The sequence below is a fragment of the Sparus aurata genome, chromosome 17 (assembly GCF_900880675.1).
Source record: "Sparus aurata chromosome 17, fSpaAur1.1, whole genome shotgun sequence".
Classification (NCBI taxonomy): Eukaryota; Metazoa; Chordata; class Actinopteri; order Spariformes; family Sparidae; genus Sparus; species Sparus aurata.
Genome location: NC_044203.1, coordinates 24,484,788 through 24,545,462, shown reverse-complemented (window position 1 = coordinate 24,545,462; position 60,675 = coordinate 24,484,788). Strand labels below are relative to the sequence as shown.

The 60,675-nt window shown below is 42.4% G+C and overlaps 5 protein-coding genes, 2 long non-coding RNA genes and 1 other non-coding gene across 17 annotated transcripts; 3 read left to right on the top strand and 5 right to left on the bottom strand.

Moving 5' to 3' along the window:
* Positions 1-3,933: 3,933 nt before the first annotated feature.
* Positions 3,934-18,129, bottom strand: lpcat3 (lysophosphatidylcholine acyltransferase 3). 2 transcript variants are annotated; one of them, XM_030393430.1, is made up of 13 exons: positions 17,876-18,129; positions 14,655-14,762; positions 12,443-12,552; positions 11,850-11,943; positions 11,592-11,629; positions 10,327-10,505; positions 10,095-10,203; positions 9,926-10,012; positions 9,508-9,671; positions 7,426-7,573; positions 6,922-7,077; positions 4,923-5,066; positions 3,934-4,838 (listed from the first exon to the last, which is right to left on the bottom strand). In XM_030393430.1, the coding sequence occupies exons 1-12, from the start codon at positions 17,958-17,960 to the stop codon at positions 4,947-4,949; spliced, it is 1,398 nt and encodes a 465-aa protein (XP_030249290.1). In that variant the 5' UTR covers positions 17,961-18,129; the 3' UTR covers positions 3,934-4,838; positions 4,923-4,946. The 2 variants fall into 2 exon arrangements, with proteins under 2 accessions (XP_030249290.1, XP_030249291.1); XM_030393431.1 differs by having other exon boundaries at positions 12,443-12,549; positions 17,876-18,128.
* A 1,361-nt stretch (positions 18,130-19,490) lies between these two features.
* LOC115568164 (U7 small nuclear RNA) lies at positions 19,491-19,548 on the bottom strand. The gene has a single exon (XR_003981344.1). It is a non-coding gene; the product is annotated as a U7 small nuclear RNA (small nuclear RNA).
* Positions 19,549-21,501: 1,953 nt separating this feature from the next.
* Positions 21,502-25,921, top strand: tpi1b (triosephosphate isomerase 1b). Its single transcript, XM_030393432.1, has 7 exons — positions 21,502-21,771; positions 24,059-24,182; positions 24,389-24,473; positions 24,589-24,721; positions 24,846-24,931; positions 25,036-25,123; positions 25,216-25,921. Exons 1-7 carry the CDS (start codon positions 21,663-21,665, stop codon positions 25,332-25,334), a joined length of 744 nt encoding a protein of 247 aa, XP_030249292.1. The 5' UTR covers positions 21,502-21,662; the 3' UTR covers positions 25,335-25,921.
* A 1,903-nt stretch (positions 25,922-27,824) lies between these two features.
* LOC115566748 (zinc finger protein 3 homolog) lies at positions 27,825-29,388 on the top strand. The gene is made up of 2 exons (XM_030392717.1): positions 27,825-28,076; positions 28,174-29,388. The coding sequence occupies exons 1-2, from the start codon at positions 27,914-27,916 to the stop codon at positions 28,878-28,880; spliced, it is 870 nt and encodes a 289-aa protein (XP_030248577.1). The 5' UTR covers positions 27,825-27,913; the 3' UTR covers positions 28,881-29,388.
* Positions 29,389-35,836: 6,448 nt separating this feature from the next.
* atn1 (atrophin 1) lies at positions 35,837-50,173 on the bottom strand. Of its 8 annotated transcripts, none has more exons than XM_030393840.1 (10): positions 49,823-50,173; positions 46,781-46,917; positions 46,221-46,322; positions 45,728-45,847; positions 42,723-45,559; positions 42,365-42,581; positions 40,686-42,222; positions 38,341-38,508; positions 38,001-38,181; positions 35,837-36,604 (listed from the first exon to the last, which is right to left on the bottom strand). In XM_030393840.1, exons 2-10 carry the CDS (start codon positions 46,805-46,807, stop codon positions 36,571-36,573), a joined length of 5,223 nt encoding a protein of 1,740 aa, XP_030249700.1. In that variant the 5' UTR covers positions 46,808-46,917; positions 49,823-50,173; the 3' UTR covers positions 35,837-36,570. The 8 variants fall into 8 exon arrangements, 7 of the variants coding, with proteins under 7 accessions (XP_030249700.1, XP_030249703.1, XP_030249702.1 ...); XM_030393843.1 differs by having other exon boundaries at positions 38,365-38,508; XM_030393842.1 differs by having other exon boundaries at positions 40,686-42,219.
* An 83-nt stretch (positions 50,174-50,256) lies between these two features.
* On the bottom strand, positions 50,257-50,974 carry LOC115567812 (uncharacterized). The gene is made up of 2 exons (XR_003981259.1): positions 50,842-50,974; positions 50,257-50,736 (listed from the first exon to the last, which is right to left on the bottom strand). It is a non-coding gene; the product is annotated as an uncharacterized LOC115567812 (long non-coding RNA).
* On the top strand, positions 50,653-52,084 carry LOC115567813 (uncharacterized). The gene is made up of 2 exons (XR_003981260.1): positions 50,653-50,769; positions 50,902-52,084. It is a non-coding gene; the product is annotated as an uncharacterized LOC115567813 (long non-coding RNA).
* Positions 52,085-53,332: 1,248 nt separating this feature from the next.
* LOC115567562 (gamma-enolase) lies at positions 53,333-60,410 on the bottom strand. Of its 2 annotated transcripts, XM_030394275.1 has the most exons (14): positions 60,283-60,341; positions 60,076-60,133; positions 59,578-59,663; positions 58,618-58,713; positions 58,423-58,481; positions 58,265-58,334; positions 58,031-58,164; positions 57,721-57,943; positions 57,440-57,637; positions 56,081-56,157; positions 55,134-55,258; positions 54,933-55,041; positions 54,110-54,168; positions 53,333-53,899 (listed from the first exon to the last, which is right to left on the bottom strand). In XM_030394275.1, the coding sequence occupies exons 3-14, from the start codon at positions 59,660-59,662 to the stop codon at positions 53,830-53,832; spliced, it is 1,305 nt and encodes a 434-aa protein (XP_030250135.1). In that variant the 5' UTR covers position 59,663; positions 60,076-60,133; positions 60,283-60,341; the 3' UTR covers positions 53,333-53,829. The 2 variants fall into 2 exon arrangements, with proteins under 2 accessions (XP_030250135.1, XP_030250136.1); XM_030394276.1 differs by lacking the exon at positions 60,076-60,133 and having other exon boundaries at positions 60,283-60,410.
* Positions 60,411-60,675: the final 265 nt, after the last annotated feature.

The following is a 60,675-nucleotide window of genomic DNA, read 5'->3' as shown; positions in this document are numbered from 1 at the left end:
TCTTCGTAATCAACCAGACTGCAAAATGACGTCATATCACCCCCTTTTTTCCTTTTTTTTTTTTTTTTTTTGCCCCGTGCTCTTGTCAGGCACATGAACGCACCGGGACGGGCAGCTCGTGAAAGCAGCGGAGAGGTGTAACGTGGAGGGGGCTCGTGCACATCTGCACGATTCCCACAATCATTTCCGTGACAGTGAGCACGACCCGAACACCGGAGATCCGTGTGATGGATCGTGAATCCTAAAGGTCACATTTCGTCACTATTAACAGAGGTTATACCAGTCAGTGTTTAAAAATGTAATACCTTACATATTACTGGTTATCTTCATTTTAAAACCTGATTACGTTACAATATTACTGTCTGCATAAATAATGATTGACTTATTACACTATTATTTAGTGACTTAAAAAAAAAGCCCAAATAATCTATTTAGAACAATTAAATAGCCGAGATCTTTTGAAATAGACAAATGGCCTTGGACTCAGGGATGAGCAGGCAGGATCAAGTCTGATGTATTATGAGATGTGAATAAATATGTTAGATTTTAGGCTCAGTCATGATAAACACAACAGACCTATAACTTCCATACTGTAGCCCTGTAATGACATGACAAGACAAAAATCTCTTTTTCTATGTTTTTTTGTGTGTATGAGCACATATGATTCAAGAATATAAATTAAGGTGTGCATCAGAGGATTGGGCTCAATCATTAGATCTACAGAATAGGGCTCATTTCAGTCACACAGAGCTTTAACAAAGCATTTATAGGCTCGGCTATATTAAACACAAGCACAGCCGATATAAATATGGTCATGTTGGTGTGGATGGATTCTTAAAAAAACAACAATAAACGTTCACTTATGTGTTATGTAACATTACTGTAGCACTATATTACTGAAATATTATTAGTGAAGCTTTATATTATTCTGTTACCACTAAAAGTAATATGTTACTGTGACTCGTTGTTTTTGTAACGCATTACCCCCAACACTGGTTATAATCTACCTTATCCAAAGTAAATCCTACAGATTAAAAGCAATATGTAAGATTTTTTGTTCAAAACAATTAAAAAAATAACCTAAATATTGTGGTGTAGCTTGTAGTCCTAAAACCCGGTAAGCTGGTTAGCGTTTTTGTACATCTGCTCCCCTCGACAAACCCATGAGGGGGAGTGTCCTTACAGAGTCACTAAGGACACGTGCACTCTAAATTTCAGAGTAATTTGGCCGCTTGTGGGTCGTTCACCCAACCGTCCTTCATGTTCAGGGTTGCTAGGGCTAGGTGAGCCCAGGTGTGAATGATTGTTCAGCAGTCTGGTGAGGGAACTCAGTTCTGCACTGTAGGTAGGTAATGAGTAATGTCGAGGGCCACCTCCACTCCCACACAGAGTTTAACACCCTGCAGTTCCCCTCCAGTTAGTTAGAAGTGAATAAGCCTGTTGGATGAGAGTTGAAACTGAAACACATCCAGCTGTCCAGGCCTAAGATATTTACATGTTATCACATCATTAAATGGTCTTGTTTTTGTTGATTCTAGCAGCCCCTTTTGACAAAAGTGGTACGACAGCAGTGCCTATTCGATTTCATATGTGATGTACATGATCGGACTCGAGCATAGGCATTAATAATAATTACACATAACAGGAGTCTTCTCGCTGATGTTCTCGTTTGCTGTTACAGGTCATTTTAATCATCAGAGGAATCACAAGACTCTTTTATAAACGTTTAAGTTCTTCATAGTTTATTTCATTATAGAGCAGCTCTGTGTCTTAAAAACAGAGGTTGCTAACAAGTAGCTAAATGAGACTCCAGATTTTGTTGTGGACATTAAATGTCATCAGATTTCTCTATTCCACTGAACTCCTTAGCATAATATTTTATTATTTTATTCTTATTTAAGTTTTGTGTCTACATGTTGCTGTATGATTTTAGTATGTGTGCAAGGCAAGGTGTTCCTTACAGGATTAAAGAAGTTGTCTGAATCTGAATTTATTCAGTCAACAACTAATCAATCAGGCCTAATCGTTGCAGATGTATTAATTCTGGGGGTTGGAGCACTCGGGGAGTGTTAGTGCTGTTTACTAATGGACTATCGCCAAAGTCCTAATAGTCAACTCTCCACATGGCGGCCATTTTAGCAACAGCCCCAGGCAGTTATTAAGCTAACAAGACAAGGGCCCGATCCAAAAGACCGGAGAACCAGAACGTCACTTTAATGATTAAAGAGACAGAATCACCCATCAAATCTGATTAAATATTATTCTAAAGGTTTAAAAACATTTTAAGTGCATTTTCCTCCAGGTTCTACTTCTAGTGAACGTGGTTTCACAACACAAACTTCTTTGAGGGCTCAATATAGAATCCCACCAGAACACTTGAACATATGCTACATTTAATTGTTGGATAACCATACCTTTGATGGTAATCCTGTGTATTAGCGTGATATCCTCCTCTGTGGTATTTATTACAATGCTGTCCACAGTGGCACCAAATCACTTGAAACGGTTTCTTAATCTTGCTTGTGTTGGCGTAAAAATGCAATAAACTGACAACTCTCCTGGTTCGGTTGCTGTAAAGCACATGGTCACTTTCTGTTGATATTTTTTGTAAATTCTTGGAGTGTTTTAAAGGTGTGATTTTTATACACTTTAGTTTTAAACATTCAACAATTTACTAACATTATTGACAGAATGTGACCGAATAGCGGCGTTGAAATCATTGGCGATGGCAACTGTGTTGTGTCGCAGGGATATCTGTTGAAGTTGGCATGCTAACCAGCTAGCCACATCAGTACCTCGAGAGGAGATAGTTCCACAGTAAATGCACCAGCAGTCGGCTAATGCGACCACTAGCTGCATGGTTTATGGCACTTATTAGCTAATGCAGTTAGCGGTGACACGCAACCACTTCTCTTTTTGAATTTCACAGTAAGCCAATTCTTACATACTGCACCTTTAATTTTCTTACATTTGCTCCTTTAAGTGCTTTTGTTGCCTGAACCTTATCACAGACTGTACCTCCGTGTCCCGACCTCGGACTTTGAACATCCGCCATCAACATCGATCTCCTCCCCGCGATGCAAACATGGTTCATAAATGCAGCATTTCATTCAAAGAAACATGATGCAGGCACAAAATACAACCGTGCTGAAAAGTCAGGAGGAAATTTCAGAAATAGTGTTCATAAGTCCTGCAGATAATGTTTTCATGACAGCTGTCCACACACACAGTAACACTACAGGGTACATTGCTTGAAATGCAGCATTTTAATGAACATTATAAAATTGTATTTGAAAACCCACCCACCCTCCCTCCCTTCCTTCTCGTCCTCAATCCCAAGTCTTCTTTTGTACATTTGGTAGGAATAAGGCAAAAAAGTAGTCTCTTGAAATAGCAATTCACATCAATTAATAATCACCATGTCATGTATAAATATTACTAAAATTTAGGCTGTTGCTACAGTGAGGTTCGTCCTCTCCGTGTGTGTTAGTCAGCGAGAGGACGGCAGCAGCAGCAGCAGTGCTGGGCCTTCCTCCAGCAAGTCATGGATCAGGTAATCCAGCCCCCTAAAAAATGTAAATAAACAAATAAAGAGGCATCCCCAACAGTTGGATGAGATGCTTCTTCTCCACAGTCCTTTTAATATCCACCTGCCATTACAACAGGCCATAGGTGAAACACAAAGTGGACCTTTTTTTTGTTTGTTTTCTTCCAGTTCAAAATGAAACAGTTCCTTGCTTCAACAGGCATTCATGAAGTTCTGAGTGAATATAAGATGAACCGACATGATTAGATGTAGTGACTGTATGGCTGGGCAGTATGCAAGTCTCTTTCTAAAGGGCCGGCCTTAATTCAAGGCTGGCAGAGGACTGAACAGAGGGAGAAGAGGAGACACGGCAAGAAAATAAAACAGCAAAGTCAAACCAGGGAAAGTCAGGAGAACAATGCAAATTTCTTCCCATGAAAACTTATCCAAAGCTACAAAATTTTCTTTTGTCATAAAAGCTGCTAAACACTATAAAATCAAGTTTTTTTTTCCAGCACAAATCAAATTAAAACCCAAACAAATGTAATTGTAAAAACATTCATTAATACAAGGCCATTTTGAGTTGGGGGTTAGTGTTGAGTGTGATTTACAATGCTTGTATAACCACTGGCAGCCATTTTCAAGAAACAACCTCCATTATTATTATTATTATTATTATTATTATTATTATTATTATTATTATTATTATTGTTATTGTTATTGTTGTTATCATCATCATTATCACCGGTCATTTGCAGAAAGTTGTATGCATTTTGTATCATTACATTAGAGTGCCACATACGTTGGTTCTGTGCTTAAATCTCCCGTGAAGTCTGGCTGCTGCCGCTAAATGTGGGTGATAGATGTGAGACAGAGAAATGAAGAAAAAAACAAAAACATCACATCAGAGCCAATGACAGACTCTGAACCTGTGACTGGTGAGTGCAATTCTGTGTCGACAGCATGTAAAGTCTCTCAAGTTCTACAAGTCCAACATTTCTTTAAGAAAAAAAAAAAAAAAGATTGAGGAAAAACAAAAAGGAAAAAACAGGAAATCGCCCCTGATTGGCTCACAATTACCCCATGTGGCACGATGGTCATTTCCTGTAAACATTTCTCCGAATGTTTATAAAAACACCCTCCCATTTAAAACACAAAAATATATAGAAATTTATTTTTACATGGACACATATATATATAGATATATCTATATAGAGATATATATAGATATTACTAAAGGCCTTAAAATATTTTCCTTTCTGCTCCTTGAAAGTCACAGTTCCCTTCAGTGGATATACAGCCTTAGACGGACCTGTAAGGAAAAAAAGAGATATTTAAACACTAAAAACATTTTTTCACATCATTTGTCCTTGCAACAACTTTATTGACTGCTTACCATGCCAAATCTGAGTACCAACTTTTAATCCTGCTTTATCTGGCTCCGTTCTTTCCTAGGCACCAGCGCCTTACGGAGGTATGGCATGATTAAAAAGGCTACGAGAAAGAATGCATGTCCACAGAAATAGATGGACGAATACACCTGAAAAACAAAAGGTGACAAAGAGTTGAATTTAAATCCTCACTGAAACATTGTAGCTACAAATGACATCTTCTTGAATACTGTTCAAGTATCTCTATGAAGGTTCTCATTACTTATTACTTTGAAGCATAGTGTTGAAGACAGCTAATACATTTTTATCCTTTTCTAAAATGCTACTGGTTATACACTGCATTCATCACAGGAGAAAAAAAACAATCACAGTCAACGACTCCTACGCCTGTCAGTCAAGTTCAGAGTGTTTGCTGCATTTAATTTGAACTTGATGACTAATGATGGCAATGGCAGATGAAGATGACGATTCCTCAAAACTAGAGCGCCCATGCCCATATCTGAAATGTTTGAGATTTTGAAATGACAACAGATTCATATTTGTCTAAATGTCTGCTCCGTTTACTGCACAAAAACTTCATCACAGCCGACAAGGATTCACTGTCCCCCCTCCGAAAGCATGTTGAGGTGTGTAATCATTTGTTTAATTCCAGATAAACATTTCAAAGAGATATCTGTGTTTGTTGTAGTTAAAGTATGTAAGATATGGGTAGTTACATTTTGGGTTGGTTTTTTTATGGATGTGCCAAACAAGTTGGCTGAATCCAGACTGTCTCCATCCCACCTGTCCACCATCAGTTGCCATCAGAGAGTTCCCTGCCTATGTCAATCACCTGACACAGCTTCTCTCATCACATCTGTCCCTCATTTCCTTGTCAGGTCACACAGGTTCCTCAGCAAGCCTCGGTGTGTAAATACCAGCCACTTTCCCACTATGGTCATCTAAAGTAGCTCACAACACACATTGTTCCACCCATTCCTGTTCCAGTTCCTGAGAAGCTGCCTGTTACATTTTGTCCATGTTGAAGACTCCCTTCTTGTTGCAGTTTCTTGTTAGCCAACTTGTAAACCGTGATCCAAAAGACAAAAGCTTTGCTTGAAAAAAAAAAAAGCAGCCTCCTCATTGTTTCCACTGAACACAACAGAGTGTTGCAACAAAACAAAAACAAGGCCCTGTTATCCAATCAAATGCCTGCAACTGCACAATCCTGGTAGATTGCTTTGTAACATGAACACCATACTTATGATGTTGACTGCACCTGGTGAAATACATGCTTGTAATTAAGTAGTGATTGTAGTGATTTCACTGTCGGTATTTGAGTTGATGTTATACACATGACACCGTGGCATGTCTGGAAGGAGGATGCCTTCCTGGTTTCTCTTACCGAGGTGTCCATCGCATGTGTTTTTTGGTCATTTTTCTTTTCTGATTAAAGACAGAGGGTGTTGCCGTAAGCTCTATGGATTGTAAAGCCCTGAGGCAACTCTGCGATTTGGGGTTATATAAATAAAATTTACTTGACATGATCTGTCATGAGGACATATAAAATCATTGTTGAGTTGTAAAATCCTCTCTCATAGTATCATAAACAGCTCTGCAGTTTTTTTGCTGTCTGATGAGCCTTTTTACTCAGGCATCTATTACTCGAACTCGCTGAAGCACCACTTACACTCAGATCACAAATGGTGGCATCATCCTGTTTCACAAATGATTGTCGCTCACAAACCACACGAACGTTAATGATTCCTAAAACGCCCCTATGTGCAAAGCAAGTAAGCTGTTTGTTTTAGACTAGAAGAACAAATTAAAATGATCTCATATTACAAATCAAAGCTTGCATTTTGTACATTTGACCAAGTAGGCCCTCGGATTGTATTTCAACACACACCAACCTCAGGATATTAATACTGTCGGTGGGTGGGTCCTCCTCCCTGATGTGTCAACCTGGACTCTGATACCAAAAGCTTATGAGAGTGAGAGCAACCTTATTTATACCATATTTACCTTGAGCCATTTGTCATAGGTGAAGAGGCAGAATGCCACCAGGGGGTAGCCCATGAAGAGCCAGTGGAAAAACTGCTGGACTACATAGATGAGAGGGTAGAGCGGGCTGTTGGCCAGCTTTGACAGCAAGGGACTGTCCCTCACTAGTGCCAGGGCCTGTCACACACAAACACACAAAGATATCCCATAGTGGTTTCAGTAATACAATAAAGGAATGGTTATATAATAAACTGATGCCAGATTGTGACTGCAGTCAATATTTAATTACAGGTACACTCAGCAGTGAGGTGCATTTGATCAATAGTGATATGATATTTAATAACAAGAGACTGTCTTCTCAAAAAGTGAACAATGGGTTTATATGATGCAGACAGAAGAAAATAAAATTAATGCAATAACAAGTTTACCACCTACTGAAATAAAGACCCAGATGGTTTGAGCTTCCTAAACATAATTATCTTTAGACAACTCATTCCCAGAATCTGCTCTGTATCTTTAGCTTACCTGTCTCTCTACCGTGATGATGAAGAACTCCATGGAGAAACACAGGATGTATCCGGAGTGAAGGCCATGCCAGATCGTTAGAAAGAAGAGTGTGGCCACATGGGAGAGGGTCTTGTTGCCCAGGAACTTCAATCGCTTGAAGACATTTCTTTAAAAATAAAAAAAGAGCGAGAAGAGAGAAAAACAAGCCCAGAGTTATGCTCATCTCTTTCTGACTCAGAATCTAGATAATGGCAGTCAGAAATGCTCAATGCATCAGCTATCACTGCCAACAAGGCAAGCCCTCACTTACCTGGGAGTTGTTGTTGCATAGCAACTGAGGTTATATTAAAACATTTCAACAACTTTGCATCCTCTACAAGAGTACTCATCAAGTCAGGGCTGGCCCTAACTCTCTGTTATGATATCTTATACAAGAGCATACACACAATATCTTTTCAATCCCTGACTGTGTTTTTGTTTTGTCTAACAGCTAACTGGTGACAAGCTGCGGCACTAACTCCAGAAAGCTGGGTCAGTCAAATCAGTGCATGAAGTACTACTGTTTAAAAGCTCTGAGCCGCTGACAAACCTCTCTTAATGCAGCAGCTGGCCAGGTGCTGAGGTGCAAAAATGTGCAGAATTTGAACCTCTCGGCTCCCTTCTTTCATGCTTCACACAACTACTACTGCCAATTTTCGAGTGTACAACTGAGGACAGCATGGTGAATGCCTTTGAGTAGAGACTGTTGATTATACAATTCATTGTAAAACTGACTTTCACCTGACCAAGTGGCCACTGGGAACGACTCTAAATGGTATTTCAGACAAAACTAGTGCGTTTAGGCATACTGAAACCTTCCAGGGTAACTCCAGTAAAGTGTTAGAGCTGGTCCAGTAGTTCTCCTCAGCCGGTAGCCATGTTTTAGTCACAGACAGGCTCAGATTGTTATTCTAAATGTCTGACAACATTATACGAAGAAGAATCCCTACAGAGATAAACCTTTTTGTTAAAGACTTACATCATTTCAATTTAATTAGAGGGACTTGGTCAAATGCCCTGTTGAACGCCACCACTTCAAAGACAGAAACAGTATTTTTACCTTAGAGAACGTTGTCACCAAAGTCACACAATAACACAAACAGACTAACTTATTGAAGCATCAGTGGACATATTTTGACGGATCATTTTGCAGCTGCTCTACCAATACCTAAAAATAAGGTCCAGGTTTGAAAATACCAGAATTATCCCACCTCTTATGGAACGTCTCCACATATCCAACATCATCTTTATCTTACTAATTTGTCAGATCTCTCTGGCTGGCTTCTGTCTTATGAATTTAAATGTCTCATGAAAAGCTTGCATTTTCATATTCTTTCCAACCAGGCTTCCAGAGAAGGGAGGCTTAGAAAAATATAAAATCTAACTTAACCCATTTAATGCTAAACTGCTTAAATGTGTGCTGAGAGAATAACAACCCCAATGTGCCACATATGTGACTATAAATAGTTTTCTTTGTAGGTCGTACAATTGGAGCATTTTAAGTGTCAAGTCTGTATTTTTTCTAGTAAGAGCATGAAAGATTTACAAAATAAAATATAAGTTCTTCTTAGTTACTTGAGAGAAATTTAGCTCCACAAAGGAAAGGCATCACTCCCCTCCTCCACTCCCCATATCTCAGGCAGTTTTGGATAATAGAAAGTAAAAGTGAGCTTAGGTAGCTAATGCATTCAACTGAAATGGACCATGTAATAAACTATATGTTCAATAAATTGCTTTGCTCACTGTAGTCATCATAAAAATGAAGTCACATGTTCTTACTGGAAAACTTTAATTGTCTGAAAAGTTAAAACTTTTAAACCCTTCTGTGGCTGTCTGCTCCCTCCCCTGTGGTGATTCCTGTAGTGTGAAAACGAACTGAAGCAAGGCCTTGCCGTGTGCGATTCCAGGCGACACCTCCCTTGTGAGGGCGCATATGCATATTGGATTGAACTGTCATAGCCCTCCAACTTCGCTGTTATCATCTGAGTAAATATTTAACCATTACAGCCCCTCTTTGAATACAAGCCAGAGAGCATCACAGATTTCCAGCTCAACACTGACCTGGCAGCCCATGCGTTTGTGTTGATGTTGAAGGAAGAAATGGTTCCTCCAAAAAGTGGCGTGGTTTCAAACAGCCACACCTTCATGTTGGCACAGGCGTCCCACTGGGCCTTTCCATCCACGACACCGTTGTAGCCTAATCCAGTTAATATACATACACCCTCCTGTAACACACCGAACACAAATCTGTCTCATCCTTTGTTAAAGTCACACCATGAAGAACAAGATCCTGAATAACTGGCACCGTAACCATTAAGTGTGCATGTGTGTGTGATGAGTGTATGCAAAGGTATGTAAAGGGCGGTGTTTCATTGTTAATACTCTACAGCTTCCTTTGTATGAGGTAGTTTACTGTTTGTCACTCCACTTTTTCAAAACACATTTCATGCACATATTTGCAGATCGAGAGGCTACTTACCGCTATAACCCAACAGCTGACATATTTATACAAAATGACTTTAGCCCAAAGCAGAATAAACACACAGCGATACCAGAAGGGCTGAGCCTGTGGAGAGGACACAGATTTACATTTTAGACAAATAAAGTAAGCATACATCGATTATTTTTGAGCATATTGTCATTCTCACCTCATACTCATCTGTTAAGTAGTAGCTGTCTGGATAATAGGGGCTAAATATTGCATATATCACTAGGCAGAGAAAACCTAGAGCAAACCTCTTCATAGCCGGTATAACACTGGAGGAGAAAGGAACAAGATGAGGATGAGAGAGGGGAAGGTAATAATGTTAAGGGCAGAGACACTGGACAGAAATATAATAACGATAGTCTTTCAACTCATTTTTAGTTTCATCACTTTACCTATTAGGAGGCTCTCCAGGGCAGTCAGTGAGCTCCCCTGCCACCAGCTTCTGGTAGCTGCGCAGTGTAAACTGGGGCCCCACCAGGAAGCCTCCATAGAAGTAGGAAAAGCCGTACACCTCGAGCAGCGAGGGCACAGACGGCAGGGCTGCTTTCTTCTGTTCTGAACTCAGCTGGGACTGGAGTGGACGGAAATGAGAAGCAAAGAAGACGTCGAAAAACAAGAGAGAAGAAGAGCAATATGAAAGATGGAGGGAGGGAGTGGAGTCATTTCAAAAGCAAGTTGATGAACTCTAGCTACAAAGGACTCTTTTAGAATTTTACCATAATCTTAACATGACTGCACTAAATACTAGAACTTAGCTGCAGGCTGTAAACTATGTGCTGAAGAGTGACCCTTAAGATACAGTGATAATGTTTACCAGATAAGGGCAGATGTATAAAACAGACAGAAAAGCACAGTACAAACACTCATTAGAATAAAAATGAAATAAAGCACCCGATGGGAAAATTAACAGCTGTCACACATACACTCGTTATACTAGAATACAACTGAGCTTACTTTAGATGAGCTGAGTGAAAGAATGGGAAAAAGGAAAAGCTGTTCAACAGACAGACTTATTATTCTAACAAAATGAGCTATGTTAGTGTTGGAGTTCTTTGCTCTTTGAAATAAAGCATTGTTTAGAGAAGGACTTTTAATATTTTACAGTGTCGTTTCAGTCAAAGTAGCAAAAATCTGCTCCCACACACTGTCAATTTATGCTAATAGCCATGTTTCCATGCCAACATAGCAATTCATTTATTCTCCTACACACCTTTTGATATTTTTTTTTACCAAAAATTTAGATTTTCCTGGTTCCAACTTCTGACTTCCTTTGTTTTCTCGAATAGTACATGTAATATCTTTGAGCTGTGAAATAGCGGTGAAGCAAAACAAATAAGCTGAAATATGTCACTTATGCAGTAAGTGACGTATTTCACAAGTAACTAAATACCGACCGTGCTTGCTGTGCATTGGTACATTTTGATCTATTTATCAGTGGTGAAAACTTTTGAAAATTCTTTCTATCATTACTTTTCCACATCTCTTTCACACATGACAGAATGGAAAAACAAGCAACAAATGGCGATAAGCGAGACTAACAGAGATAAACAAATAAACAATGAGTGAAAATCAAACAAGCAACAATCCAAGACTGACGACATCAACATATTGACAGATGATCATGCAGGCAAAAGCAAAGAGAGATCAACCAACTCACTGGTTCCTGCCCGCCGTCATAGTAATCAAATGACAAACCTGTAATCAGAAAATGCAACTGGTGTCAGAAACTATGTTAGGGTGACTAACGCTGTCATGATCACTTCAATGAACACTTTAAAAGCATGCTAAAGGTCATGTGAGCAGTATATCAGTGTGTTAATCGTTCACTACAGTACAAAGGGAAATTTCATCCACGGCAAATCAAACAAAATGAGGAAACATCGGAGGAGAACTAGAGGAGCTGCAGTCAACTCACCAACAAGTTTGAGAGTGAGGACACAATGAGGCATAGTCCATTTGATGTCATACTCCTCGGTCGCTGTGTAGTAATAACCTGCCAGCAGGTATATCTACGTGAAGACGGAACGGAGAGGACAAAACAATACATTATCAGATGTTTCGAAACAGCTCTACACGACAGAAAACCTTAGGAGAAAAGAATCAAAACAAGGAAATTGCGAAAACAAACCACAGGAAGCGTGCCGTTATCAAGGGAATCTCAAGTGGGCATATTTCTTGTTTCATTTCTGTTCTTCTTAAAGTGTAAGCAATAAATACATGCAAAAATAACGGCTCCAGCATTTCTCACAGAAAGCATGTGACCACATCATTACAGTTCTGGCCTTCGTTAAATGTGGCCTCTTTCAATATATGAGACAAACAGTGTGCAGGCTTTGACAAGGCAAACATAGAAAATCCCAGAATGCAGATGCAGAAATCAGATATTAGACTGTGCAGACAAACTGGCGGGCGGTAGCTGCACCACTGCAGTAAAAGTCTGACGAAAGGGAACTAAGGCTATAAAGTAAGGCTGAATGCAATGAGAGAGGAAACACCAGCACTCCTCACCATTTGAAAGGTAAAGCTGCAGAGGACAGTTGTTACCGTCCTTCCCATGAGCCTCAGCATCAGGAATTGGACAAGGATGCATACTGCGGAGTGATAGAGCTGAGAGCCTGGGAGAGAGACGGACAGAAGGGGGGGGATGGGGATGATGGTGAGTGCAGTCAAGTGTGACCTGTAGGAGTGGACATGACAACTGCAATTTTCCTGCATGGTTCAGTATTTATCAGCGGAGATGGAGAAAGGACAACAAGGCAAATCCACGATACGCATGCGACCTGAAAATGAGCTTTCAAAGAGGAACAAAATAAGTATTCCACCAGGAGAAAGATAAAGCAACAGACCTGCTGTAAAATCCGAGTGCAGCCATAACAGAACAAAGGAAAGAGAGAGAGATCAATGTTAGCAGTTTGTGTTTACTCCAGCACGCCATGGGGAAGCTCCATCCATTCATCCCATCCATTGTTTTCACTTTGGCAAATAGAAGTGTACTCTAATGAAGCGATTAGTCATCATAGTCGTTTGCATGAAAACTATTTTGACAATAAATGTCATTTTTAAGTGGTTTCAGTTTTTCAAATGCGAATTTTTGCTGTCCTCTATGATAGTATATTGAATTGAATGCAGGGGTGCAACTAATGATTTAGCTAGACAATGACAAGCAGAATAATCAAAAACGGTGAAATATGCCTGTTATTATTAATGAAAGCTGATGGAGATCTATTCAAAATGTGCGTGTTTTATTCAGCCAACAGTCGAAAACCCACAGATATCCATTCTACTATAATATGAGGCAAGACAAGCAGGAGGAGGAAAAAGAAAGAAGCTGGAACAAGCAAACGTTTGGCTTTTTTTTCCTTGGAAAATGATTCATTAATCTTTGCAACGCTAATTTGAATATTTTTGTCTTTTAGACTGTTGGTTGGACAAAAGAGGAAATCTGGAAAGATCATGCACATCATATCACACTGCTTTCAAAACAGGAAGAGTCTGAGCCACATGCAAAACATATATTCTTATGTCAATGGTCAAACCTGCTGGCATAGTTTGTCAAAGAGCAGCACATTCACTTCCCGAAAATTATTTAACAATGATGATGATGATGATTCATCCAAGTGAAACAGACTTCTCTCAGCCATTTATGATCCAAAATAAATGATTCAAAGGGCTTCCTGTTGAAGTCAAGCATTTCTTTTAGAGAGTCATTAAATATGTAACTTGCAAATATATCACATATCCTTCACTTATCAACCCAAAGCAATCCACAAACAATGATTCAAAACAAAAGTCTATGCATTAACAAAAATAAGTTTGGATAACTGGTGGTGATTTAAGTAAAATTTAAAAAAGATTTACGCAGCTGTAGCAAAGTATTCATGCTGCAATTTATCAGAAGGATGTATTTGATATCCTCCCGAGGCCCAAACTGTGCAGAGAATTGTTCATTTTCCTGAGCAAAGATATTGTTTGAGTTGATCTGACAGCTTTCAATCATGTTTTGCAAGCAGCAGGGGAAAGAGTTTTGGCAGTGAAGACCAGCAGACAAAGAGAAGACGAAACCTTACATTTTCGAATCTGAAGACAAACTTCAGCTCAGAAATGACATAGCTTATTTAAATGTAAAAAAAACCTTTGTTTTGTTTTTTGTTTTTTTATATTCTTTAAATGTATCATACAGATAGTCTGTTTAAAGGGCATTCTATTTTGGTGAAGTTAAGGGACTCGGGACTTTATAGCCAAGACTTGAGACTTACTTGTCACTTGCACAACAATGACTTTATTCCATCTCTGGAAGGCAAAGATCCTAAGCTCTAGAGTGTGTAGCTGGTATATGACCTTTAAATTAAAGGCCGTCTGTGGCGTTTCTGACTGCTTGTAGTCCTATTGCGCGATATGTTTTAATGAGTGGTTCCCCATTCTGTTTGCCTTGTGCACACACAAGAAATGCAGCAATGCACCACAAAGCAGGATTTAAAGTGTTGAAGAAAACTCGACTTTATAGATGCTTTATGAGGAAGGAACTGATACACACAATGCATTTTTATAAGTAACTGTGAATTTGAACAGAACTTTTGCTAGTTTGCAAGACAATTCAACAGGGTAGCTTAAAGAAGGCTGGTGTCCGAAAAGTCAAGGAATGAATACTAAGGGATAATCATCTCTTTGTTTTTCACAGCTGAGTAATAACACACGCCCTTAATCTCCTGCTTCATCTCACCAAAGTTGAATGCTGCTAGTGCCAGTCCAGAGAAGGCGTGGAACAAGTGTATAACTGTGGCAGGCTGGTAAAACAAGAACCGCCGGTACACCAGGGCAAAGGGATACCCTGCAGAGTAGAAAAAGAAAGAGACAGATAGAGAACAAAAATGTTAATGGAGCCACAGCATGTGTCTTCAAATCAGGTATGTGAGCCATTGTTGACACCTCCTGATACTAACAACACTGACCTTGTGGTAGGAAACCTATTGTCACACACACACACACACATTAGCACAACTGGTACAGGCGTGCTGCTGTAAATCTGGCATCTCAAGGAGAAAGATAACTATTCTAAGAAGGACTGTGGAAAGGGCAAACGTTCACCACTGATCACAGTTAAAGCTCTTTTCACAGGGGGTCAGCCAGTGCAGTCTGACTCACATAATGTAATTACTTATTTGAGTACCTTCTTCAAACTCCATCTTCTTCTACTGGGGTTAGCTTAACAGGATAAGGCTTGCCATTTTCTACATTTTTCTTACGAACGACAAATCTCATGAAATCCCAAAACACACAATGAACTGATCCGACGAGTAGCGTTACTGAGCCAGAGCCTAATATAGCTCCTTATTCCTCTTTGCCATAAACCTCGTTTGCTTTCTAAATACTGAACCATATCAATGGGTCACACCACTGCACTGGATGACGTGTCCTTTCACTTCGATGAAAGAGGGCACTGTAGTTCATGTTGCGTCAAACCACGTGCACCATCCTGCTGACATAAATATTCCCTAGTGCATATTAATATTAGTGTATAAATATTCAGCTGTAAATAAGCCACTGACTCCTGCTTGAATGATGTTTGTGTGCAGTGATCGGCTATTTTGGGAGACGCTTTTTAAAAAAAATTAAACTACATACTGTATTTATGACCCGTTTTTGGGCGAATGCCAATGGCAGGGCAGAGAAGTCTAAAATTAATGAGAGACAGATTTGAAAGATAAACTCACACATAAGTCTGGTGAAATTTTGTTGGTGTAGTTTCGTATGCAAAACATTTCCGGAGCTTCACAGATAACAGTTGTTGCAGCACTCTCTCAAATAAATATCTAAAAACATAAAATGGCTCTATACAGCTCATCCTACACAATCAATAAGCCCTGAGATCCCAAATTGATTTGAAAATACTTTTTTATGCAAGTTTTAAAGCTGCAATCTTCACTGTAGCTGCTAAACAAAAAGTATTTAAAAGTGCACCCTGTCTGAAGTGGAAACAAACTGAACCTCACATCAAAGGTGTAGGTAACATCTTTTCAAGTCAAGCTGAGACTTGGATTACACCAGATAAACTGTATATAGCCATTTCATGTTTTTTTGGTTGTATATATCTATGTCTTAAAACAAATCCCCATCAACTTCAGTTGTTTTGGCAAACGCTGCAAGTAGATAATAACTGATTTTTTTCTTTTTGGGGGAACTAATACTTTAACCCAATGTTGCTTGTGATGGGATTTGTGGACAGAGAAATACAGAATTAAACCGGTCTTATCCTGTAAAAACTTTTTCAATCCAATTAGCCAAGTACAGAGTTGCTTCAGGCTTAATCATCCGAGTGACTTGGATGCAGTTTAGCAAGATTCTTTTAAAAGAAAAAAATTCTTTTCCGATTATCGGTTTCTGTGATCTTTCTCTCACATTGTAGATTAGATGAACTAATCTAAAAATGTGCCAACCGTCTCCCAGTAAATTTATCAAATAAATGTTATTGAGTGGAAGTAAAGAACAATGTCACAGATAATGGAAAAACTCAAGTTAAGTACCTGAAAATTGTACTTAGGAACAATAATTTACTAAATTGTACTTTGTTCATTTCATAACTGGTTGGTCAAAGTTTCGACACAATAAGTTTCTTTTTTACCGCTTATGAATTTCTAATAATCGGTATAAGTGTAAAATAATCGGTTGACCCCTATTCTGAACACAGTACAGCAGCTATGGATCTAGTATCAAATATCAAGGTCCACACAGAGCATTGCAATGTAGTGGCTCTGGCAACGCAGTTGCAAACCAGAACCTATTTATAGAAGAGGAAACACTGAAAACCACCTGATATTTTGGCCCCAACTGGCAGTTACTATTCGAGTATAAAATTGTGTAAGACACATTGGGCAACACTGGGATAAGTTGCACGCAACAGGGCTGACTGAGAGAATTCAGGAATTGGCTAACCAAAGTCTGATTAGAATGGCTACGCTCAGTGTGTTGAACTGTGAGTGTGAGAAGACGTGTCCATGTGTCAGAACAAAGTTCGGAGAGGACAGCATGGAGGACGCCCTCCCCCACCACACACATCCACACCCCTGACTCCCTCCCAGTAGTCTTCACATAATACTACATGTCACAGCCCACGATAAAACAACAGAGATCCAAGCTCAACCTTGGTACCCTTTTATGAACACTCACTGCAAATCGTGGCCTTTTTCCCCAACATGTTTAACCCTGTCAGAGTGTGTCTCCCCCTCTGCTCAACTGAGTGGAAAATGGAGGGGTTGGGGGACATGTTTTGGCAGCCTGTCCTCATTCACCCTGTCAGTGGAGTCTCCCTCCCCCAACAACATTGGAGCTATTATTTTCACCAACACCAGTCTCATACAATTATGCTAACCTTAATCCTACAGCCCACAAACTATTTCATCAAAATGCAGGAGGGCGTGCTGTGCTAGTCTGCATTTAGTTACTACCAAGCTCACTTGACCCAATAGTCTTTTTTCTTTACACAAACACCAACATGTTGGAAATTCATCAAAAATAAGGGGATAATGGCAGTTGTGGCTAACACGACACCATACCTAGCCACATCCCGTAATCATGGCAGTTAACAAACCACAAGTTAGCCGTTGGTGGTGATGTTTTGCAGGAAACACAATCTTAGCCGTCTAAAAGGTGAGTGGCGCTATAGTCACAAGCTCCCTGGAAATCAATATGCTCGTTCAGGCAAGCCCGCCATTGATTTATGAGGATAATCACTGAGCTAGCTACACAGTAGTGGACCAGAACAACTGGTTTGCAGCCTGTAGCTATGTCACAGTGAGTACCTGACTGAGCGTTATGTTAGCAGTGAGTGTAACACTTACACACAGCTATGACAGCGGCTCGGTGCTCTAACGTGTCACCGGGGACACATGTCACCTCAGCTAGCTAGAAGAACAACCCGTAAATGATTCGTGAGGCGAAACTCACCGATTAAGATAGATAAAATGAGTCGAACCGCTGGTTCCGGGGAACCTAAGGACTCCGACAGACCCTCCAGTAAGGGAGCCGCCATCTTTCTTGTGGGCGGAAACGTCTCCTCGCGACGGTTCAGTGAACTCTACTGATTCACGGCAGACACACATACACACACAGACAGACACACACACATCCAGGCTACACTCCTCTTTTTAAAGGCCCTCCGCGGTTCAACCTCCTCCCGAAGTTACACCGTGTGATTCTCCTCCCACCTCACCTCCCCTCCCGCCCGTCTCCGGCCCACTGCGCCTCACTTTTATCGGTATTTGTGGCTAAAGATTAGACCTGTGGGCTGACAGGTAGGCTATCTGTAGCAGCACAGCCGTCATGATACAGCTAGCTAAACACTTAACTAGTGCCAGATAATGTGTGAAGATTAACCCTGTATTCAGCATAACTGTGATATAGTTAGTGGTGTGAGTGTGCCTCCATGTGGCTTGTTTCGAGAACAACATTATTTAAAGGCTCTCCCTGTAAGGCAAGTTGTTTTTAAGTTTCATTCCCAGCTCGTGAAATTACTGACACTGTGGAATGGTGACATACAATCAACTATTCTCACTAATGGCACTTTTAGAATTAAATTTGGGGGAAGAACTTTTAATCACTGAATCAAATTTGTTTGCCCAAACAATCTGTCTCTGTTTTCATGACTGATTAAACTGAATAAACAAACTGACCTTAAAGGACAATCAAGTTCCATACTGTTTTATTTTGTTCATATGTGGCGGACCCTGCCACCTATCTAGCTTCAAATAGTGCTCTCGGGACCTCATTGTCCTCTGAGAAACATCTTGGTTATTCACTTATGGAAAAAAAAATATTTCTGAGTTTGTATGATTACCTCATTAATATTGTTAATGTTAAATTCTTAGTTTGAACTTATTCTCCAAAACTACATAGTGCTCCTTTAATACACATGTCGTGTCAAACAGGTGTAAGTAATCATAGGTTACTTACACAAACAGTGTGAAACATTTTTAAAAAATATACAAACTTAAATAAACTTTACATTAAAAGGGATGCAGTGATATAATTCTAGTTTTAGCTTTATGATTGTTGTGTTGTATCAATAGCTCTGGATTATATGCTTTTATTAATAAAATATAATCTCATGGAGGTAAAACCATAATAAAACATACTTCATGTCAGAACCAGAATTGCTTTTACTGACAAGTAAATTTACACAAATGAGGATTTTATAGAAAATGGGTGAAAATAGAAGAGAGATCATTGTACTTTGAGTATTTTTATATTGTACTTCTACTTCACTACATTTCAAGAAGACATGTTGGTGGGCACTATAGTTGATGGCTATTTGACAGAGAAAGGTTTTACATACGATGCATACTATCGCCTAACAACATATGAGACAATGAATGCTGTTTTAAAGATAAATCTCTTGTCTGTTTTATACAAAACGTTCTGTGGACATTTTGGTTTTGTTGTCTGCTATTGTTTCGGAAGATCTGTGCTTTAACATAGCACACAAATATGATGTAGATTTATGAGTTACAAATATGACAGTCATTCCTCTTGTTAAGAACGGCTTTATTTTTCAACAGATGTGTGGGGCTTCTCATTAAGAGAAACCTGCTAGAGAAATATCTAAAAAGAGCAAATTATTCCTACTGTTACATGCGTACAATGGCAGACTAGTATACGGAATGTACAACCTTTTGTCATGGTATTACGTCGTGCTTATTTAACAGAGTGGACGAAACTAAAACAATATGAACAAAACTCACATGTACACTTTTGTAAAACGTCGACGTAAACCCCTTAAAATGTAACTTTATCTGTGTTAAACCGACATTTTTACCGCAGTGCATGACGGGTATTCAAACTCGGCTGATTGTCCTCTAATCAGAGAGCGCCATACTGGGTCAGGGGAGAAAATGGGCGGGGTTTATTTCGTTTAGGCCAATCAACCCGTGCATCATTGTGGCTTTCGCATGCAGAGATGGATCACAATCGCATTTGTAATCGATCTTTTGTGGTTGAAATTTGATCAGCTAATGTCAAAAGAGTTATATTATAAAATATTACGACTGAAATTATACAATATCACCGTGGCAGTGTTGAGTAGTGAGCAGTATTACATTAACTTGATTACTTTCACTTGAGGTCAGTTGATAACTACAGGTTACATCACAACAATCAGACATTTGGTGCAGGACAGGCAGATAGTCATTTAAAAATATTCCCTATAGCTTCTTATCTTGTAGAAACACTTAACATGCCATTCTAGTCGTCTTTTGTAGGTCTATCAAATCACGACAAAACAGCAAGAATGTTAATTTAATATGAGCAACAAATCCAACACTGTTGATCACCGATGCAGAAACACCATAACAAAGACAGTTTGTGTTGTCTAGGCTTTATGCCAGACTTTGTCATCTCAACCAATCAGAGAAAGCAGACCCAGCTGGCAGGAGGCCACTTCTACACACTAACTGTACTGTTTTGTTGTAGGGCATTCCTATTGAACAGGACAATTTGAGATCACTGTCATGATATAATATAACATGCACAAATGCAATACTGTATAATAGAATACTATTTTAATGTTTGAAAGCAAAACTAAATTTTTTCCATGACCTTTTCATGCATACCTTTTTAAATCCTTTATTTGACAATATAATAAAAATGAGATTTGCATGTTCTACATTAGTAATAGTACATAAACACTAGACTTTTGACCTTTGGTCACTGGTCTAGTATAGATACTTCCGCTAAAATCAAGGTGAGGGACATAATAATAAATGTTTTATACACTGTTGATGCAATTTGTTTTGAAGTCTGTATTGATTTATAATAACTGGGAATAAGGTTTGTCATTTGCTTGTCATGCTCAAATAATATTGTCCACCGTTTTACAGCCTCTTTTTCACATTATAAGCTTATAGGAACACTCTTTTTGGGCCCCAGTGCATCACATGTTGGTAAGCAGTAGTTAGTTGTTAGTCTGGTGATGTGCTGCCCCCTATTTGTTTGGATGATTAATTTGACAGGTGGCCGTTTCTCACATATTGCTCGTTTAAGTGCATCAACTTTAGTATTCAATGTAGAAAAAAAAGATGGAAAGGATACATAATCTAATAAACAATATCACAACTTTATTCATAGCGCCTTCAAAAACAGAGATTATGAAGTGCTTTAACAAACAAGAAAAGCAGGAAACTCAAGACAATATTATTAAATAAACACTCAACAGTCAAGCAAAACACGATAGAACATGACGGTAGATCATAATGTAAAAACATAAAAAGTCAATATGATTAACCACAAGTAAAATGAATAAAAGCAATAAAACAGGCAAAATAAAAGAAAAAGATAAGAAAAAAATTGAAATAGATTAAAGAATAAAATCTATACAGGACGATAAGATATTTGGAAGTAAAATATTGAACACAGAACTGTCCCCAGGTAGAAAATCTTCCTTCAGCCCCCTCCTCCCGCCAGGTTTATCCATGAAGGGAAAAGCTTTACACAGAGCACCTGAACGCAGCATGACATTTTGCTCTTCCCCTTCCTCAAAAGGGGGAGATGCGTTTGCGGGCGTGCCGCCATAAACCAATGGAGCCGAGCGAGAGGAGGGGTCAACTCTCCCGTGATCATAAATACTCTGAGCTGCTCTCTCACGTCCGCTCTCTTACCCCAGTAGAAGTGCACCTTGGTGGTCTGTCGGTACCGTTTTAATTCTCAACTAAACCCGCAAGAAAAAACCCTCACCGCAATCATGAGCAGGAAATTCTTTGTTGGTGGAAACTGGAAGCTGAACGGCGACAAGAAAAGCCTTGGGGAGCTCATGCAGACCATGAACGGAGCCAAGGTGGACCCCAATGTCGGTACGTGGATCTTTGACAACCGCCTCACCAAACCTCCTTCAGAAAACTCACAATTTTAGCCACCTGCTTTCCGATAATTTTTATCACACTGCTAGCTGCGACAGCACACTCCTCCTCTTTTGGTTTCCTCTTTTTTTCATTATTAAAACCGATTTTACATCCAGACTCAAAATGGCTCGGTCATTCAATAAATCAATATCACCATTAACATCACACACTTCACATCTTCTCCATTTTATACCCTCGTGAAGTTGCATCCAGTGTCTGCTCTGTTGTGTTTTTTGATTTCGCACCGAGCGAAGACATTGGAGAGGCACAAACCCGGCACAGACAGAAATGTATGAATACAAATGACGGGTTTTCTGTCATGGTGGTGCGGGTGGGTGTGCGTTTTCAGCTGCACGTAGTCCAGCAGCCAGCTCAGCCTCTGCTGTGAGAGTGTAGGGTGCATTCAAGGGAGGCTCCTCGTTAACAGCTCCGACTGATGAGTCAGTAGCCTGTTGTTAGCTTTATGAGAACTTTGGTTTCCTATCTGTCCAACTTTCAAATGTCGTGGTCACGGAAGTGTTAACCACTCTGAAGGCCGCAGAAAAAAACGGATGAATCTATTGTTTAGTTGTCTTTTTGTTCCGTCTACGATTTTCCAGCGCTACATGAATGCAGCAGGGGACATTTGCCCTGTTGCTGTCTACTTCATCCAGGCTGGAGCCTAAACACACTCCTGCTGCTGTGTGTCTTTTAATTTAGGCTGTTTTGTCATTCAGTGCATGTTACTATGCAGGAAGTTAACCTGGACAGGCAGACACTGAATGTGTCCTGGCCTGTTTGTTCCTGTGTGCCTCCTCCTGCAAACTGGTGTTATGCAATCTTAAAGTTGTGCATGCACACCAGTGAAAGGTCTGATCTGCTCCCGAGCAAACTCTCACTCACAGTTCAGGCTATCCTTGGACCTTGCTCCATTAATGAATCCACCCCCTTACAGTGCCAGTGGGAAACTCGAGCAGACTTTCTCTACTGGCTTCTCCGTGCAGCTTTTAAAGTCAAAGTTCAGCTGTTTCCTGCCCAGACTCTCTTCCTGCACATGTTCCTTATGTTTGACCCATTTTAAACACAGTCTCATGACTTTCCTCCGACCTCTGCAGAATGCAGTCATGTAGGCGACCTTTGGGAGGCTGAACTCAGACCTTTTAGTGCAGGGAGGCTTGAGTGTGGCCGGAGAGGTATGACCTTTACCAAACCAATAATAACAGGAGGCCTTTTGATATAGACTCTCGTGACCCCAAGATATAGTTACATTTTGAATGTCAGTGTCTTGACTGTACTGTACTCAGCTTGACCCGTGCAGACTGTACTGCTGTTGAAATCTGCACAGGAGGGCAAACATTTTGTAACTGTTGACACTTCAGTACACATCAGCTGCTTTGGAATTTAATAAAATGTGTGCACTCAAGTACAGTACTTCAGATTATATTTGAGCACATTTATTGCCAGAAAAATGACTTTTTACAACTTAAAGTACATTTATTATGAGGTACTTTAAGACTTTTACTTGGGTACAATTTGTATTTTGTGACTTTTGCTTTTACCAAAATAATATTTCAACGCAAGATCTTTTATTTGTCACTCAAGTTGGACTTTGGGGTTCTTCTGGCAACACTGCATATCAGTTTTAAAAAGTTATACCATCTACCTTGAGGTTCATCACACGATTTGTCATTTGAGTTGGAGCTGTATCTTGATGTAGTTGGCTGGAAGTACAAATCTGGTGCTTTTGTCTCATTTTTAGTGCTGCTGATGTGAAGAAGCCTCTAACAGCATCTGAAAACACAAATAACTTCAACTGTACCTTATCAAGGTGGACAGGTTTTTTCAAGTCACTGATGAAAATATTCCTGATTATCCCGATTCAGTTAACTAATCCTGAGCGTATTGTATTGCAGTCCTTGGTAAAATCTTACATTGTCCCATCCCTGGAAAAGACTGAGCCGAATTTGGCCCTTCAGTCCCCTTGGTGTTGTCATACTGTGGGAAGAAGTGCATATTTAGCCGTGTACTTGGCAGCAGCTCAGGGTGGTTGTCCAAAGTTTGTACAGGCTGTCATTGTAACTGAGAGGTCGGTGTTAAAAGACACATTTTGCATCTGAATGACAGTAAATGACAGTAAAGTAAATCCCAAACTACCGTCACATCACTGATATTAAATAAAGTGGTCAAAATGTCTCCATATTTTTTTTTATGACTAATATCACTCTTTTGTTCATTTCTTTTTCTTCTTCTGTGTTTACAGAGGTGGTGTGCGGTGCTCCTGCAATCTACCTGGACTTTGTCAGGACCAAGCTGGATGCCAAGTTTGGCGTGGCCGCTCAGAACTGCTACAAAGTTGCCAAGGGTGCCTTCACTGGGGAGATCAGGTGCGTTTCTCTCCCTTTTGGAAGGATAATAAAAAGATAATGAGCTGATGAAGATGGATCGATGAGATAATTTCGTGATATTGCAGCTTAAAAGACTCGGACTTAATAGGATTAATAACATCTATGAAATCTTGTTAATACTTCATATCATAGTATTAAAACAGGATTATTTTGTGTTTTATTGTTTGAATCTAATCTGTCTGCAGCCCTGCGATGATCAAGGACTGTGGTGTAAAATGGGTGATCCTGGGACACTCCGAGAGGCGCCACGTCTTCGGAGAGAGCGATGAGGTAATCCTGGACGATATTATCTTTTATAACCTCGTCAATGTTTCTGCTGACGCAAGAGTTGCGAATGAGTAAGAAACTCATCAAATCACATCACTCCTCTTTTGTGTCGCATTAGCTCATTGGTCAGAAGACAGCCCACGCTCTGGAGTCCGGTCTCGGTGTCATCGCCTGCATCGGTGAGAAGCTGGACGAGAGGGAGGGCGGCATCACCGAGAAGGTCGTCTTCGATCAGACCAAGGTCATCGCAGGTACGTGACAGAAGTTCATGAGCGAGTCTGAATATTCTCTTCAGGGACAGTTTGCGCAAGCCAGCGTGTGGTGGAAATCAGACATCTTGCGAAATTCAAGTCTTATCACACGTCTCTTTCACAGACAATGTGAAGGACTGGAGCAAGGTCGTGCTCGCCTATGAGCCTGTGTGGGCCATTGGTACCGGCAAGACCGCCTCCCCGCAGCAGGTAAATATAAGAAACCACTGGAAATGATAAAAAAAAATAAAATAAAAGAAGACCATCTTTTCTTATAAACCATCATAATGTGTGTTTTCTGTGTGGAATTTCAGGCACAGGAGGTTCATGAGAAACTGAGGGGCTGGCTGAAGAAAAACGTGTCTGAGGCTGTAGCAAACTCCGTGAGGATCATCTACGGAGGTCAGTCAGCGTGATGAGATAAACTTGTGTTTTGTCATTTTCTCATTCCACAGCAAATTTTATAACGCCTTTTTAAAAATTTTTTTATTTAGGCTCAGTTACTGGTGCTACCTGCAAGGAGCTCGCCTCCCAGAAGGACGTCGATGGTTTCCTCGTGGGCGGAGCGTCTCTCAAGCCAGAGTTCATCGAAATCATCAACGCCAAGGTATAAAAAAACTCTCGGCAGCTGCAGCAAGACGACATCAGAGGCCGGCTCCATTCATCCCTCACTCTCAGCACTTAGTCCTCTTCCCCTTTTTATTCAAAGTATTTGTGTAAAACTGTCATTCCCTCCTTTTCCTTTTTGTTTTGCTTGGGTATACTTTGTCATGAAGAAAAGGGACAGGTTGACACATACACTGTACTGCACTGAAAAGAGTTAAGTCCACTGAGAAACAGCCCCGTGTGCGTACTAACTTCCACACCAAGTGCTCAAGCTGCAAAGACTGACAACTTACACCTTGAGGTGGACAGCCAGTCCGCGCCTTTACTTGAAAAGTTTACGAACTTTTTTTTGTAAACAGTGTCACAGCTCATGTCAATCGGATATATTTTGTCTTTTCAATATCTGTGCGTCTCTCTTTTGTGTGATTATGATGTTCTGTGGCTTTTACCTCCCTGTAGACGTGCATGATCCACTTTCCAATTGGCTGTTTTGCCGAGAAGGGAAGTGTCCATTACATGTTAATCATATTGGCCAAAGGGTTGAAGGGTGGGAAGGCTGTAAGGAAACATTATAATAAACCGTTTAGAGACTGATGTAGTGTCTTGTTTTTGCTTTTGTCTCGATGAGTCTTGTCCCGTGACCTTTTATAGAAACTCTCCCATATTCCTTATATTTTATAATAACATAATAAAAAAAAAAAAATATATATATATATATATATATATATATATATATATATATATATATATATATATATATATATATATATATATATATATATATATATATATATATATATATATATATATATACACACAAACAATATAATATATTTATCCATAACTAACCCTTATTAATAATACACCTACCATTAACTGTTCTTCAGGCTGCTCTGTGCTTGCACACAGATGATGGTAATCCCAATGGTATTCTCAGGATGGTGGGGAGAGAGTGTCTTGTTACAGTAGTGAACTCCTGTTGAGACAATGCCATGCAGAGAAGCAGAGCTATTTTTATCTCGGCTCCAAACTCAAACAGACTCACAGCTGCAGTGAAAGATTCATGTATCAGGGGAAACTTGTAGCTCGGCTAATTACAAATTTGCACAGAGAAAATAATGTTTATTAGTCACCCCGTAAACCCCGAGAGCATGCTGAGCACATTAGTCACCACATCCTGTGTTTGTTGTAACACAGTTTTATTCCCACTTCAGAAGTGTTATTAGGTCTAAATGTATTGGGATTTTAGATTTTAGATCGATCCTGCAAAAACAGTCTTTCCCATTCGTTCTCCTGAAGCATCGACCAGTTGGTGAGTTCAGCCCAATCTGAAGTCAAAATCTCACTTTTGACTTCCCTCACAGTCTGCACGGCTGTCTTCAGCAAACACTTGGTTTCAACCAAATATTTGTCCGTCCCAGTGTCTTTGTCTTCTTTACATTCTTACTGTGTTGAAACAGCGACAGGACTGAACCACCTCCAGTGACGACAGTGCTGCAGGCACGTACAGGAGGGGGACGATGTGATACCAATACTTCTATGATGTGATGTAATATAATGATACAATAGCCTTTTGGATAAGAGTGTACGATGTCTTGTGCTTTACACAAATAATTGGGAACAGAAAAAGAAGGGGGAAAAAAGCCCTTGAGTCCTGCTACATCTATTTTTAGACAATGGAGTGTTGAGGATGAGTTCAGGAGTCTCACGGCCTCGGGGATGAAGCTGGCCGATTGTCTGGTGGCAGATACTTCTGTATCATTTGTCAGATGGCAGCAGGGTGAACAGACTGTGGATGGGTGAGTGTTGTTTCTTAGTATCCTTTGGGCTCTGTGCAGACATCTCACTTTATCGATGTCCCTGATGCTGTAGATGGGTACAAATCATGTTGTGGGCAGTTTTAAAGTCTTCCTGTCCTGGGCCGTGCATGACCATAAGTACAAAAAAAGAAGAGGAAGAAGAAGAAGAAGAAGAGATGTACTCAGCTACATTCCACCGCTGCAAAATATGTCAGTCAAAATCTGCACTATACATAAAAAACAAGCAAAAATACATAATCAGTTATGATAGAGTGCATAACATACATACACAGTCCTTGACCACATACTTTGTAAATGCACAGGGGAGCTCAATGATGAGTTTAAACTGATCAATAGCAGCAGATTTTTACTTGCAGCCAAATATGTCATGACACAGCTCCAACTCAAAGTAGGTCCAACTTTTTTTTCCGTTTCAAGTCGTTTCAAGTATCAAAAAGTACATTTCCAGAAAAAACAAATATACCTAAACAATAAAACATCCCTGACTAATTATAATGGGTGTATTTTATAGGCCTGTTCCAACATGTGTGAAGTGTTTCTGTTATTTTGGCCCTCTGCAGCCTATACACCACTGAAGAAGAAGAAGAAGAAGAAGGGTCGTCGCGTCGCACGCCGGTCCGGCAGGGGGCGGTGCTGCCTCGCACTGCCCTCCTCAGTGTCTTCTCATGTCCGTGTTTACAAGTGAAGCGTGACGTTCACGGATCCTCACGAATGCGTCTCATCGGGCAACCAAAAGCTATTAATACTCGTTAGAAAAGGTGCAAACATGCTTTCGCTGAGAGCCTTCCTCACCGACAGACTGACGGCAGCGGCGGAGGAGATCTTCGGAGCCGTGGAGAAGACGATAGCCGAGTACAAAGAGGAGCTTTCTCGGTCGAAAGATTTGGAAATCGGTCGTCTCAGGATGCAGCTGAAGCTTCTCAAGTCAGGTTGGTGTGAAATTGAATCTGCTCGCAAACCAAAACCTTGTGCAGATGTGTGTCGGTTTTTATTTAAATGGCTGTGACTGTGATGTGTCCTCCTCAGAGCCCAGGTTGGATAGATGCCTTGGAGCCCAGCTGCAGCAGCACACCCATCACCACCATCACCATCCTCCTCCACCTCCTCCTCCTCAGCAGCACCATCAGTCAGTCCCCGCAGTGGAGGCTCCTGAGGAGGAGGAGGAGGAGGAGGAGGAGGAAGGTGGAGGCAGCAGCATGGAGCAGGAGCACCCAGGGGCCTCACAGGTGAAGAAGGAGCAGCAGCAGCAGAAGAGCCACAGGGACTTCTGGATGGGTCACGATGACGCTGCAGAGCAGCTGGACAGCCTCGAATCAGACATTAAAGACTTCATCTCGTCCCCTTCCAGTCTGAGGGGCAGCCTGCAGGACCACACCTTGCCCTTCCACTCCAACCACAACCACCACCATCACCACCACCACAACAACAACAACAGCAGCAGCAGCGGCGAGGAGAGCAGAGAGAAGCCCTACTGCTGCACCGTGTGTGAGAAGCGCTTCAGCAACTGCTCACACCTCGCCGCTCACATCAGGACTCACACGGGAGAGAGGCCCTACAGGTGTGAGATATGCAGGAAGACCTTCATCACCACGAGCGCCCTGAACAGACACCAGACGATCCACACCGAGGGGAAACACTTCATCTGCAATTACTGCGGGAAGTCCTTCAAGTGGATGGAGTCTCTCGGCAGGCACATGAGAAGTGTGCACAAGAGAGACAGTGTCCCTGTATGACTCTCAGTGAAATTTTTCCAATGCCAGTGAATCTATAAATACATATATTGGTCTATGAAATGTCAGAATCAGTGTTTGCCATACCTCCAAAATGATGCCTTCAAATGTCTTCTGTTGTCCACAACCCAAAGATATTCAGTTTACAGTCTCAGAGGAGGAAAGAAACCAGGAAATATTCACATTTAAGAAGCAATTTTTTTCCCCCTTAAGAAATGACTCTAAATGATTAATCAATTATCAGAACAGTTGCCGATTAACCGATCGGTCGTTGCAGCTCTAGTGTCCAGCATTTTAATGTCGTAACTATCATTTCAGTTCAAGCGAAGAAAGAATGTAGCGTCTGTTTCGTTTGTTCTGTGTTTTGTCGTGTGGATCTCATCGAGCCTCGTGTACACTAAACACCAGCTCCAAGGAGGTGATATGAAAATGAACGAAAGAGTGCATTTTATAAGACAAATACGTAAAATGTTTTCTTACAAAATAAAATGCCAAGAATGCACGAAAAACACTCGGTTTGGTGTTTGTGTGATGTTGCTCGGCCTGCTGCTGGAGAGACACGAGGAAGGATTAGCAGCACAGTCGTCCAGTAGGTGGCAGTGACAGCATTTCATTCACAATTTTACATCACAATCTCGAGGTACATAATACAGTAAGCATAGTAAAAACATGAGGGCAGTCATACAGTTACCAAAATACTGTACTTTGTGGTATATTTTCTACTAGCTAATACTGCGTCCCCTCCACAGCTTAGAGGCAAATATCGTTTTAGTTTCTGCTCCACCACATCCGTCTGACAGCTCTGTTTACTTTACCGATTCATCTTATTAACACAAAAAATAATCAACAAATAAGCAATCATGTATTCATTCAGATCAAGCAGCGTTGGGAGAAGAGGTCGACTGATATGGCCGATACTGATTGTTAGAAATCAAGGAGACTGAAAACAATATTTGAGACTGATATCCATTTGCAGTAAAAAAAATAAAAAATAAAACAAAATAAAACAAATCTTAGTGTCAAAATTTCAAACAACCAGTGACGGAATGAACCGTAATACGATTTACTCAACTGCTGCTTTTAAATAGCCTACAATTTTCAGGTGCTTTATTTCCATTTTCTGCTGCATCATTCTTCCTCTCCGCTACATTTATTTGAAACATTTAGTCACTAGTTACTGTGCAGATTCAGTTCATTCAGCGTTTACAGGCTATCAGTCGTGACGTGTTGCCAATCAGATAGTGTTGTGGGCGAGACATTGTGTGAGAGGATGCATCAGAGCCAAAGCAGCAGTTTGTTTTTTTTTTAATTAGTTTTTACTACGGGCAATCTGCCAGTAATAAGTCACTGATGCTGATTATGAGAAACTGTTGAACAAAACCAAAGTAACTGGATTACTTTCTGTTACTTTTGGATTACCTCAATATATCCCAAAGTCTTGTGCATAATTGGCACGTTGGAGTTTAAACTGGATTTTTGTGTGACTAAAATCAATACCATTAAAAAGCCTTTTCCACAGCAGACACGTTGACTCGTCATAGTAAGTGAGGCACAACTATCGACAGTAACAGTGGTTGTGTTCTGCTCAAGTGTCCCAGTAGCCGTGACAGCGTGACAGTGAACCCACCACCCTCTGGAGGCCTCGGCGGTGGATGGACTGAAGGGAAAGCTAGCAGCGGCGTCTCTTCTGCTGAAAGGCTCACATCAGACACTATTACGAGTTATGAGCTAATGAGTTTGGGCAGGCAGCGAAACAGGTGGTTGAAGGAGCGCAGTCGTATTAATTAGTATGAATTAATTTTAACTTGGCAGCTCCTGGGAGGAGGGTTGGGTTGGAAGCAGCTCTCTGTTTGTCCTGGCTGATGGTTTGCGCGGCAACGTCCAAACTCTCTGGCACACTTGGCCGACACGCTCATGGCTGTAAAACGTTGTATTTTTTTATTTATTTTTTTACTTATTTATTTTCTGCTAAAAGTCGTGGCTCTTGACTGGCTCAGATTCTGGGTTTGTGTAGGTGTTTTTTAACAGAAGATGTTTGTGTAAATTATGACACGAATGATAATTAATTCCATTTAGCAGCTTTAGTTTTAGGGTCCTGGTACTGAGCACGCTGGCTCACCGTCCGCCCTGCTGCTCCCTGGAAGACTTAAATGCAACAGAGGCATCATTGGTGTTATTAGTAACATGGGGGTGGCTGTAGTATTGTGCATGAAAGTAATGGATTTGGTTGATTTGTCTCCTGGAAAGCACACATTTAGTTATTTGATTTATTTACATTATCAACATGTTCTCCCTTATGTGACTGAAATAGACGGAAGATTTACATGTGATGTCAAAAACTTAAAAGTAATTGTTTTAGGCCGATTGATTTCAGATAGACGCTGTGAAGCATCAAGTGCACTATTTCTCTCTGATATGTGATGGAGTAGGAAAAACTAAAGTAAACAACAAGTACCTTAAATTGGAAGCACTTGAGTTACTTTTCATCACTGGGAATACAAGGTCACCACACTTACATACGCAGCGGCAGAGGTGGAAGGGATGAATGTTTTGTGGTGTAAATGATGAATACACGTCTTTAATAATCTCATCTGCAGGTAAAAGCATCAAAATGTTGTTCAGGTGTTCACAGTGTACAGAGCTGGTTGTGGTGACATCAGGTTCAATGAGCCGGTGCACACACGTCAACAGTCCACACACTCCTGTGGCGCGTTAGCCGGTCGAAGTCTTGAGATGCAGATAATGACCGTGGTAAGTGGCCAGCGCTTACACTCCGCTCACATCTCACAGTGTTGTAGGACATCTTGTTGAACTGGATTATTATTTCAGGGTACACTCACTCGTCGGTGAGAGATTTTTCTGAGAGCTCTCATGTCGTACCTGCAGGTGCTCCGTGCGGTAAACCACTCACCACAAGTGTGCAGAATTAAAACGATGGCACGATAACTGGATTAAAAATGAAGATGAATTGTGCGCTGCAGACCGAGGACAGGAGTGTCGCTCACCTCTTGGCTGTGCGGAGACACTGAGAGGATGAGTGTACCTTCACGTGGAGATGACCTCAATGCATCATTTCACAAACCAGTCTGAGGCTTCTGCTAGTTGGTGGAATGATTCAGAAAATACCAGAGATAGACTTTACATCGAGTCTCCAAAAGAGCAATGTGCTTCCCATTAACTCTGTGGCCAAGAGGCTCCTTCACTCTGTGTTCCTATTAAATGGGTACAGAACGTTCAGGTATCTGAGGAAACAAATATCGTTGCTGTAAACATCCTAAAATCATGTGGAAAAAGCAAAGATGCCTTGAACGGATGGTCTTATTTTTCTAAATCAAGAATATTTGTCTACATTCGCTCTTGAATGCTTTCTTTTACCAGTTTGTTCAAGCTTTTGTCTGATAAGTATACTTTTGACCCTGTGATTGTTTGAATCGTCCAGCCTTTACAATAGTGCTCATTAGGGGCGATTGTGAATGGATTCATCAGCATCAAAACACTTTTTCACCTTCTGATGTGTTGCTGTCATCCTCAGCACAAATCCAGATGCACATCAGGATAAAATATTCATTCGGTTTCATCTGTTTTTAGTGCCGACCACACTGTCCTGAACAAATTTCCACCACGTTCAAACCCAACGTAACAGAAGCGTTGATGATCCTCACACCCGACAGTCTCGAGTTTTCAAATGTGAGTGTTCTTATCCTCAGTTTGAGTGAAAATATCTGTGTGTCTTCACAGACAGCAGGGGTGGACTCAAGCTGTCTGAGGGGCAGGGGGCAGAAAAGTAAACAGAAAAAGGGGGCACCTGCTGCATGCAGAGGGGCACCAGTGCACAAAATGCTAACAGCTGCTACACTTCTGTGATAAACCCGTGGCCATTTAAGAGACACGAGGAGGCAACTCATTATCAAAGATGAAACTACATTGCGTTGTTATACACTGCGAGCGCACTCTATCTGCAAACCATAGATACTTGTATGTTCCATGTGTTATGTTCAATCTGAACAGTTTTCCATTTTCAATCTAATGCTGTGACACTGCTGTGTTTATGGCCTGATTAAGTTGAGACACAAAAAACACTTGGTTAGGGGCTTTGGTTAAAAATACCAGGCTGTGTTGCCCCACAGATGGCTGCAAAATATTCCGTCCGCTCACTAAAATTCCCTCGTTGAAGTGCTCTTGATGATTGTTTCTTCTCTCCATCCTTCTCTACACTTGGGGGGCCTCTTCTAACAAGCTAGACTAGCCTAGCTTGGCCAAAAAGAAAACTTACAAGAGAGAATAACAGGCCGAGGGAATTTTCAGTGAGATCTTCGACACAGGGCAGATGAGTATGAAAGTATTTTAAACCGTAGTCATCACCTCCTCGTGTTAAGCAGCTGCTGTATGCAGGTTATTTGTGTAACCTCCCTGACGTCACCCACTGGTTTGTGGACTACCATTTTTAAAGTTGCGGGCAGAGAGTTCTGCTCACATGTGTCGAATACAACCACTTCGAAATGCTCAGCCACGCTCCCCGTGATGATCCTGCGAGATCGTCTTCTCCGGGCCTTCTCCTCTGACCTCAGGAGGTCAGAGGAGATTGATCATGCGGGTGAGAGGAGGTGAAGGAAGGCAACAGTCTGTGTTCTCAGCGGGCACTTGAGCCACTTTGCAGCTCGACCGTTGATGGAAGATTTGCTCATGAAGACGTTTCACTGACCGGAGAGAGTATCCCTTATAGACAACATTCTGCATCTAAGTGAATGAAACAAACAGAAGAGCTCAGATGTAAACAGTGAAATTGGAGATGACAGCCTAACAGGAGCGGAGCAGCTAGTCGTGTCAGCCGGGCTAAAATGGACCACAAGAGGAGCAGAGTAGCAGCTACAGTCGACGCACAAGAGCGGTACAAGGTTAGCGGTGGTTACAGGGCAAACTTTATGAAGTATGACAGCTCCTGCAGGAGGAGAGAGATGGGTGTAGAACAAATATGTTCGCTAGAAGAGGCAGCAAAGTGTGTGAAACTCTCTGAGGCCGAACAGAGCTTGAAGGAAAAGGGGAAGTGTGGAGAGGAAGATGTTTTTGCTGGAGGGAGCTGCGGGACAGGGACTGAGCTAAATGAATCACCGTTTGAGCAAGGTACGCTTTGCTGGCGCCAAACCCAAACATAAGTTATGGTGTCTGTAGGAGGCATTCTTTGGGTAATGGCACAAGAGGAAAGCAGAATCCCGTCAGCTTCGTATTCACTTGTATTGTACATGTCCCAACAATTTAACAGGAATGTGAGGGAGTTCTGCTGTTATTTTTCGCTTGACTTTCATTCTTTTTGGAACAGCTCGACGACGCTTTCATGCAGTTACAATCATCAGCATCTGTGAAGGCACATGAAGGATAACCAGACACTTAATGGTTTAAGTGTTTGGGCATGTTTAAACTAGCAAACCACGACTTTATTGCTGTCATTCTGTAGTAAACTACAGATGGTTTACTACTGTTTTTCCTTCCCTAAAACACTCTGTTGACTACTTTGCAAACGTAGGATTCACCCCTCTCTCTATATATTATCATTACGGCCCTGGGCGAGTGCATATTGTTTGGGGGGAGCAATCAGACTTTATTAGGCTTGTATGAATTCGACATTCATAGAAACTCTTGCAGAGAAAAACTGGGCCTGATCAGATGAGATTGTGACTTTAATCATGTTCTAATAAAAGACGGGTGTTGATCTGTGGCCATGTTTGTTTGATCTGCACATTAATATCACATGTTGGACCAAAAGAACTGGGAACCGTGAGGTCTTGTGATTCAAAGTTTGACACTGTGTATTATCCTGATGCAGTAAAACATTCACATGTAGGTCAAAATGAAAGAAATAAGAATTATTTGCAAAAAAAAAAAAAAAACCTCAGCTGCTAATAATAACCTTTATTTTACATTTTCCACCAAAATTGCCCCCCAAAAGAAAAAGGCAGCGGTGGAATGCAGTGTTCAGATGTCTTTCATCTTTCATCCACACCTTTCACAACATCCTGAGGAAGGACTGATGAGGTGCTAAGAATATCCCCCAGATGTGATGTCACCAGAGGGGGAAATCAGATTTGTCCTGCTGAAAGATACTTTACATTATGTTGACACACTTATTCAAGGTGACTTTTAATGACACCCAACCTACATACCAACTCAAAGGCCTGCCCTGTGCAGTATGTATTTCACATACTGAAGCGTGTCTAATATCGCCATCCTGACTGAGACGGTTCGTACAGATTGGTCTATCAATCACCGCCACTTCTGTGTGAGGAGCTTTCATTGCAAGAAAAAGGGATACAGACTTGAGGCACCCTGTGAGATAATTCAAACAGACAACGTGTGACATTAAAAACAATAAATTAAAGCTGCATTATTGTGAAGTTTATTGATCCAGATCGACGTGTCCCCAAATGTGCCAAACGTGCCAAATGTGCGAGCCAGCAGTGATTCTGTCTTGCAACGCGAAGGCCGTAATCACTGATCCGTGTCCGTTTTGAAGGAGATTCCTCCAGCCGGACACGGTGAGAACACACACAGCCCTGAGCCTTCAGCAGCCTCCGTAAATCACACTCTCACAGCTCCTCCTCTCTTTCTCCTTTTCATTTCTCTTTATATTTTTTTTTTCCTCGTTTCTTTTCATTTTTACAGTGCGGTGAGGAATGCTCGCTCTACAGGGTGGCTGGTGCTCAGTGGAGCGACTCAACTCCCATGTCTCACACTCATCCCATGTGTCTCCTATTAGCTACACTCAGCAAAGAGAGGAGGAGGAGGAGGAGGGACGGAGAGAAAGAGGGGGAGTCAGAAAGAGAGAAGAGAGAGGGGGGAGGGGGAGGAGAGTGAGGAATTTGATATGCTTTGTGCATGAGTGACTTGAATAAAACAAAGAAAGGGCAAATAGTATGAATGTATGTGAGGGAACGAGGAAAAAATAGTATGAATACGCAAGAGACTAGCAAAAAAAGATTATAATTTATTTCCAGATTTTTTTGCCTTCATTTGCATCTTGTTTCACAAGGTAAATTGAAAATAAAAAATAAAAATAAAAAACGACTGCCATACCATGAAAATGTAAAAAAATAATACAAATAATATGTACTGTATATATAATTATATCATTATCAACAAACAGACGACATTAATCATAATAACAATACTATTGATCATAAACATAACACTAAATTGCTGGTCTCATGCATATAGAACGCCCCTCAGATACAAAAGAGGGGGGAATTACTAAAAATAGAACCAAAAGTTCCACCAGTTCAGAATAAGCGCCTAGCTACATGCAATGACATAAAAGAGACTCATTTACACATTCCTTCTGGCATCAAGTATTTTACACATACTTCACTATTGCCGGCCCCAATCTAATATACTGTACAGTGCACGATACAAAACAGGACTGGAGTTTTGAGAACATGATGCAGGGAAGCGCTGGAGCCTGGACCATCGACGTGGTGCAGTTAGCAGGGACCGTGTGCAACGCTTTCACGCCCTCCTCGCTCTTCTGTTAAATCCTTTAAAATCTTCTTGTTTCCTCTTCAGTCAGTTCCCTTGTCCATTAGTCCAGCTTTTGTTTTTCAGTCTGTGCTCCTTCATTGTTTTTTAGTGCTTCTGTTGTATTTCATTTTTGCACACATTGTCCCTCGGTTTTCTCCATGCTGCTCTTTGTCGTGCCCCTCCCTCACAGGGTCTTGTCACTTTCCTTCTTCAGGTGACTGGACGGGGGGTCAGAGGAGAAACAATGTTAGAGTGCAATTTAAAGTTTTGGACACACTTTGAAAGCTTTACTTGAATCCATAGTTTGCATTTTGTAGGATTCCGATATGTACAGAGGTTATGTACATTTCTCACTCTTGAGTAAAGGAAACATCCCCCTGGTGTTGTGGCTGCCTTTTACAGCCTAAATTCATTAGAGTCTTTTCAGCTTTCTAACAACAGAGTTCCTAAAACATGTAAAGAGTAAAACCAAGCAATCTCAGGCTACCTAAACCAAGAATTTCTTTGTCATCACATTGAAATTCTATTGAAAATACGTATAGAAGTTATTACATTTTGGGACAATTGAAAGGTTGAGAAAACATCTCACGTTCAAGCTAACTACAGGGTTCGTAGAGCTTTTTATGAATACACATTTAAGCACTTTCAAGGTACCCAAATAAAATCTTCCAGACTCTTGAAGCATTTATGTCACATTTTAAGCCTCACTTATGGTCAACGCTCCATACGCTTACAGATACCAACAGAGCCATTTATTTTGGAGCAGTACCTCTGGTAGTCCTGAGGGGCAGTGTAGCAGTGTAGCAGTGTAGCAGTGTAGCCGATAGTTAAAGTGAGACAGGACCACAGGACAAGAGGAAAACGATTTTTAAAAAAGTTATGTGAGTTGGTGAAAAACTTACTACAGAACAGATGAGTGGAGGTTGGACAGTGGTGAAGGAAAAATGGAGGTGACTCTAGTCACGCCCCCTCGTGGTTGTATTCCTTAACAGCCATGACAACGTGAAGGACGCATGGAAGCACAGTGTTTGAGCAGTGACCGTTTAATCTTTCAAAACGGATGTTTCTCTTTTCATTCTTAAAGGGAGCGCAAATGAGCCTTGATTGTTGGTAAACAATACAATAATGTTTACAGAAATCCATAGTACCCTCACTTTGGTTATATCTTATTTGATTTTTGCTAATTTCGATGGGAGGAGATGACAACGTTGATTATTTCATTTGAAATATAAGCATGATTTTTGGTTCCTTGAGTGACTGTGTGGATGAAACACCAGATTATGTCAAAAATCAAGCATTTTTCGGGGAGTATAATTCAAATTCAAGTGTGTTCCTAATCTTGAAAACATAAATTACACATCATCCAAACTTTCAAGATTTGTACAAACCCCAAAACTACTTTTTTCTTTGGCAGGCTGGCCAGTTGTAGCCACTAATAAAAAAAGTGTGAGTATACCCAAGGCTGCCAGATGTAACTTCCGATTGCCATTATTCATAGTTTCATAAACAGATATCGAAAAAAACAATCCACAGATGAATTGAGGATGAAAACAATTGTTAGTAGAGACTATATTCAGTCTCTGCTGCAGTTACACAAACACAGAGCGTCTGTACCTGTAATACTCATCCTGGGTGAGGGAGTGGTGGTGATGGTGATGGATCCACTGTTGTTCCAGGGCCAGTCTCTGGATCTGCAGCTCTGCGCTCTGGGCCTGCTGCATGGCCTGGAGCTGATGGGCTGCTGACATTGGACCAGTGAGGGAGGACGGCTGGGGCAGGTCACGGAAAGGAGCGCCTGTGAAAAACAAAGAGGAAAAAGAGGAAAGAGGAGGAGCAGGTGGGGACACAAAAAGAAAACGACACAGAGGTCAGTCATCATCATCGTATTCAAAAAGTCTGTTCAGAAACTTTTTTAGCGCTGTGGAGTTTTTAGAGAAAAAAACTGAACAAGTACATGGACGAGGAGCCTTCTCCTCACCGAACAGCTGTTGGCGGAGCACCTCGCTGTCAGTGAGGGGGTGAGCCAGGATGGGGGTGCCTAGTGTGGCTCCTGGGTAAGGGAGGCGTGCCAAAGGAGACCCCGACGCCAACGGGTCCATCAGGGGGTGAACCCCGCCCGTCGCTGGATGCCAATGATGTAATAGGAAATACAGGGTATATTCAATAAGAGTCAAAGCAGTGAAATTCAAAACAACGATGATTAACACGGCATGAAAATAATTAAATGCTGCATTTAATTGATGTCAGATTCTTGCTGACACATAACAACAGTTGAACAGTCACAGAAGTCTGGATTCTGTTTTCTAAAGAGGACCACAAGTGTCAAGGAAATAGTGATGAAAGCATTTTATTAATTATTAACTTACTGTGCAATAAAAACAGTGATAAATTACAAAGTTATTCATTATTTATTGTTTCAATTGACAATAAAAGAAAACTTGCAGTAAAAAGAATTTCAAATGAAATATGAATCCATTATTAAAAAGGGATTTACAAAAACAACACACAACAGCCAAGAAGTGCGTCATTTTAAAATACATGAATGAATTCATAAATAAATAATGGCATTTAAAAACTTTTTTTAGATAACTGGATTCACAAACTGAAAGACTACAGATTTCAATTAGGGATTTAAAGGGGCAATATCCCTCTCCCATTTGTGTTTCCTTCCTACAATTACTGCTTTACAACTATTTCCATGTCATTCTTGGTCCTCCATCAAATGCAACATCAATATTCAAATAAGCTTCTCTTATTTCGTATAACAATCTGTTGACTGGTGTTAGCAAACTGAGATCTGAGTTAACAAATATCTAAAGATAGATATATGCGATAACACAAGTGAGGTTCAAAATAATGTAATTTCTTCAATACTGAACTGGACTAACACAAAAATGATTTCAGTTAAAGGATAAGGCTGGCTGTCCTCTTTTACTTTCTTCTTCTTCTCTTAAAAAGTCTCTTCTAAAAATGTACTTTTACTGGTAAGCATATCCTGATTATTTACTCATTTTTTTAATTAAATGCTGTTTTATTTAAGATTTTTTCTCTTCTTTTTGTTTTGTTTTGTTTTTAATTGTAAAGCACTTTGTACTTTGAGTTGATAAGTGCCTCCGATATTTAGAGTGTTATTATCGACATTTATCCCTCCATTCCACAACAATGATGAAAAGACAGAGGCTGCTGTCGAGTAGTCAAAAATATTTTGTCTTTTCTTAAACAATTTTCCTTGACAAGGGCCTGGAAATATGTCAAGAAGAATTCATACGAACTGAGGAAAACACAATTGTGGTGCAAAGCTAATATTACTGCACTTACATTAAGGCCCCAAGGAATTGTGAGACAGCATTACCTTCTCTTCTTTCATAAAGGCTGATCAATACCAGTCCGATATCGATACCTTGACTTCAATATTAGTTCCTGAACAATACTTTTTTCAATGCCAGTTTTGTGAAATCCCTTTTAACACAAGATTACATTACACATACGCCTGGTTCTGGGCATAACCCGGCGTCTTTTCTGCCTGCCTCGAGACAGCCAATCACCAACACTATTAGATCCTGGCACAACAAGCATGCTGGGTGCTTACAAGCTCACTGTCGCTGATGAAATTACCTCCTTAGGTGTTGAAATTTAGTACTGAACAACAAGACATTTTCCAATGCTCAACAGTATCAAGGCACACGGTCGGTGCCATAAAAGTATTGAAGCTTTACGCCCAGCCCAAGTCAGGTGTGATCCTGGCTAAAGGAGATAATTAAGGAAGTATTTAAGCAACTTTCCTTTGCATTTGCATTTATCATAGCTGCCATCAAGATGCTTCCTGGGCTAAAAAGACTATTTGACTGCAGCCTGAATCCATCTGTGTGTTAGTCTGTCTTATAATATTTTCCTACTCCTGTGGCAAAACAACACCAATCCCATTTGTGCAAACTGAAGGTGTAAATGGGTAAAAAATGTGTCATAAATCTAGTTAGATGCTAAAGTAGCTGGGCATTTTAGTTGTAAGCAGATATTACTCAAAGAGGAATAAATACTGCATTTCTTTGGGATTATTTTCATATGCAGACATGGACACATTTGTTGTGTCAATCCAACTCACACAGCAAGTATGGGCAAAGAAGGAAGATTTCATCCAGTGCAACGTTATGGCTCTGAGACTTGTTTTGAATAGATTTGGAACTATAATGAAGGCCTATTCTATATGTAGAATATCGCTAACCTTATCCTTTAACTTTTAGTACACAACACAAGGCAGTTGATAGTGACAATGACAGCATTGTTAGTAGCAGTGGGTACCTGTGTCTTGCTGGTGCAGGTGAAGATGTGAGTGGATGTGTGAATGCTGGTGATGATGAGGTGTCACGTTTAACATCTGGAGACGTCCCAGATTCTCTCCTCCACCTCCTCCACTTGATCCTCCTCCACTTCCCCCTCCTCCTCCTCCTCCTCCTCCTCCTCCTCCTCCTCCACCACTTCCCCCCCTTTCTCTCTCTCTCTCCCTTTCTCTTTCTCGCTCTCTGTCACCAAAGGCCGGCAAAGTTGCTCTGTCTCTCTCCCTCTCCCGTTCCCTCTCTCCACTTCTTTCTCGCTCATAAGAGGCAGGAGAGCGAGTGGGAGTGGGGTAGGTCTCAGGGGGAGCAGTTGGGGCAGGGGCGGGTGGCAGATGAGAGGACAGGGAGCTGGGAAAAGAAGAATGGGGGACTGGGTGATGGAGTGAGGTGGCGTTGGAGGTCGGTGGAGCAGGTGGAGGTGGAGGTGGAGCTGGCGGAGGAGCAGTGGGGCCTGCCGGGGCTGGAGGGGCAGCCGGGGGTGCAGATGATGTGTGAGATGGGAGAGAGGGTGGGAGGAGAGATGAAGAGGGTGGATTGGACAGGGACTGAGGGGCAGGAGGGTTGGGAGGTCGAGTTATTGATGCCAGAGCTGGGTTCTGGAGGTGCGGGGGGCCAGCGGGCGCAGGGGGAGGAGGAGTGCCATAGAGTGATACCTCATTAGCTCCTGCTGCACCTCCTGCAAGGAGCAGAGAGTGTGCATGCGCTTGAGCATTGGCATGGGCATGATGAGAATGAGAGTGAGCGAGGGCAAGAGCTGCAGGATCAGGTATGGACCCTGGTGGGTAAACCCGCTCATCACTCTTAAATTCAAACCCCTGCTTTATTCGCTCTCGATGTGCAGCCATTGCATGGGGAAAGCCGACTCCTCCTAACCCTGCACCCCCAATCCCTCCATGTATTGGGCCTCCTGCTACACCTGCATGGCCTCCAACACCCGGACCACCTTCAAGGCTGCCACCATACAAAAAACCCAAGATGGCTGCAGCTGTAGCTGCATCAGTAGGCAGGTGGTGCGGGTGGCCTAAAGCGTGATTCTGGAACTGAGGAAGGAAGAATGAGGGGTGGACATGGGGGTGGCCATGGTGCACTTGTTGGTGATGTGCTTGGGCACGGCTTGCTGCCCCAAGTGGAGACATAGCATGAGGGCGGGCATACTCGCTCAGGGTTCTCAGCGCTGGGGTGTCAGGGCCCAGATATGGACCTCCTATTCCTATTCCTAGTGCCCCCTGAGGGCCAACCACTGTTGTTGCCCCACCCATGGATGGCAGTAGGAGGGAGTGGGGGATAGAGTGAGCGAGGGAGGGGTGGATATGGTGTGCTTGAGGAAGGTGAGCATGTGGGTGTGAGGGATGATGCTGGGGGTGAATGGAGGGGTGAGAGACAGAGTTCCCCGAAGAAGACGAGGAAGAAGATGAAGGGTCAAGGATGATTGAAGACGAGGAGGGGAAGAAGAGAGAGGAGCCCTGGCGACACCCTGCAGCGGCATTGACATCCTTCTGCTGCTGCAGAGAAAACAGTAAAAGACAGTAAATCACATCTGCCCTGATCTGCTTTACTCCCCATCCATTAAAATGATCAATTTAATCTACATCAAATCCATTCAATCTGACACGCTACATAATTATCACACTCAAATGTGCACACCTGTAGATGTCGTTCCAGTTCCCTCTCACGCTCACGCTCCCTCTCTCGTTCCCTCTCTTTTTCTCTTAAATCTCTGGCCCGCTGCTCGACCTCCCTGCGCGCCCTCTCAATCACCTCATTCCTCTTCTTCCACAGTTTGGAGCCGTCCAGTGGGACAAAGAGGACATCACTGCGGGCACACGAATTCCCACTGCCACGGTCAAGGACCTTGTGAAACCTAGACAAGAGTGACACAGCAATTAGTGGATGATTACTACAACCATCAGGAGTCAGAATCACCGTCCTAACAGTTACCATTACTGCTCATAACATTTGATCACATAAAGAAGGGCTGAACAAGATGTAATTTGGACTTTACCGTGCTGATTGGCTGGCATGGATAGGAATGTCGACAATTTTGGGTTCAGGGGAAGGGCTTCTCAACACGGGTGGTGGGCTTTCACTCTCTTCCCTTTCTTCTATTGGTTCCTCTTTGATAACAGGTGTTGGAGGTGGGCCTGAATCTGAATGTCCATCTCCACCAGGGAGTGAAGAACTAGAGCCAGGGATCGAAATGCTGTTGTTGTTGGCTGAGTTACTAAGAGGTGGAGGTCCTTTGGAGACATTCTGAGGCGAGAGCGATTGCGAGTTGGTATTGCTGCTATTGGGTGCGGTGCTGTTACTATTGCTGTTAGTCATGTTACTGCCACTATTCCCATTGGAGTGGTATGTCCCACTGAATGGTGGGTGGTTGTTCAAAGTGCCATGGAAAGGGGGAGGGCGACATCCGGGTGAACAGCTGGATGACACGCCTTGTCCAGGAAGTGGCATGTTGGGTCCAGAGGAGGAGCCAGGGGGGAAAGATGAGAATCCTCCCATCTGATTTGTGGATGGGCTGGGCAACGGAGAGAGAGGTGTTGGAGGAGTCTGGTTGGAGGACTGGTAATGTGGGAGACGTACATTGGGTGCCACACCTGATGGAGGTGGCTGGGTGTGGGAGGTCTGAGGTGGCGGTAGAGGAGCTTGAGGTGGTGGAGGGGGATAAGGAGCATTTGGAGGGTGTCCATGATGGCTGGAAGAGGAGGAAGGAGAGAGTGCAGGAGGTTGATTTGGGCCTCCGCGGTTTTGGTACAATGCAGACTCTCGCAGGTTTGAGTCTCTCTCTGTGTCTCTGGGCCTGGACTGGTAGTGGGAGTGAGGTGGGTGGGGGTGATGGGCTCCTCCAGGCCCTGAATACTCTCGTCCAAGGTTCGGAGTCACCCCAGAGGGACTGAGGTACTCTCGATTTGTGCCAGTGGAAGGAGGCGCCCCAGCAGGAAAATCTTTCCCTCCAGTGGATGGGTATTCTCTGTGAAAGTGGTCCGCTCCAGAGGAGGGGGTTTGTGCCTGGTCCATGGGAGGAGGGAAGTCTCGGTTGGATGAGTTTGGGGGATGCGGGTGGGGGTGTGGGGGCAGGGAGGAATGGGAAGGGTGACTAGGGTTGTTTTGGGGTGATGCAGGTGGGTCTCGGTTCAGCATGGGGGTGACAGGTAGTCCGCTGGCTGAACTTGGGGGGTTTCCCTGGGGGATTGAGTTGTTGTTTGGGTTACTGTTGCCTACATCTCTTGTCTGGCCCCCAAACTCAACCCATCTGCCTCCATCTTTGTCTCTGGGATGCCCCCCTCCAGTTCCATTGGGGCCAAAGTCTCTACTCTGGTTTTGGTTTGGCAGAGGAAACTCCCTCCCTGCATCTCGGTCCCTTTCCCTTTCTCGCTCTCTGTCTCTGAAAGCTGGACCAAAGTCTCTTCTCTCAGGACCCAAGGTAGGTCCATCTCTCCCAGAACCTTGAAACTCCCGGTTTTGACCCACTGAAATTCCCCCAAACTCCCTCCCTTGGATGCTGTTGGACCCAGCCATCCCACCACAATTGCTATTACTATTACCCCCACTACTACTGTTGCTGCTGTTGCCAATGGGAGCAGAGAACTCCCTGTTGATCTCCCTCCCCCCACACTCCCCCCTCACTCCCCTGTCCCTATCTCCTGCAGCACCCCTCTCTCTGTCCCCTCCACCTCCAGCGTACCTGGGAAGGTACTCTCTGTGGGGGTGAGGGTGAGGATGGGGAAGGTAAGAGGGGTGGGAGGAGGAGTGGCGAGAAGACGGAGGGTTGTACACAGAGGGGAGTTGCTGCTGCTGCACTGGGGGCTGGTGCTGTGGTTGGTGCGGGTGGTGGTTTCCAGTGTAACGGCTGTAGCCCCAGCTCCCCTGGCAACCAGTGGCTGTGCCACCCTGCCAGCTGGTGGAGCTGTAGTGGTGAGGAGGGTGGGTGGAGGGTTGGGTCTGAGGCTGGGACTGTGGCGGTGGGCCGGTCTGTGGCAACAGAGAAGGAGGAGTGGACTGAGACTTGTCCATGAGCTTATCTGCCTTTTCTATTTTGTCTCTTTCCGTCTTAACCTCAGCAGGCAGGTTTTGTCCGCCAAGCTCCAATGGCTTCAGTGCAGGTGGTGGAGGAAGAGGAGGGGGTAAAGAGTGTGGAAGGTTGGGGCTGTTATGGGAAAAATCTCCTCCAGAGATAGTTGTCTTGGTCACACACTGCGTGTTGGCTTTGGAATTCATTCTGTTGACACCGAGTGCACCGTCAACTCCTGCCGGTCCACCATACTCGACTTTACACATCAATTTGGAGTCCAGGGAGAAATAAGGCTTTCTCCCACTATTGCTGTCATTTGATGAATCCCCTGCTCCACGGAGAGAGGGAGTCAGACCAGAGGAAGAGCACGGAGTGGAGGGGGGCTTAAGAGATGGACAGTCTTCAATTCGTACATCCACTTCCCGCTTCTCTCCGTCTCCACAGGACTCCTCCCCTCTCCCCTCTCGTAGTGCCCTTCTATCCTCTCCCGTCACCTTCCCCGCTCCTCCCTCCTTCCCTTTCTCCCTCTCTCCTTGCTTTGGTGAGTCGGGGCCATCAGAATCAGAATCCAGGCTACCCAGAGGGGATGCAGAGAGACTTGGGGATGAGGAACGATTGTCCTGATCTATATCTCGCCCACTGCTCAGACTACTGCTGCTATTGGCCAGGCTCCCTACAACTGAGCTCCTGCTGCCCTGGGATTGGCCATCTTCATTGTCACTCTCACGGGATTGGCTGGCAACTGAGGTTGGAGGTGGGACAGTGGAAGGAGCCGAGCTTTCAGTTGAGTGTGTTGATGTTGGAGGGTTTGGGGTAGAGGCCGAATCCTGAGTATGAGGTAAAAATGTATATTGTGTGAATGTGCTACCATTGGCTGTTTCTGTATTTGTAGAAACAAAGAATATAACAATTAACTGGGTCTTTCGGGTGATTTAGCTGAATCAAAGCTTCATAATTGGTCTTTATATAACAGGTTGATGAAATGTAACACAAACCTGAACTTTCTGCCTCTTTGGAGGAGACACAAGTTCCTCCCCCTCACTCTCTGATGAATCATGCCCTTGTGATCTGCGACTGAAGCGATTTCCAGCCAATTCCTCACCAGCACCTCTTTGCTAAAACAACACAAGACTTTTTAATTCTGTAGTGATGCCTTTGAATACCTAACAGGCCTATGACTGTTTTTAGAACAAAACCACACACACACACACGCAAAACATCAATGTCAAACAAGATTTCAAAGTGCTACACTGTAAAACACACTATCGAACAATACTGACACTGCAAGGGTATGTCTATGGCAATCATACTGATGACTCATACGACAGCACACATACACACACACACTCACACATACACAAAATTCAATACACAGAGGCAGTTCTTTATTCTAAATGACTCCTGGACTTGCATGCACACACGTATCCTGTAAACTTAAGGCCAAAGCAACGACAGGAAAGAAAAGAGACAAAAGAGGAAGGCGCTAACCGTCTGTCTATCGTTGCGTTCAGGGCGAGTGGGGCTGGGGTGAGGGCGTCTACCCCTTCTCTCTTCGCTTGCCCCCCGCCGTCGCCCACTGCGCATGGGCATCTGCAGAACCCAAAGTCCAGCAAGGGAGGAAGACATGGAAGGGAGGGAAATAGAATGAAATGTTAAAACAAGGCAGAGTTAGAGAGAAATGTGAAAATACAGTTAACACAAGCCAAAGAATGTTACATTCGTTCAATTGAAGGCAGAATGTAGCAGCGGCAACAACAAGTGAGGAGCAAGAATAAAAATGGGAGGGAGGTGAAAAGAAGAACAGGCCATAATAGAAAGAAGGCAGAAGGACAGAGAGGGGAGGGAGAAAAAGCAAAATATGAACCTGGAATCTCAAAACCAAATAAATTACATCTTAGTCATCCTGGTCATTATGAAATACTATCACATATTGAACTAATTATGATGCAGCCATACTCCCATATGCACGACATAAAGTACAAGAATGAAGCAGGTACACTCCCTGACATCATTGTGAGAAAAAAAAAGGATGTAGGCCTTGTTCATACCGATTCTTTGTGTGTCCGTGTTTTCATTATGTCTTCTTTAAAATGTCCATTTTACAACACAAGCCATTGCGGGGACTGAACTGGTTCCGTTTGCTGACTGACTGGGATGTGTGTTACACCATGAGAGCTAGCAAAACCTGTAAAGAAGCATACACAAAGAAGGCATCAATAAATCAAATGGGGCTCTATATAACAATTTGTAGAAATGTACATGTAGTAATCACTTTTCTTTTATTAATCGCATGTGAGTGGATTATAATGCCACGTAAAAAATGAGACCTTCCTCGTCTCTCTCGAGCGCCGCGTCTCAGTGCCTCTCTCCACTCGGCTAACAGAAAGCAACAGCAGCTAACGTTAGTTTAAAAAGAAAGTCCACAGACATAATAAAGAATAATACAAAATAATTGTTTTTGTTTATCTCCGTGTAAGTATTCTGACAAGGTCTGTCAGCCAATAGAATAACGCAGTGGGAATCATGTGGTATCTAGCTAGCGTTAGCGACGTTAACGTTAATTAGCGTTAGTAACGTTAGGTTGTGTAACCAACTGTCAACCACTTGAGGGAACAGAGGACTCATCAGTGCATGGAAGGATGAAGCAATAAGCATTATCGTTTGCTATCTGCACCAAGCCGGGATAGGATAAATAAAAGATTTTATCTTGGATCGCAATAAAAAACCCTCACAGCAGGTTGATCGATAATTGTGAATATGCTCAAGAGTGACTTGCAAAGCAATCTAAGTCACTGACTGTGTGCAGTACAGTCCTATATTGGTTCCATGATTTATTTTGAATTGCCTAAGCCTGTCACAATGGTTGAAGGTATGGCCTGCAGTTAAATACGATGTGTGTAAATATTAGATTCCAAACTAAATAACAACAGCGAGATGAGGTAACCACCATTTATCTTTTATTTGCACAGGAAGATCTATGATTATTTATTTAAGATTATTTGCTTTCAACTCAAAATTTTAGCACCAGCACAAAATTTTGAAGCACCACTTAAATCGCCATGCAACATGACATATTCTCCGCCATAGTAACTGTATCACTGACAAATGCCTCAGTAATAAATAGAGAATTTCCAGAAATAATAATGTTGTTCTTTATTTTGGAGGATGTATTCACAAAGTTAACTAACATATACTAACAGACTATGTATTGATGACTGATTGATCACGAAATCATTTGGTAGCAAAATGAGACAAAATGGTCGTAGTCCTATCTGTGATGCAATGAAAATAAAATGAACTAAACGTAAGGTGAAAGTGATTCCAGTGGGATTTAGCACGAATGGCGCGAATTAGCACGAGAGTTTTAAGAATATTTTGATGATTATCTGCATGATATCGTGAACTGTAGTTATGTTGGACAGGGTAAACGCGACATGAAATTTTCAGTTTGTCCAACGCGGAGCACCGAGTGTAGCATTCAAGAATCTGTGGCACTAGAAAAACAATCAGAGTTTAAAACTGCAAAAGCACTGTTACAATATTCAAAATCCAAGCAAGCTTCACAATGTATTGGCACAACTGCACTCAAGACAGTTTCCCCCTCTACCTTCTGTCTTCACCGAAAGGCACAAAAGGTTAGCCCACTCACAGTGAGAGAATGCACTGGTTTGGGTGGTATGACATTGAAACAACAGATAGAGGAAAGGTGCTGATTGGTGGACTGCATTTTGGGTCGGCAGTCTGCAGAAGACTCCTGCAAACATCTTGGGAACATGCTGCCACACCCCCCTCCTTCCTTCCACCTTCACCACAACAGCCCAAACCCACAGCCACTTGTGGTTAACCCACATGACCTGGTTATGGCTACCAGAATCACATGCTTATTTACCCAGCCAGCCGACCATTAGGGAAATGTACCATGTCAAGATCCGCTATCCATTTGGGTGTGCCATGCTGACAACATAGGTGGACTACTTTTGTGAGGCCTCGTCTAATCCATTCATTCATGGACCACTATGATGAAAAAATGGCTCATGTATATTGAATGAGGATATAAATAGTGCACACCACTGGATGAAAAAAGGATATATTTAGTGAGCTGATGCACACTCTATAGTAGCGGACACACAGATTTTTGCAGACAGGCTCCCTGCTCCACTACACATGGCTATGCATTAATTATTAGTGCATGCTGCAGTGACTGATTCAATCAGTCTTAAGACCAGAACCTTAACTGTCACAATCACTGCTCACACTTCATATGCATGAAAAGACGGGCACATGTCCTCACAGGCGATGATGATGATGATGATGACGATGCAGCGGCTTTAATGAGTAAGAAAACAGTCAGAGCCCTGGTAGGTTACTGTGTGCACATCATGCATCTCAGTTACAGGTGGCAGCTACTGGCCTGTCTGTGGTCGTCTGTGGTCAGTAAACAAAACGCACACACCAGCCTCACACTGCACATGCATTATCAACAAATTGACCACCGCATGTGATGCAAAGCAGCAGCATGCAGTCGCTGTGCTTACATCACCGGCGAGCGGGCACTGCAACGACGCTTTCTTCTTTCTTCTGCCTGCGAATGTTATTGATACACATGCAGAGGGGACCGGCCGAGGCTGCTGCTGCTGCTGCTGCTGCACAGCCTCGGCGGAACACGGTCCACCTACGACGGGGGGAGAGTCGTGTTCGGCAGCGCATACATGTTCACAATCAGAATGGATGCCTCTGCAGGGCTGTTTCTTTTCCAGACCTTAAAAAAAAAGAAAGATGATATGGAATGGCGAATCTCTCTCTCTCCCTCTCTCTCTCTCTCTCTCTCTTTCTCCGTGTCTCTCTCTCTCTCCTTTTTGCTCGCAGGAATGTGGGTGCGCGTCGTGCACTCTATTAGCGTTAATTCACCGGGACATAATCTCGCCATAACGCAGGAGTATGCTAGATAATTAACGCACAAAGGAAAGGGAAGAGAGAGAGAGAAAAAAAACATGGGAGGGAGAGCAGCACAAACGTGGCCAGCAAGGAATAAGCGACCCAAAACACAAGAGTATAAGCATCCATTTTTTTCCTCCCCACCGTCTCCTTACCTATGGTATCCAGCGATGCGTGCTCTCACTCCTCACTCTCCCTCTTTGCTTTCCTTCTCCTCTTTTTTTTCCTTTCTCTCCCTCTGTTTGGTCGTTTTATGTTGCACGCTGACACGCACACCTCACAGCCCAGGCGTCTGTCAACAGAGGCTCGGGCTGGCTCATATTGCAACGGGCTCCGATCATAACAATAATGCAGAAGAAGAAGCAGGAGAAGGAGAAGGAGGAGAAGGAGGAGAAGAAGAAAATCTCTTTCTATTCGTTGCAGGGAGAAAACTGGGGTGCCAACTGAAGACTACAAATTGATGCGTACCCTCGCCTCTTCCCCACCCCCTTTCCTTTCGCCCCTTTTTTTTTTTTTTTTTTGTTGCCCCCCTCCCCTCTCTCTCCCACCCTACCTACTCCCCCTCTTCTTCCTCTAAGACGACTTGCACTTTTTTTTTTTTTTTTTTACAGGCTACCCCTCTCCGGTCTTACAGTCACAATCTTTCTTTTCTTTTTTTTTTTTTTTTAGTGGAGGGGTGAGCCGGAGAGAGGGGATGCACGTCGGGTGAGAGAAAGGGAGAGAGGAGAGGGCGTGATTTGCATGAGGAGAGAGAGAGAGTGAGAGTGAGTGAGAGAGAGAGGGGGAGGCTTGAAGAGGAGGAGGAGGAGGAAGGAGGAGGAAGAGAGGCGCAGAGAGAGGGCCAAAACTCTGAAGAGGGAGGGGATCAAGAGGGAGGGTCTCTCTCTCTCTCTCTGTGTGTGTGTGTGTGTGTGTGTGTGTGTGTGTGTTGCCTGGTCCCTCCAGAGTCACCTTTACTGTGTGGAGAGGGCTCCGGCTTCACGCTGAATATGTGGCTTTTCTCGCGATGAGGAGGAAGAAAATGTCCTGGAGGGTCTTTGTTCTCACAGGCCTCACCGCCCGAAACGAGCTGAAAACAGAAAATATATGAAGCTGAGTGTGTGTGAGCGTTTTTAATGACTTAACAAAGACAGCTCCAACTCGTTTGGGATAATTAATGAATTAACGAACTGACAATTAAATCGTGGTCTGTCTGTTTGTCTGTCTGTCTGTCTGCATGTCTGTCTGGTAAAAGCTTGCAGCGGTGTGTCCAGTCAAGCGGCTCTGCAGACCTCCTCCTCCTCCTCCTCCCCTCCGCTCCGCTGCTGTCGTTCTCTCCCTCTCCCCCCTCGCGCAGCCCCCTGTCCCGTCTCCTATTGTGTGGTAACCAAGGCAACCCGGCCGGAGACTGTACCTGCTGCGCATGCGCGGCTCCAGTCTTCCTTCATCATCATCAGCAGCAGCCCGGCACGAGACAGGAACATACGAGAGGGGCCTCGTCGCGCTCGCGCTCCCCCCGCTGGTCAGAGTGCGTCACGACCGGCGCGTGCAGACAAGCCCGATGATCGATCTGCAGCCGCGCGACGTTTCAATACAGCTGATGTGGTGCTGTCAGGTTCGAGCGTGAGCTCAGGATCCAATTATTACCAGCCACAATATTTTAAATATATGACAATTAAAATGAATACATTTAATTAAATCTATTATTTTATATACAGGGCTATACACTTATCGATCTTCTGCTGCACGAGAGAGTGGTGCAGCTATAAACCCACCTTTATTTATTTATTTATTTATTTATTTATTCATTCATTTTAGATAGAGAGCGATGGAGCACTGTCTTTCTCTTGCCTCATGAATATATAATTCCAAATACAATGATAGAGTTTCTATTCAAAATTGTACATAGGTTCTATCCTGTTGAAGACAAAGATTATACTCGGTTTCCCTCTGATGTAAACAACAGCTGCTCTTTTTGTGATTGTGAGGGAGAAACTACTGAACATGGAAAAGCAGATTGTTTCCATACTACTGCCCTGTGGTTTGATTTACAGAGACAGCTTTCAGAAATGTTTGAAAAAGGTGCAACTCTGACAAATACTGATATTGTACTCATCTTTAACAAGTCATATTTCTCCCCAGATGAAATGTATGTAATTAATTTAATTATTATTTTAGCATGATATTGCATTCATAAAATTACATGTCTTGAAAGATGGACCTCCACTCACACTTTTAAAGTTACAGATTGGAAATCATATTTGACTTTAATAGAAAATTTAAATTAAAAAAGACACATTTAGACATTTCAAATTTACTCCTCTTAGTTCGCAGACCTTTAAAATTTGTTTTGTTTTGTTTGTTGATGCTGAGGGTGGACTGGAATTTTGTATTTGTTTGTATGTATTTGAAGTACTTCAATAAAATGAAAGAGAGAATTCATTGGCTGATTTTTTTCCGCCTAAACAAACTAAATAAGCAAACTCTTTGTTTCCATTTCTGGTTAAACTGAACTGAACTTAAAGGACAACACAATTTCACAGTGTGATACTTCCTTTAATATGTGGCGGACCCTGACATTTTCTAGCTTCAAAGAGTGTTCTGGACATAATTTTCTTCTGAGAACAGCTTGTTTATTCAGTCATGGAAAAGATTAAAAAAATACTTTGTATTTTTTTTTTTTTTACCTTATCAATATAGTAAATATAAAAATTCTGAGTTTAAATTTATCTTCGAAAGCTACTTAGTGCACCTTTAATGTGTTATTATTTATATAGGCTATAATTAGCAGGAATTATTACAAGAATGCCAATATTTCCCTGTGAAAAGTCATAATAGCTTTTCCTTCCTTCCTCCATGTCAAGACCTCCAGAAAAATCTTTTACACTACTGACGAAAAATTGAGGTGATGCTTCCTGGGTTCCTGCAGGATTCTTACTTAATTCTCGTCATCTCTCTTCTAAACTCCCAAAGGATTCCTTCATGATTCTTAAAATATTCTGCAGGATTCCTGTAAGTCCAATATTTTTTTGTAAGCAATGCCAAACAGCCACTGTGACTTCAATATTTAATGTGCAGTGAAGAAGTGCAACATGCTTAAATGTTTCTACTTTGTGGAGAACATTGCAGCGGTGGTTTCCTGGTCTTCAGCCATATTTTATTCAGGGATTATTTACATTTAGCAAGCTTTTTACTTAATTGTACATTTAGCTGAGCAGCAAAGGAAAACATGACACACAGCTCTTCTCATGTCTTTATTTTGTGTCTCCTCTTCCCCTCTCTTCCATCCTCCTTCCTGTGACCTACAAATTGATGTCAGTGCACCATCTTGAAAGGTGTTTCAATTCTTAAAATGCATCTCGAGGAGAGAGGAGGCTTCGCCGGAGGAGCTATGAGCGAGGATGCACAGCTGTCTCCTTTTTTTGCGGAACATCTTTAGGCCTGACACAAAGCTGGACTATGCAAACCATTGTGAGAGAGGGTTCTACAACTGTTCCTGTGTATTCAGAAGATGTAAAAACGACGTCTCATTTAGTCAGATGCTTGTTGCCTCAACTCCTCTCTCCTCAGGTCTCTTCTTTGCCTCCTCCGCTCACAGGCGAGGAAAGGAATCGAGGACGCACAAACTGAGAGATGAGAAAGAAGAGGAGAGCAGACCCTCCTCTTTGAACAAACACACAAAGATCTTTGTTGGAGTTGACATGTGTCCATCTCTTTATTAAGCGTAACCTCAACAGACAACGTAACAGACACAACTGCGTGGCAAGCTGCTGAGTGTTCACATCAAAAAACAACATGAGGAAACGGGAGGAAGCGGAAACGACAGGGCACGAAAGATCAAAACACTTCTGCGATGAGTCAGAAGGAGACAGCCAGAGGGATCGGGAAAGAGAAAGTGCTCGTCTGCTGAGAGGTGAAACACTGATTTTTCTTTTTTTCTCTCCATGCTTTGCTGCAACCGGCTGTAGTCAATTAAGTCAATCACTTACTGAAGCGTGAGGTCAACATACTGTAGCCACGGTGCATTATCTTTACGGTTGCTGAAAACTAATTAGTCTCAATGCTTTATAGTGTGTTTGGAGTGTTATTATGTAATTACTGTGTATGTGCAGGGGAAGTATAACGTGATTTTTTTGTATGTATGCAGGCTTTTCTTGTTTGCCACTGATAATAACAATGGCACTCAAAGGGCGCTGGGGTTGCGGAAGTTGTGCCCGGCGTAACGGGCCTGCTCACCCAACTCCTCCTCAATCCTGAGAGGAGGAGGAAGTGAGGGAAGGCAGGTTGTGAAACAGCAGATGACACATAGAGGGAAAGAAGAGCAGAGATGTTAAAGTGGTGTTAAGAGTTATAAGAGATGTTAAAGATCGTCTCTACACACACACACACACACACACACACGCACACGCACACACACACACACACACACACACACACGTGCAAATCAAGCTATGAATACACACCTCATGAGCTGATTATACTTGGCCAGACGTTCTGATCTGCAGGGAGCTCCAGTCTTGATCTGAAGGGAGACAATAAAATACCTTGGATCACAGAGAGGCTCCATTATTACCAGCACTTCATATTTGGGCAGCGACTTACAGTTACTTTCACCATCAAGAGATCTTCGTCGCTTTTTTAGATTAATCATGTGGTCTGAAAGCAGATGGCGCCTTCTTCTAAATTTTCTACGACTGATAAACAGCATCTATAACAAATGCACTCACATATTTCGGAACTTGTTACTTCATTTTACACTTTTTTCACAGAACAAAATGTTCCCCTCACATAATTCATATCATAATCCATAATTGTATAGTTTTGCTCATTATGGAATAAAAATGGCTCTTTGGATAGTAAACGTCGCCAACCATGTCTTACTTAAACACCTAGATAAAATATTCACATTTCATAGAGAAGCAAGCATCTGTAATATTATATTCCGAAGCTGTAATCAGCAAATGTCAAGTTTTTTCTTGAGGCTATTTAGTAATATGACTGATATTGCAAAACTGCGATACTTACCTTCCCTTTTCATTATATGACCTTATACTTGAGCAACGTTTCCACTGATTCATGAAGGGTTACTGTTGTTTTGTATTGGTTTGTTTCCAGACTGTTGCAGTGAAATCTTGCTGCAGTGTTGCAGCAAGATTCTCTCCACTCAGATCTCCTTAGCGAGTCCACTAACCCAAACTAATGAGTGGCTTCCAGCAGAAACACAGAAGTTACACAGAGCCCCTTCATACTGGGGACTTGAGATTGGGCGACCCTCCTCATTGTTACCTGTCCAGTGCAGAGTCCAACCACCAGGTCGGCTATAAAGGTGTCCTCTGTTTCCCCAGAGCGGTGGCTCACCATCACACCCCAGCCGTTCCCCTGGGCCAGCTTACACCTGAGGGGAAGAGGCAGTTTAACTACAATGCATGCTATCACATGTAGGCACGTACAATGTCCATGCATCAAGTGCAAACAAAACCAACTCACGCCTTGATGGCCTCTGTAACGGAGCCGATCTGATTGACTTTAAGCAGCAAGCAGTTGCAGGCCTTGTCGTCGACGGCTCGTTGTATCCTGCGTGGGTTCGTGACCGTCAGATCGTCTCCAACCACCTGCATAGTTTATACAATGCAGTTAGGGACAGACTGATTTTATACATCAAGAGCAACGGACTACAAATATGTGAGTTTGTTGAAGTGGGGTTTCACCAGGCAGGTAGATTTAATGAAATAAGCTACAGTCCATATACACACGGCAGCCATTTTCCTCTGACGTCAGGCTCAAGGTGGGAAGCTCGAGATCTGGTAATTTTGATATTGTTGTGCTGCTGTGTTAGAGGTTGCAAGTCATAAAAACGCAGGGAATGTGAAACATTTTTCCTGAGTAATCAAACACTGAAAAGAAAATTGGTAGGGAAAATTATTCAAATCTATTCAAAAACTATTAGCTTACATTAGCATCCAACCACATGCTTACTAACATTAATTAACGATTGATTACATCCAGCGCGTTTCACTTTCAGGTTTGGATAAATGTGTATAAGATGTGCATCAATATCAATATTAGCTGTTGACTATTGTTAGCTAATGGGTTATCAAATGTGTTGTTTTACTTTGAAATTTGGCCACATGTCCTTCCTGATTATCACTGTCTGTTGTCTTTTCAGTTGGGGATAAATATGGAAGCAGTGAAATGATAATGATTTGTCACAGCAGTGTGATATCTGAGTGTCCCACCCTAAGAGGGACATTGGAGGAAAACGGTCGCCTATGAGCAGGGTCCGTTGGGTTTTATAATGGACGTTGCAGAGTCCAACATTTTGCAGCCACACTAGCAATTAAAAATCAGGATTTCAAGTTCAAAACTCAAAACCCCTCGAGGACCATCTGAGCTAATTAACTTCCACATAACAAGGACAGAGTGTGATATCATACCTGGATGCCCACTGAGGCTGTGAACTGTGACCAGGCAGGCCAGTCGTCCTGGTCAAAAGGATCTTCAATAGACACCACTGGAAAAGAAGAGCGGTTATTATTTATGTGCATGATTCTAACGTTAACGTTTTTTTCTCTGACTCACCTACAAGTTAGAGTGCCAGTGGCATTGCCTTTAAAGGTTCTAATGGGAGTAATGTCTTAAAATGCACTCACATTTTAACACAAACACACACTTGCCCACACAGGCAGGAAGCACACCATTGACAGGGTAAAGAGCCACATCAGAGTAGGTCCCTGCTGGCCAAATGTGCACTGTAGCGCATAATTAAAACCTCTTTAACAGGCCCAAATGTCAGGAGGAGAGAGGAGGCTGTGGAGACATTACGCCCTCTTGTTCTCTTCGTTTATCTGTTAAGGGGTGATGAAAGAAATATGGGAATTGAAGAAATATGAAAATTGCGCTGGTGTGTCCAGTTTCTGATCTGATTTGATCTGAAATTCAATCAGATATTAACGCTGACTGTGTCCTTCCATGAGCATGTTCCAAATCAATGCGTTTATCTTATTTCAAAAGGAACAGTTCACCCTAAAATGAGAATACATATTTATCTATTTATCCATCTAGATTGTTTTGGTGTGAGTTGATGAGTTTCAGTGTTACTGAAGACTGAAAAAAACAAAATAATAAGTAAAATGCAACAGCATTTTTATGTCAGATCATTTTAATATTACTTTTGATTCTCAAAAAGCAACGTAGAATCACCCGTCAGCATAAAATTGCATAAATCTGTCATTCATTCATGTTTTTGCCCAGCCCCTTAGAGAGTTTGTGCATCCCACTGCCCTATATTACCAGCTTTGATGGGAATTGATGCAGTGCTACAACCATGATTATCAGAAAAATCGTAGTGACAAGGTTTTGCAGCCACTTTTCTTTAAAACCTTATGTATTAAACAGAAATTCTTCTCTCAAGGGCCTCTCCTGAAAGATGTGGCAGAAACAGGTTATGATAACTAGAAGGGGAAAAAGTGTCAAAGGCTGACATAAATCGGGAGAAATCCAAGAGAATTGTGTCCCTGGGAGGAACCCAATGAAAAGGGGGAGTCGGTTTGGCAAGTATGCTCTATGGCTGGTATCTCCAGAACTTGGCAACTCACAGCAAAGCATTCTATATGGATAAATATCTCTACAGCTAAGAGGAAATGTGTGTATTTCAGGTTTTGGTGTGAACTGTTCCTTTAGAGGCCCATAATGAATCACATTTGCCCACATAATGATACAAATTTCTGACATGTTTTTGACCCATTTCTGGGCTGAATTCCGACACACAGACTCGCACACATCACCTCACACACCTGGGTAGTTGTTGATGAAACCCTGGTAGATGCTGGCCAGCTCGTCAGCGCTGATGTTGCGGGCGGCGTTGGGCGGGGACTTAAAGTCCAGGTCGTACTTGCCCTCAATGAAAAACTCAGAAGCGGCAACATCCATCCCTATCACCACTTTGTCTGTGAAGCCAGCTTTCTCTATGGCCGTCTTGATCAGCTCCAGGGCTGATGGAGAGAAACAGAGAGATGAAGGGTAAAAATCACAGGAAATCAAGAGAGGGACTACTTTACATCGTGGCTCTGCTTACCTTCACTGTTCTCTTGTATATTGGGAGCAAACCCTCCCTCATCTCCCACATTTGTAGCATCCTGACCATATTTCTCCTTGATGACACCTCTCAGAGTCTGGTAGAGCTCCGCCCCCATGCGCAGAGCATCACGAAAAGACTCAGCACCAACAGGAAGTACCATGAACTCCTGCATCGCCAGCCTGTTACCAGCATGGGAGCCCCCGTTGATCACATTAAAAGCCTGAGCCAGGGAACAGAGAAGGAAGATTATAGATTGCGTTTGTGCTATTGTGTTTTTGAATAAGCACATTTTTACAAAAGGACTCACAGGAACTGGGAGCACCAAGTCACCGTTTCCTGCTAGATCAGCAATGTGACGGTACAGGGGGACACCTTTCTCTGCTGCGCCAGCTTTGCATATGGCCAGCGATACTCCAAGAATAGAATTGGCCCCAAACTTAGCTGGGAGGAACACAAAACACGAGGACGCAGTCAGTGGTGCGGAAACATGTCATAGCTCATATATAAGGCATCATGTACATGAGATATGAATGAGGCTTACATTTGTTGTCAGTGCCGTCCATTTCAATCATGGTGTTGTCCAGCTTGTCCTGCTCCAACACACTGATTCCCTGATGGAAAAACACAACATCACTCAGAGTGGTTTTCAATCTTCGCTATATTGATTGAAATGGATCAAATTCTGCCACTGCTACTCACAGACTTTATGAGGGCAGGTCCAAGGGTGTCATTAATGTGATTAACAGCTTTGGTTACACCTTGGCAGCAGGGCAGAGGGAGAAGGAAAACGAATACAGTCAGACCACATGAAAACAGCCTCAAAGCAAAAGCAGACACACCAGCAAAGACAAGAGACAGAAGCACAGAACAATACAGCTCATTATGAATGGTCACCTTTGCCCTTGTAGCGAGTCTTGTCTCCATCACGGAGCTCCAGAGCCTCGTAGATGCCGGTGGATGCACCGCTGGGCACAGCAGCCCTGAACACACCTGGCATGGAGGGAAGAGGATGGGTGGGTGAGGCGAGAGGTTTTCAGCCGCTACTGATAACCGATAATTAGCCCACACGGCTGCCTGCTTTGTCGGTGGGTAGATAGTGTGCTTTAGTGTCAATGAAGGGTTTTTTTTGGCTTGGTATTGTTGGCTCCATTTACTGGCTATTATTTCACAGATAATGATTAATAGCAGATAATATAATATTTCCAGTAACGGTCTAATACATATCATGCATCACTATTAAAACCACCAATGGCTTACAACAAAAAGCTACACACCACACTCTGCTTTGTGCCAGTTCAAGTATTGCAAAGAAATAAAGAATAATACTAGATAAATATGCACACATGGGGTATGTAGGTTAAGACTGGACACAGTAAACTGTGGAGCACATTACCAGACAAAAAGTGAAGCTTTTCGTTAATATGTAACCACCAATTTTACACATTAAAGTGTGTTTACAGATCCAGAGAAAGCTGCATGTAATCTGATGAATTGCTTCCAGTGATGTCACTCCATGTTTAGGGCATTCTGGGTAATGTATTTGAAAAGCAGTCGGCTGGTCTAGCATTGCACTCCTATAACACTGTTAGACTCATTATGGAAAGTAAAGAAATAAATGATCAAAATAATTGCATGAGAACCAGAGATATCACCTTCTTTATTCCCTGCATTCTTATTCCTTTTTTAAAAACCTGGCGCCTACATTACCCACAATGCCTATAAGCCACTGATTGACATCACTGGAGGCAATTTATCTACTTTATCTACATTAGTAGTCGTCCTCCCCAAAACCTGTAAACACCCTTTAATGTGTAAAACTGGTGGAGGTACCCTTTAATGGATTTATTTTTTAACCTTTGCCAGTATGCAGATCCACTTCCACAGTTGGGTTTCCCCTGGAGTCCAGGATCTCCCTGGCAACAATATTCACTATGGACATCCTGTAAAAAAACACAACAAGAAAACAGCTTTATGTAACCATTAGCAGAGCACAAAACCACTCAGTGCTCACACATAATTTGCTCCATCTCTTTAGGCTTTTTAAGAGGAAGATGGTGAAAAGGGGAGACGGACGCATATAAAAAATATCAGACAAATATTACATTTCATCATAGCCAACAGTGGTGTTGAGGTGCCCTAATTCTGCATTATTCACAAGGACTTCACACCCCTCTTCCTCCACCTCTACCCCACATACACACACAGTGTGACGATAGTGACGCTGCTTTAGGGATGGATAGCTGTGGAAAAGATGCTCCCTAGGAAGACGCTGGCACGCACACCCACATGTACACATACACACCTATATATACAGAGAGAAGGAAACATAAATCAAAAGCTCATAAAGCATACCTATTTATGGATCTACTGTCAACCTGTTCCGGACCACAAGCCAGTTCAATTTTCTGTGCTGTTTCATTCAGTGAATATGAATATGAACCAATGAAGAGAGAGCAGACGGTGAGAAAACACAGAGCAGGAGGAGGGGGAGGAGAAGGATGGAGAAGGCTCAGAAGGATGGAGGGTACGAAGAAATAGATCAATCTTTTTAAACGTTACCTGCAGCGTGTTTGAAGCCTGCTGGTGGAGAAAGTGAGCGAATGTGGGCGCATGAGAGGGAGAGATAGAGGGACGGGGAGGTGGGAGGAGAGGGGGTGAAAGCATATGACGCGCAGGGGGGAGGGGGAGCGTGTGAGTCATTGGAAGAGGCAGAGAGGAGGGGAGGAAACGAAACCAGGAAAGGAGGAAAAAGGATAGAATGGCAAGAGTTGCATGCATGTTTCAGTGAAGATGCAGGAAAATAACTCAGAGAAAAAGCAAGATGTGCACTGAAATCTTTCAGTTCTTGCATTTAAAAATAGTCTTCCTGACTTCTTAAGAGCCCTGTGATTTCTTTGGCAGTCATTGCTGTGCATACATCTGCTCATCTGCTAACCAACAACAGCAGCACTC

Bases quoted from the DNA above. Each gene is read 5' to 3' on its own strand.
- LOC115566748 (XM_030392717.1), top strand. From the start codon at position 27,914: ATGCTTTCGCTGAGAGCCTTCCTCACCGACAGACTGACGGCAGCGGCG. The intron at 28,077-28,173 runs GTTGGTGTGAAA...TGTCCTCCTCAG, and splicing joins GCTGAAGCTTCTCAAGTCAG to AGCCCAGGTTGGATAGATGC.
- LOC115567562 (XM_030394276.1), bottom strand. From the start codon at position 60,335: ATGCGCCCACATTCGCTCACTTTCTCCACCAGCAGGCTTCAAACACGC. The intron at 58,714-59,577 runs GTTAAAAAATAA...CCTCCATGCCAG, and splicing joins GGATCTGCATACTGGCAAAG to GTGTGTTCAGGGCTGCTGTG. The intron at 56,158-57,439 runs GTGTGTGAGGTG...CTTCTTTTCCAG, and splicing joins TTTCATCAACAACTACCCAG to TGGTGTCTATTGAAGATCCT.
- atn1 (XM_030393840.1), bottom strand. From the start codon at position 46,807: ATGAAAACACGGACACACAAAGAATCG. The intron at 46,323-46,780 runs GTATGAACAAGG...TGGGTTCTGCAG, and splicing joins CACGGACACACAAAGAATCG to ATGCCCATGCGCAGTGGGCG. The intron at 42,223-42,364 runs GTGTGCACATTT...TTTTCTCTGCAG, and splicing joins AACTGGAACGACATCTACAG to CAGCAGAAGGATGTCAATGC.
- tpi1b (XM_030393432.1), top strand. From the start codon at position 21,663: ATGAGCAGGAAATTCTTTGTTGGTGGAAACTGGAAGCTGAACGGCGAC. The intron at 24,183-24,388 runs GTGCGTTTCTCT...ATCTGTCTGCAG, and splicing joins GCCTTCACTGGGGAGATCAG to CCCTGCGATGATCAAGGACT. The intron at 24,474-24,588 runs GTAATCCTGGAC...GTGTCGCATTAG, and splicing joins TCTTCGGAGAGAGCGATGAG to CTCATTGGTCAGAAGACAGC.
- lpcat3 (XM_030393430.1), bottom strand. From the start codon at position 17,960: ATGGCGGCTCCCTTACTGGAGGGTCTGTCGGAGTCCTTAGGTTCCCCG. The intron at 11,630-11,849 runs GTGAGTTGACTG...TTCTGATTACAG, and splicing joins CCTCACTCTCAAACTTGTTG to GTTTGTCATTTGATTACTAT. The intron at 10,013-10,094 runs GTGAGAATGACA...TCCTCTCCACAG, and splicing joins ACTTAACAGATGAGTATGAG to GCTCAGCCCTTCTGGTATCG.